Here is a 66,247-nt window from a genome sequence, read left to right on the forward strand (position 1 = left end):
GGGTTCTAAAATTGTTTGAAGGCTTCTGGGTGATTTAATATATTGTGTAAGACTTATAAAATAACTGAGAAGCATACTTACATTCAGGAATTGAGGACAGAATTAACATAAGTTTGAACAAGGGTCTATATGTGGATAATTATGCAACTGACTAGTATTGCAGACTGATTTGCAAATTTGATTTCTCTGCATATTCTTAGGTATTTAAATCATGTTGCCAGCTCTGTTATAAGCATGCTGTTATTTAATTACATGTATGCTTAGTTGGGATTAACTGACAGTTAAATCTGTTATAAATCTCATCTGTTACGACACTGTTTGGAGGAGGAAATTTCATAGTTGGATTCTATCAAGTTAAAGGACTGGGATTTGTTTTCTAAATCTATTATTGGATGCATGATTCAGTTTTATACATATTAAATTGTATTTGTACTTATTTTGGAATGTGGTTGATAACTATTTAACTGTTTTGTCAACTATGGTAAATGGAGGATAGTATGCACCGGTATGGGACGGTGGCATACTAGGTACGGATTAGTTCAGAGACTAAGCCTACCTAAAATGGATTAAGGTTCAGATTAACAATAAAGGTTAAGTCCGACTTCTGTTAGTGTCAAGTTAGTAAATAACTGAATGACCTATTTGGATTTCTGGGATGAATTGTTATGCAGATATCAAGCCACTATATCGGATGGATGATATTCTATATTAGGAGGATACGGACTTTATATATTTATGTTATGATGCCATGGTATGAGCTTGAGTCTCATGACTATGGTTAGAGTGCATATATCACCTAGGATGGATAGCTGGACAGTAGTTGCAGTTCCCTGGTAGGTCTAAGTACACATTACCACATAATGTGCGATTTACATGGTATCTCTACTCAGGCTGAGACAGACATATTGGGCTAGTGAGCGTCCTATAGTGTGTAATATATACATATATGGACTACTCTAGATATTGTTGAGTCTATCTAAGATGTATCTGCGTATCGGATTCTTGTTTGGATCGTAGTAGATCAGGACTTGCATGTGGGCCTGACCCACTCTTTTATTATTTTCAGGTGCTCGTCAGTTCCAGGGTTAAAGTTTGGTCGTGCATAGCAGATACAGACTTCTATTCCACCGACTGCGTAAGACTGCTTACTTATTAGCTTTGGATCTTATTTCAGTTATTTCATTTTACAGTTGGGATTTTTATTAGGGATCCTCTAGATAGATTCCCGAGTTGTTAATTAATTGGAGGTTTTGGAGTTTGGATAGTTATATCATTATTTTGAGAATTTTCAATTAGAGTTCTTTTCAGCCATTTTTATATCCTTCTTATTATTTTGTCTTATATTCTGTGTTCATTAAAGTATTAATTGTTAAATATTTCCCTCGGGTTTGGGCCTGGGCCTGATCAACCCGTGTCTCGAATTCGAGGGGTATCACACGTACCAAAGGGATAACTTTATTACGAAGGATTTGATCCCGATGGTCGATAATACGACACGGTGGCTCCAAATATGTTACATCCGGCTGCAACTCAATCTCCCTAACATCGATATGCTAATACCGATCTTCATCTTGTAGAAATTTCCGCAACATGGAAACATGAAACACGTTGTGTATGCGATCCAAATTATCCGAAAGTGCCAACCGATAAGCGACAGCTCCAACTCGATCCGTAATCATAAATGGACCGACAAATCGCGGTGACAACTTCCCTTTCTTTCCAAAGCGCATTACTCCTTTCATAGGAGACACTTTGAGCAGAACCTGATCCCCAACCTGAAACTCCAAAGCACAAGTGCGACGATCGGCATAACTCTTCTTCCTACTTTGGGCAATACGCATGTGATCCCTAATAACAGCAATCTTCTCCAAAGTATCCTTGATGAATTCTGGACCCAAGAATCTGCTCTCTCCAACCTCCATCCTACAAACAAGCGATAAACACGGTCGGCCATATAATGCCTCAAACGGTGCCATCCCAATAGTCTTCTGGAAACTATTATTATGTGCAAACTCCACAAGTGGCAAATAATCCTCCCGGTAGCCCATGAAGTCAAGAACACACGACTGAAGCATATCCTCCATGATCTGATTAACTCTCTCAGTCTGTCCATCAGTCTGAGGATGATAAGCAGTGCTAATATGCAACTCTGTACCCAAAGCCTGCTAAAAACTCTTCCAAAATCCTGACACAAAGCTCGAATCCCTGTCTGATATAATAGACAACGGAATGCCATGCAACTTCACAATCTCTGTAATGTTAAGTCTCGCCAACTGCTCCAATGTGAAGTCAGTGCGAATAGGCAAGAAATGAGCGGATTTAGTCAATCTATCCATGATAACCCAAACGGAATTGTGATCCTTAAATGAATTAGGCAATCCCTCCACAAAATCCATAGAAATACTCTCCTATTTCCATTCCGGTATCGGTAGTGGCTGTAGAGCTCTTGGCGGCCTCTGATAATCAATCTTGACCATCTGACAAGTACAACACTGAGAGACAAAAATAGCAATGTCCTTTTTCATACCTGCCCACCAAAACTGCCACTTCATATCCTGATACATCTTGTCGCCTCTTGGATGAACAGAAAACTTAGAGTGGTGAGTCTCAGTCATCATATCCTTCCTCAAATCATCAGCAAAAGGTACCACCAACCGTCCCTTATACCTCAAACCTCCATCAGTCCCAACATAGTAAAATGGAACCTCCCCGGAAGCTATCTCTGTAACTCTGTCAATGCACTGCTGATCCGTGAGTTGTGCTTTCAAAACCTTGTGAATAATAGCAGGTGTAACTACCATGTAAGCCATGAAAGTATCCAATAACTCATCTACTATTTTCAAAGCATTCTACTCAGTGGTGAATAAAGTAAAAAGACTACCAACAGGTCGGCGACTGAGTGCATCGGCCACCACATTCACTTTCCCTGGATGGTACTGGATAGAGAATTGATAATCCTTCACAAACTCCAACCATCTGCGCTGTCTCATATTCAGCTCCCGCTGAATGAACAAATACTGCAAACTCTTAGGTCACTAAATAATCTGAAGAACTCGCCCAACAGATAATGCCTCCAAATTCGTAAGGCAAAGACCACTGCTGCCAACTCCAAATCATGTATTGGATAATTAAGCTCATGAGGCTTAAGCTTACGAGATCCATACGAAATCAGTTGCTTATCCTGCATCAAAACACATCCAAGACCCTGCAAAGAAGCATCTGTGTAGACAAGATACTCTATCCCGCTCTGTGGGGTAAACAAAACCAGTGCAGAAGTCAACTTAGTCTTCAGCTCATCAAAAGCTTTCTAACAATGTTCATCCCACACGAACCGTACACCCTTTTTAGTCAAATGAGTCAGTGGTCCGGCTATCTTGGAGTACCCCTGGATGAACCGTCGATAATATCCTGCCAATCTGAGGAAACTTTGAATCTCAGTAGGTGAAATAGGTTGTCCCTACTCAACCACTACTGAAACCTTGGCTGGATCTACTGCTATTCCCCTTTCTGACACTACATGACCCAGAAACTTCACTTCCCGCTGCCAAAATTCACACTTCTCGAACTTGGCACACAACTGGTGTTCATGAAGCATCTGTAACACTATACGAAGATGTCTTGCATGATTATCCTCTAACTTAGAATAAATCAGAATATCATCAATGAAGATAATGACAAACTGATATAAGTAAGCCCTGAAGACCCTGTTCATCAAATCCATGAAAACCGCTGGTGCATTAGTCAACCCGAACGGCATCACCCGGAACTCATAAGATCCATATCTAGCGAGAAACGCTGTCCTTGGAACATCTTGCTCCCTAACTCGGAGTTGATGATATCCAGAACGTAGATCAATCTTAGAGAAATATGTAACTCTCTTCAACTGATCAAAAAGATCATCAATCCTGGGCAAAGGGTACTTGTTACAAATAATAACCTTGTTCAACTCCCTATAATCTATACATAGGCAAAGTGAGCCATCCTTCTTCTTCACAAACAGAACTAGCGCTCCCCAGGGTGACGTACTCCTACAAATAAAACCTGGCTGAGTAATTGCTGAATCTGATCCCTCAACTCTCTCATCTCTACTGGTGCCATCCTGTATGGTGCTCTAGCAATAAGCGTAGTGCCTGGAGCTAAGTCAATCACAAAATCGATCTCGCGACTAGGTGGCAACCTCGGAATCTCCTAAAATACATCCGAAAAGTCCTGTACAATTGGTATGCTATCCAATGATACAGTAGTCCCCTCCTCCATTTCCTCCTCCATATGGAACAAATAAATGCTAGTGCCCCCGTTAGGACATGGCATAATGAAGACGTACATATCCTGACCAGATATGGTAAAAACAACAGACCTATAATAACAATTAACTTAGGCATGGTAATGAAATAACCAATCCATCCCAAGTATCACGTCATAAGTGTACATGTCCAGAACCAATAGATTGGCTAGAAATCTGAGTCTACCAATATCTAGTGTCACAAGCCCATCACTCTCATGTAAAATGGCTGTATTGCCTAACAGTGTAGAAATACCCTGAGGTCTACTGCATACCCGTGTGGTCATCCCAGATAAAACAACAAAAGACTGAGATACAAATGAGTGTGTAGCACCCGTATCAAATAAAATACATCCCGGTAAACCATGAATAGAAAACTTACCCTCAACAGCCTGAGGTGCCTGCATATCCTGCGGTATGGGGTTGTACACCCTGCCATAATGCAACTGCTGTGGCGCCTATCCCTGAGTCTGTGGCAGTGCTGGTAAAGCTAGATACGCCTGTCCCTGAATCCGTAGAACCTGTGGAGCGGGCAAAGGTACCGGCGCCCCTTGACCCTGCTGCACATGTTGTCCCTGTCCCTGTCCTGCTTTAAGATACTGCCTGGTAGTATAACCATACTCTCCACAAGTGTAGCAACTACCCTGGAAAGTACCAAATGGCCTTCTCTGTCGGTTAGCCTGTGGCTGACCATGTCCTGCCTGTGGTACCCCATTCTGCTGCCGCTGGATAGGTGCCCTATCCTTGTGAGCATCCGAACCACCCTTGTGCTTCTTCCAATGCTGTTGTCCCTAAATTTGCCCTTGTCATTCTGTCAGTGTCTGTTGCCATTCCCTTTCTCAACTGACTGATTAGCAGAGTCTCTATCACCCCGCTTCTCACCCTTGGCTGTTTGAAGTCCACGGTCAACTGATACTGCTGTAGAGCGGCGTCTACCACCTGAGCGTAAGTAGTATAGGCTGGACGACCTGTAATAGCTCTCCTGATAGACCACATCAGTCCCTTAATGAAACTATTGTGATTCTTCTCCTCTGTATCCACCTCTTCCAGTGCAAAAAGAGACAAGCGCGTGAACTGCTGCTCATACTCTGCCACTGTCATGTTCCCCTGTTGCAGATTAAGGAACTCAGTCTTCATAGCTACCCTGACCGCATAAGGAAAATACTTCTCGTCAAAGTGAGCACTGAACTAAGCATAAGTCAATGCCATCCTCTCCTCTGCGGTGGTAACTGACTCCCACCACTGTAGTGCATCCCCGACCAGCTTAAATGTAGCAAGCATCTACTTCTGAACCTCCGTGCACTGAACCAGACAAAGATGTTGCTCAATATCCTTCTTCTACTGATGAGCTACTCTTGCATCGGCGGAGCCTGTGAACTTAGGTGGGCTCCCCTTTGTGAAAGAACTCCTAGCCTTCTCCTAAGTATTAGTCTAAACAACCAGTGCTGGTAACGGTGCCGGCTGTACCTGAGGCTGATTCCAAAGTGCAGCTATTACCCTAGCTTCTATAGCCCGAGCAATGAGGTCGTTGATGTGAGGAGGATACTCTAGATCTCCTCCCTGATCCTGAGCCTGCTGAACGTCCTCCTGCTCTCCATAGAACTGACCATCATCCTCCTGAAGCTGCCTGCTGGCCGCTTCCCTTCGTCGATGATTATTCCGTCTGGTTTTTGCGTTATCCATTCTGTCAACACAGAAAGACAGACATCAATACGATTAAACCGAGCCTTAAAGGAATACAACGAATCCTAAACTTAAGCTCTAAACAATAGAGTACGCTACGCAGAAGTCTTATACGATAGAATCCTAGAGACACTGAACCTAGAATGCTCTGATACCAACTGTGATACCCCTTAATTCTAGAGCCACGGGTGATCAAGTCCAACCACAGATCCGAGGGACATCAAACAATTAATATATAATCAAACACAGAATACAAATTGAATTAAAAAGAAATAAATAATAACACAGAAAAGAATTCTAATTTAAAATCCTCAAAATAAAATGTTAAAAACCATTAATCCAAAACCTCTAAAGTAACTCCATTAATTAACAACTCGGGAATCCCTTAAGTGGACCCCTAATAAAATCCCTAATTGGAAAGGAAATAACTATAATCAAAATCCAAAGCTAAATAAAGAAGTAGTCCTACGTGGTTGAAGGAATGAATGTCTGTATCTACTTTGCACGACCAAGCTCTAACCCTGGAACTGATGAGCACCTGAAAAATAAGAGTGTGAGTCAAGCCCACATGCAAGTCCTATTTTACTAAGATCCATACAGAAACCCGATACCCAAATGCATCCTAGATAGCTCAACAATACCTAAAGTAGTCCATATATGTATAAGTACACACAATAGGACACTCGCTAGTCCAATAGGTCTGTCTCATCCTGAGTAGAGATACCATGCAAATCGCACATAATGTGGTCATGTGTATCTAGACCTACCAGGGAACAACACTTATGTCCAGTTATCCATCCTAGGCAATATACGCACCCTAACTATGGTCCTGAGACTCAAGCTCATACCATGGCACCATATCATAAATATATAAAGTTCGTATACTCCTAATACAAACTATCATCCAACCGATATAGTGGCCTGATATATGTATAACAATCCATCCAAAAACCAAAGTAGGTCATTCAATTCTTTATTTATATGACATAAATATGTGTAGGACCTAACCTTTATGGTTAATCCATGCCTCAATCCAGTTTAGGTAGGAATTTGTGTTTGAACTAATCCATATCCAGTATGCCACCGTCCCATAGCGGTGCATACAATCCTCCATTCAACATAGTTGACAAAAAAGTAATAAATACTCATCAAGCATACTCCAAAATAAGCATAAATACAGCTTAACATGTGTATGCCCAAATTATGCATCCAATATAAGATTTAGAAATCCCATTCCAGTCCTTTAAATTAATAAAGTACGACTATGCATTTAACTCCTCCAAACAGACCATAGATTGATGTAGTTTATATAAATTACAACATCAAGTGCTCCAATTTAGGAATAAGTGTTTTCAGATGATCAACTATGCTCATTACAGTGCTGCAACATGATTAACAGTATTAAATCATGTAAATACGAATCGCTAAAAATTTCAGTAAGCAAGTTAAACTAATTTACCAACCTTCCACATGCAAGATTACTATTTAACCTTATATGGTTCCATACTTCCACATATTAATATTAACATGCTTTCCAATAGTTTTTACATGTCTGTAAAAGATATATGCATCATTCACAGCAACTAAAATCACTTACACAAACCCCTACTGACCAAAACAAACCCAGAACACGAAAAACCAAAGAAAAGAGGAGGGAGCTGCCTCCGAAAACAAGGGAGCCGCCTCTCCCCTTGGTGGAGCCAGCTCCCCCCTTTGTGGGAGCCGTCTCTACCTTGTAGAGCCTGCTCCACCCCTTAGTGGAGCCGGCTCTCTCATTCCTAGAGCCAACTCCCTCTTCTAGTGAGCCGGCTCTCTCCCTCTGAGAGTCGTAGTCCATCTCCGGTTGTCTTCTTCACCTCCGGCTAAATGCATAATCCCTCTGTATTGTTTTATCACTTTTTCCAAGGTTCAATCTCAATCCTAGATTAATTCTAAACCATTGTTATACAATCTTGACATGAATTGAACATAAGCTTTTAACTACAACGGCAGCAGAATTTCAGATAAAAACTTTAAGCAACTCAAAATAGATTAATTCAATTAAATTAAATAACATTTAAACATGCATAAGAGATGTCTTTTAGCAATCGTTTAATCCCTAGAGTCTACCTAGGCATGCACAGAACACAGGTTAAAGGGAAAGAGTAGAACAGAGACTTGCTTTGAGTTTCAGTTTTGAAACTCAAAGCCACCGTCTCTGAGTTTTCAGACCTCCTTCTAAATAGACGTTCCACTCCTCTATTTCTCTTGGTTCAACCCAGAAGCACTCCGTCCCATCCTCCTTGAACCCCTCTATTTATCTCTCAACTTCACTCTCTGTTTCTCTCAAGTCCTTCTCTCTGTTTCTCTCTGCTTTCCACTACGTGAATAGGGTTTGTTTGTAACCCTATACCGAAGTATAATGATGTATATATAGGCTTCACTATAAACCTAATCCTAATTCTAAACCAACTATAAGTCGGCTAACACACTATGCCAAAACACCAAAACCCTAATAGTAATCCATTTACCGCATTTATATAATTAAAACAATTACGTTAATGAAAGAAAACTAATAATACAATTAATTCAATTACAAAAAAAATAAAAATACAATTAATTCAATTATAGAATAATAAAAATACAATTAATTCAATTAAAGAACAAATAAAAATACAATTAAATAAAATAATTCATTTAAATCATACCTCATCAATTAAGTCAAATAAATAGGCAAATAAATAAATAAACAAATAATCAAATCAAAAATATAATTAAAATAATTAATTAAATACTAGGACTAACCTTTTAAAATTTGGGGTATTACATTAGGTCACGATTTGGTGTGGAGGTTCTTTACGAACCGATTTATGATAGGTGCAACGGGGTCAGAGGTTGGCATGGTTGTCTAGAAAGTCTTAGGGTGGTGTATAGTGGTTAGTTTTAGTTGTGTAGATCAGGATTGCACTATAAGGCAGGTTATATGAGGTCATTGAAGTGCTCGGTCATTTACGAATGAAGTGATTGATGGTAAGTACTGTGGTACCAAATGGACTATGTTTTGGAAGTTGAAAGTTGTCGGCTGGAGTTGTATTCCAAGTTGTGTCTGACGTATCAGGAGATAGTACTTAGTGTTTGAGGATCCGAAAAGGTAGACTGATGATAAGAACGATTAGGACAAGATTGATCTTATAGGTTTAATTAGCAGCCCCATTCGACCTTTGTCGGGGCTAAAGGTGTTCTGAGGAATGGTGCGGAGTAGAGATAATGATGTTGAACCTAAGGTGTGAAGTTTTATTGTTTAGGCATGTAGATTGCCTTTGAAATAGTGGTTTGAGTAGCCGGTTAAGCGTTAGTGATTGATTACATCGTTGATGGTTTTGAGGTAACAGTTAAGTGTTGAGCATTCTAGTTTTTATGCTCATTTTTGTTTTGAGGATTTGCCGGCATGACATTGCCGTATGGATGTTTTTTCCTAGTGGTAAATAATGATCGTTGCGGAGAGTATCGAGAGTGGTGCTTATTCTATTGCTTGGTAGTGGCTTGATGGTCTGGTGGGATGATAGGTTGGAACTGTTGATTTGGATTAGTGGTAGGGAAAGTGTTAAGGTGTGATGTTTAGTGATGATGAGCAGAACGATTTAAGGTATGATCTGAATATGGTTCGGGGATTATGAGTTGTTTGTTGTGTGCTGACATGTAGGTGATGGGATTGTGCGCTAATTGAGGCAATTGTAGTCAACTTAGTCTTTAGAAGTAGAGGAAGTTGTTGCCATGTAGGCATCTTTTTTCTTTTGAAGAGTCAGTGGGTTATTGTGACTGAGATCACGTGTCTTGTGTGCACGGTGATCGAGGCAGTGTCGTCTGGGTAGGTGGAAATGAAGTGAATGGTAGAGTGTCGTTTTATGGCGTAGAGGTTGTCGGTTGGGATTAACTAATTCTAAATAGGACGGGACATGGTGCCCGAAGGGCTGTGATTGTTTCTAGTGTTAGTGTGCCATAAGTGTGGGTGCTCTTACCTGATTGGTTTTGGTTAGTAGGGGTATCGTAGTGTACCGTATGCAAGGTTTCTGTGTTAATAGTGTGTGACGGTCCGTTGTGGCGAGGTCACCTGGAATCGAGAACGTAGTCTCATATGTGTTCCCAGTTGGTTCTTCTCCTAGTACATAGGGAGTTTATTTCATCTCCGGTGAGATTGGGTGTCCATGGTAGGACGATTGGTAAGTAGCGTGTGATAGGGTATCGGGTGGATTCAGGTGTGAGTCGTCAGTCTCTTATGAGAGCGGGGTCATTACCTTTCCATTTGCTTTAGTCCTAGCAAGGACTTCGTTTGTCGTATGCCTTGTTCTCTATTTTGAAGTTGTGTGCGTCCGTGGATGGACGAACCTGTGTGTGGTTTGTTTTGTTATTAGAGTTCACCGATAAAGGTTTGGTTGAATAGGTCGACTCACTCCCACGGAGGGAGGTGGAGTCTTTGGTTTTGTGGCACTTGTTCTGAGAATGTTCTTGACAAGTGATGTGTGAGGCACGAGTTACTGATTAGGGATGGTATGTTTCCGGCGTTTAGTACTAGCGGTGATGGCTAAAGGATGTGTCATAAACCGTACATTCGAGGATGATTAAGTGATGGGATGTGTGTCAAGTACTCAGATGTTTCTATAGGCTCTTGATTTGAGTAGTGTCTTAAGGACAAGTATTGGTATTATTTGAGTGCTATACAACTAGAAAATGAATGTGTGATTCTATTAAGGAATAATAGGAATGATTGACTTTAATTTTGAGGTTTTAGGTATGAGATGATTGTATTATGTGTTTTGAAGAGATAAGAATTGAATTGAGTAATATTATGAGTTGTTTATCTAGTATGGGTGTTACAAAGAAATTAGAGATCTCTCGTGCTGGTTGATGAATATGACATTTGGTTCTGTGTCATTTTTAGGCATGTTACAAGTTGTATGATTGAGGAATGATTAGGACTTTTAGAGTAGGTATATGATGGTATAGTTGTTGAGGTTGCATAGAGCGATGGATTGATAGTAAGTGGATCTCATGGTTATTTTGTGGACTGTGTGGTGTTTGAGGTTTAGACCTAAGGACAGGAACGACGTCTGTGCTGAGATCGAATCGAGGATGAGAATGGCCTGGCCAACTATTTCTCCTGAGTCAGTTCATCTTTAGCACGATGTCGGGTCAAAGGTCCATGATTGTTTTGGTTAGTCAGGAATAGTGAGAGCATAGTATAGTATGTTGTGTCAGTGTGACAATGGGGATTTCGATGGTTTGTTTAAGGTGACGGGGTGTGTTAGGACTAAGTGTCCGATAAAAGGGTGGTACAATCATTGATTATTGAGGATCTTATTTTGAGGATTTGTGTCCAGAATATAGGATAATACGTTTTATTGTTTTGATGACTTTTGGTTATGTAGTCGTTGGGAAATCTGTTTAATATGATGATTGTCGTATGGTGCGGTTGGTGGTCGTTTGTACCGATATGTGATGGTGTAGCTATATGTTAGATGGCGAGTATTAGTTAGACAGAGATGTGTGGATTTGAGTTTGAGCGTGATTGTGTGAGGGATGGGGTTCCTTATCTAGGATTTTATGTATCCTTTAAAGGGATGAGTTGAGATAGGATATTGTTAACAATTCTTTTTTCGACTCCGAAGTCTTGTGTTACGGTGTAGAGAGAACCAGTGTTGGTTTTAAGTAGAGTGTAGAATTCAGCGGGCTTTGTGTATGATGTTGTGAGTGACGAGTACCCTCGTATGGTGGTTTTCTGACGACAGTGTGTGATTGCCTATTGGCATTAGGTATCAAAGGCAACAAGGTTGTTGAGATTCTAGCTCTGCAGTTTGGTGAGATGTTTCTCGAGAAGGTATATGGCTGTGGGTCTCTTTCTTTAAGGAGGGTAGATTTCGAGGACGAAATCTCTTAAAGAGGGTAGAATGTAATGTTTCCGAATTTTACCATTTTCCAATTTCTGGAATTTTTTAATTTTTTGAGAGTATTTTTGTCTTTTCTCGTTTTGCGTGTCCAATACCGTGGGGTGTGCCGGGTGTGTCCGAGAGTTGATTGGGGCATTTCATAGAGTTCAGGACTCTTTAAAATGTAAGGGCTGCCATTTCGGCATTTTTCAGTTTTTCAGACCGGACAGTCTCGGGTGGGACCCGTTACCAGAGTTGTTGTGTACAGGAGTTGTGTCTCGGGTCATTTGCATACCATGCACTATTATTTTTGTGCCTAAGTAAATTGTTTAAGTGCTAAATTGTGTGGCTATGATATAGTTGGATCATATATATATATATATATATATATATATATATATATATATATATATATATATATAATTTATGATGGAAAATAAATCAAAAAGGAAATTAATTTTGGTGGTAGGACCCACCACCACTTTTAATGGCCAAAAGGCCACATTTGAGGCCTCAAATTCTCTCTCTCCCGTAAGTCTCTCTCTCTCCTCCTCTTTCTAGATTTTTCTTTTTTCTTTTTTCTTTTGTTTTCAAATTTTCAAACTTTGATTTCTCCTTCATCTTTTGGAGTTTTTGGGTGCCGTTTGCTGCAAATTAAAGAGCACGTCGAGATCTTCGATTTGATCGGAGCAAAAGTGGTTTTGGTGCACCCTAGGAATTTTGAATTCTAGGGCTTGGATTGGGCAAATTGGGAGTTTTTGTAATTCTTGAGGTAGGGATTTCTAATTCATATTTTCTTGGGCCTTTTGTAAATTAATCATCTTAATTTGTGGTTAAAATACTTAATTTTGTAGAAATTTCATACTATATTGTATACATTTTGTGACAAAGTTATGACTATGTGTTGCTTGGTATATATGATGATGAACCATGCTTAATTAATGATTAATTTGTGCTCTTTGTACCTTTGGTGCTAAATTTCATGACTTGAAAGAATGAATTATGTCATAGAAATTTTGTGAAGCATGTGACTATGTGTTAGCTAAAATTATATAAAAAACCATGCTTAGTTGATGATCTTAATTGCCTATGGTGTGGATAATGCTAGATGTTGTGTTACGGGAGCATGATGTTTATTTTCTTTGAAATTCTCTACAAGGCATGCTATATTGCTAATGTTTGATTTATGAAGTACATAATCCTCCATAGGCATGGCATTGAAAAGCAAGATGCATTTAAGCATTGCATTGGGCAAATAATTGGGAAAGTTGATTTGAAATAAATGAAAGAAATGAGATTTTTGGGAAAAAGATTTAATAAAAATGGTTTTGTGAAAAACCCAGTCGCCGCGGAGTCACCAAAGGGCAGTGGTGTTAATATAACCTACAGAGAACTATGGAAATCACCTTAGCTTGGTTGAGCTATCTGGGCCCCAAATGACGCCGCAAAGGTACCCTAACAGGGACAGTAGCCAATCCTTCTCTAGTGTCGCTACGGAGTCACCAAAGGATGGGTTATATTAATAGTTTGAAAAGTGATGGATGATTTTGAAAATGGGTAGCGACGTAGCACGGCATTGCATTACATAGCACTATGTTGTTCATTTGGATTTGAAATTAAATTGTTGTACCTTCTCCCGGCATAGCATGATCCCGTTTCCTATTGTTCTATTCATTGCTTGGATTCACGGGTCATAAGAGGTGTGTCTTAGGCATCACCTACTGAGCAATCTTGCTCACCCCTTACTATTAACATTTTTCAGGTTACGGGAAGAGGGTGGTGGATGGCATTCCTCCACAAGCATGAGGGGGAACTTGAAGAGTGTTTTGCAACTATTTTGTAGGTATGAGCCATTTTTATAAAGTAGTATCTTGAAATGTATTAAGATGTATGGTATGGCATTGTAACATAACCATGTGTTTAGACCCCTATTTGATGTAAATTTAGGACAAAAGTGTAAAGGTTTTGTATTAATTTTCATTTGAATGGAAAATGATGTTGAGATCTATTAAATTGTTGATATAAGGGACCATAGAATGTAGATCATTATTTTGCACTGTGTTGGGATAGGTTTTGAACTTGGATTAAGGTCACCAATGGACCATAGGAGTGCCTAAGTGCACAAGTTCATGATTTCAAGCTTTCAGGGCATTTTTTTTAGTTTCTTGACTTGGGGAACTGGTACCACATTCGGGAACCAGTTCAAGAGGTACTTGGTCCATGTTTTGGACATTCTGTCCATGTGGAACCAGTACCAAGATTTGGGAACCGGTTTCAGCCCTCCAATAGGCATTTTACCCTTCATTTTGTTTGAGCTTTGATCACTTAACTTCGGATGGTCATAACTTCTTCGTTTCAAACCCAAATAGGGTCATTCTTGAGTCCATTTTCAAGGATTTTGAGTTAGCTTTTCAATGAGACCAACCTCATCCTCAAATTCCACTCATGTAGAGAGTTATGGTCATTTTAGTGGAATAGTGTCGGATTTCCCTTGAACCGGGTAAGGGCGCTTTTGGGAAACCATATCCGGTGGCCGTAGAACCTCACCGAACATTATAAAATGTCTAGAATAATTGTTTTAAACTTTATTTGACTAGTTTAAGGTCTTATTACTCTCTCACATTGTAAAATGACCATTTTACTCCCAGTGTGTCCTCAGGTTTGGTTAAGGACCCGGTTAGCGATCCAGACCCCCGGTTTGGGTCGTTACAAAACAACAATTCTAAACAATCCAAATGATGGATTAGAGCCACCAACTTTGTAAAAATGAAGAACACCCTTTTTTCTTACAACACAACAAACCCTCCTCTTTCAACCCACTTATGACAGCCCAACAGTGAGAAAATGATTCCAACTTTTACACTAAAGGAAAGCTCATGACTTTAGGGCAAACTTTCATTCACAAGGAATTATCAAAATCTCCTCACAAAGGTCACAAAATGAGGCTTACATAAAATGACTATAAAGAAGGACGAATGTCTCTGCCATCTTTTCTCTATAAATTCCCTCAGCCGAAATGCTATACAACAATACATATATACATGTTGCCTCATCACCTATCTAGGTGTCAAGTCACATAGTCAAAAGTAAGACCTTGTGTAATAACCAAAACACCCTTCCATCTTTACCAAATACCAAGTATGCCATTAGCATACCAAAAGTTCACAAAACCCTCCATGGAATAACCAAATGCCAGTTATGCCATTTTGCATAATAAAAGTCAATAATACCCCCTCATGAATTAAACAAATGACATTTAAATAAAATTAATCACATGCACAATTACTCATAATCCCGACAATAACATAAATAACACATAAATGCAAAAGTGTCCAGAAAATGATAAAAGTGCAAACCGTCACAGTACTAATCTTTCTATCATCCTTGTTACCAGCCCAATAAGCATCAGTATAGCCAGCAATCTCAAAATTAGACTCAGAAAAATAATGCAATCCATAATTCAATATACTATTGACATAATGAATAATGCACTTGACTGCAAGTATATGTTGTTCTCTAGGATCAGCTTGCTACCTAACACACAAACCTACACTAAATGAAATATTTGGCCTACTATCTATCAAATACAACAAGCTGCCAAACATACTCCAATAAAAAGAAAGATCAACCTTTTTAGAATCAAAGTCTCTATCCAATTTGGATGAAGTACTCGTAGGAGTTTGCACATGTTTTGAATCTTGCAAACTAAATTTTTTAACTGGTTCATTTGCATATTTTGTTTGAGATATGAAAATCCCATCATCAAGTTGTTTCACTGGAAAACCTTAAAAAAAAAAAAAAAAAAAAAAAAGAGTTGTTCACCAACCATCCTCATTTCAAAAGTATTACTCATATTTTTAGCAAAATCATGAACAAGGTTATTGTTAAAGTTACTATACTTGAGTAACAAGTTTTTTCTAATTGGACTGATTGATTGTTACCATATTTGTCTTTTGACTTTCTTTGAAGTCTTACTTTATAATCATATTCTTGTAATGGAAGAATACTTGTAAAACACTCCCATCCTTTAACTACCAAAAAAATCAAAAAAAAAAAAAACAAATAGCTGGTAAAATTTCATTATTATATAAGACTCTTTGGTAGCAGATATTATTGTTGCAAAAGATAAAAACACAGCAGAAATTAAGCACCTATGTTATTGTTGAAAAAGGTCGAAATGGGTAGCTCGCCCCAAGGCAGCAGTCACATGACACTTGCTATAGACCGCAAATCTTTCCCGACTGATGTCCTCTGCTAAACGACGGCAGTTTTTTTCACTTTTAGCACAACAAATATCTTATATTTATGGCACAACCAACCCTTGCGCTTTCTTGTTTCCCCCCCTCAAATGATCTGAAATCCATCCTAGCATTGCCCGAACGCATAATCATAACACTTTGTAGGCGTTCGTTCCTAAAATTGTCGGGGAACCCTTCTACGAAGGCAAAATGGGCCATGAGCAACCAGATGAAGGTAATGAGCTCGCCACCATTGCTGAGTTGCTGAGCATGAGCGCTTGGTTTGCTATGACTTGCGCCGAAGCACAACAATTCAACCCACACTATGCCCATCATTTCCCACATCATTTTCTTATCCTCCAACTGGAGAAGTTCTTTTGCCAGCTTACGACCACCAAGCAAAACCGAATGTCTATCCCGTGTAATACCGCGCAGATTTCCATACTTAGAAAGTAGATGACCACGTAAATCTGACATATCAAGCGGAATGCTCATCTTGGCATGTCGACAGGTTTCCTGGAACCTGACTTGCGCAACGTTGGTCACCAACGTAGGCTGGATGGCCAATAGATACAACATATAGTCTGACAAGATCTTACAGTATTCACGATTCGGATCATCACCATTTTCACCATCTTTGAAATAGCACAGTTCAGTAGCAATGTGCCACACCAAGAGGCTCTCATCGTATTCAACTTGCTCGCTCACAGTCTCTGCGATTGAGGAGTAACCATCACCAAGGAAGGTTTTGTACTCCTTGAGAGTCCAATTGCCTTTGGCTGAAAATATCTCCTTGGAAGTTTCATAATGCTCCACTGCCTTTTTTTTCAGCTCTGTGAAAATGAATTCCTTCAGCTCATTCCCAACCGGCTTGGTTTTTATGTATCGCATTTCCTTGAGTCCAAAACAGCCAGTCACTTTGTTGAACCATGAGGAGTACTTTTCAGCCACACAATAACTTATTAAATTAAACTGTGAGACAGATTGGCACCATCTTTTATCCATTAATAATATTGGAATTAATATCTTGCGGATGGCAAAGATAATTGATCTAACCTGCTGAGTGATGGTATTCTTCTCCAGTAGTTCTGAAACTAGAGTCCAGTCGGAAAAGATGAGCATGAGAAGAGATACAAAGTCCAAGCCAACGGCACCAATAAGCAAAGTATAAGTAACAACAATGTCAGTTCCTCCTCCGTGGATTAATTTGTGCCTGTTAGTGTGATGAGAGGCTACAAATTGCTGGAAGGAAATCGCTACAAGGACAGAACATAGAAGGCTAAAAATGCACCCGATCTTGCTATGCACCACTTCTATCTTGGTGTAGAGAATATCATACAAGCAATTCAGCTCAACTTCCATTACTCGAAAAGCATCTTCACAAGTCCTGTTAATGAAATACTGTTGAATTTCGTAACCCATTTTGGGATCAGGCCTGCCGTCAATGATTAGTCCTTTGGAAAGTTTGAAGTATGTGTTGCCATGTTTCACCACCTCCAAGTCACTGCTGATATCCTTTTCCTTGAAAGTTCTCCAAGGTGCATGATCATTGTATTTGAAATTACTTGAGCATGCTAGATACAGGGCACGAGTCCGCTCAGCGTACTTAATTGCTCCAGCAAAAAGCATGAGGAGTGTTGGAATCCAAAATTCATTAGGGATTGGCCGTGAGATAACATAAACAACTGCAGCAAGCTGGATGACAAGCCCAAGCAAATGCCGGAGCCACAGTTCATTGTCCTCTAGAGAGAAAGCTGTGATGGTATCGGGGCCACCGAGGTGTAGTAAAAGGAAGGGAGCCCAAAAAGCGGAAAGGTCTTTGCTTACCCCCAGCTTGTCACAGTTACCTCCTTCGCCAATATTGGAGGAGATGAGTCCAATGGCAAAGACCGCAACCCAATCAGCAAGCAAATACGCCAACCATATCACCGACCTTAATATTCTGCTCTTTCTTCTTCTCCGTGATGGTGCTAAGAAAATCAACAATACCTGCAAGAAGAGACTGAAAAGAACAGCACCGCGGAGATTCCATTCATTCCATAGTCTGCCCACCTTGTCCGGAATAGTACGGAATAAAGCCATACTCACTTACTGATCTTTTGGTTTCTTTCTTGATGTATTTCCTCCTGTGCTCTGATTGATAATTAGTTTGTTTGAGAGGAGTTTGTTTGAGAGGAAACAATTAATTAATGAAGCTTCTAATTTATAAAAACTGCATGCATACCTACAATTATCTATATCCCTCATGGATTCAATTTCTATTATTTATATACAATTAAATCATTTAATTTATTTTAATAAATAAATGTGATTTTTCAAATAACTACAAAAAGGTCATCTTTTAACTGATTTGTTCAACCATATATATATATATATATATATATATATATTTGACATTCATATCACCCTATATCTCACTCTTCTCTTTCTTTCAATCTCTTGTGAAAAGAATTTCTTCACAAAAAGTTTGTTAGAGGTTTCTTATTTCACAAACAATTTCAACGACTTTGAGAGGAGACTCATCTTTTGGTTCATGCATGTACGTCAAATTACAACTCAAAACCCTTTCAAATATTTTTTTAAAGATGTTTTAATTTGAATTGAATAGCAATTTATATATTTTATCTTTCTATCCAATTATATATATATTTATATTGTTTCATAAATAATTAGTACATGAGGAGTTATTATATTTTATATCTATGTTGTCCTAATAGTTTAGTTCTAGAATTCTTTTATTACAATGTGAAAGAAATATGCATGAATATTAAATTTGTTCTGTCCAGAAAAATTACATGGATAAAATATATGAAATATTGTATTTTATATGCAATATACATGTACAAATATATATATATAACTGACACATAGAATCATTGATTGAAATGTTAGTTAGTTATCATAGAATTCTTTAACGAATGAATCACTATATATACAATACATAATTAGTACATGAGGAGGTACTATATTTTTATGTTCTCGTAATAGTTCATTACGATATGAAAGAGATATGCATGAATATTAAATTTGTTTTGTTGAGAAAAGTTATATAAATAAAATATATTAAATATTGTGTTGTATATATAATATACCTTTTCTTTGAAATTATATGTGTACAATTATAAATAGATAACTAACACGTAAGAGCATCTTTAATGCAAAATGTTATATTTTCATACTAAATCTATATTTTGAGAGGAGTTACAGTGTCAAAATGCTATATTTTTACAATTTTGCTCCAATTTTACATTTCATTCAAAATGCTATTTTTTGACACAACAACCATTCTATATTTTGAAAGCCCATTGAAGTGCCTTATTTTCATTTTAGCAACTTTTGACAATCTCAAAATATGAGAGGTCTTTTGAGAGAGCCCATTGGAGTGTCTATTTTCATCCACTTGCTATATTTTGAGTTTGAGAGACCATTTGAGAGCTGCTATATTTGAAAATATATTTGAGAATCTCAAAATATGAGAGGTCTTTTGAGAGGCCATTGGAGTGCCTTAATTTCATCTACCTGCTATATTTTGAGTTTGAGAGCCCATTTGAGAAGCCATTGGAGATGCTCCAAGTAATTTGATTGAAATGTTAGTTAGCTATTATAGAATTCTTTCCCGAATGAACTACAACGGTTAGTTGGAAAGCCTCGGAAAGTCATGTGTTTAAACAAGTCGTTACTGTCATTCAAAAAATTTATTGAGAAGTTCATAATTTACGTTGTATAAAGATTCTGAACTAAAATTCTACGTGTATAGAATTATCGATATATTATGCAACCAAAACACTACCATATGTATTTTACTTTAGTTGAACTCAAATTTTATTAGTAATACTGTAGAATCCATTTCGAAATTTATTTCTAAAAATATATATATATTACATATACATAAAAAAAGATATAGATATATCTAAAATATTGATGGAATTCATGTTGAAAGTGTGTATATGTGTGTGTGTGTATAAATATATATATACATACCATTTCACGGGTGATGAACCTCCGGTGATGGCATTAGAAGGTCCTAGACTAACCTACAACCTAGTGTATCTCAAATTCTCAATTTAGAGTTATGCTATAGTGGCTTTTATAAAGCGAGAATTGTGAGATATATATTTTGGGAAGATTGTAAAAAATATATATTCTGTAATTGGCAACTTTCGGTGTCAAAACAAGTTTTAGTCGAGTTGCAAATTCAAGTTACTATATCTGGATCGACAACGACTGTGGAAAGGAAAGGTTGTTCAAAGTTACCATAATTGAGATTTTTTGAAGAAGGTAAGAACAACACATTAGGAAGGATTCTAAAAAGGTTAGGACACATTTTACACTTGGTATTTATTTCAAAAACTTACCATAAAGTGTTTTTTTTAGCCTGATTGAACCAAAAATTCAAGTTTGGTATACTTGAACCGATTTAACCTCCTTGAACCAGTTTAAGGCTTCAAGATTGGCTTGAAATCTAATCTGCCAAACTTGAACCGGTTTAACCCCTCTGAATCGGTTCAAGAAGTCCTGTTCACAGCATAACTTCAGTTTCCTTTTTCTTGATTTCTTTCCTAGTTGATTTAAAACTGTACCAAATCCTATGCACGAAATTTTTCATATTTTCAGAGGGATTAAGTCATTCTAAACTCTATATAAACCTTGTCATACACATAAGTTTATTCACGGCTTTTGCATAGAAAATTCAAATCCAATTGAAAGCCTTTTGAGAGATATTTTTTTATTCATTCAGAAAATCAATCTGATTTTTCTGATTTTATTTTTGAGAGCACACACATAAACACAAGAGTAATTTTGTAGTGTTGTTCTCTATCTCATCGGAATTGAAGTATAATTGAAGATTCAGAAATTCCGGAAAAGCAGAATTCATTCGTTCTTCGTCAAATTCAGATCTAGAAGAAAAAGGGTGAAGCGATCATACTTTGAAGGAGTCAGAGCATTCGTGGAGTGTTGTACGATCTACCTGTAACCCTTCTACAGAGATCGAGAGTAGCCTGAGGTCGAAAGTTGTTGGACGGGGGAGTCGCAAAGCTAGGATTGTTAGCAATTGGTCTTTGGTAGAACGATAGGATGTGAGACCGAGTCAAAGTTCGGTATACTTTACTTTAAACATAGTGGATCGTTTATCTCAAGACTAGAGAGTCCAACAAGGTTTTTCCTGTTACAATTGGTCTATTCTACCAATTGGGTTGTAACAGGTCTATTCTACCAATTGGGATTTCCTCGATAAAATCCTGGTGTCATATCTCAAACTCTATTTATTTTACTTGCACTTTATTTTTGCTTTGTAGTTTGATTTTAGTTTTATTTCGGTAAAATTAAAATAATCAAAAATTGGGTAAAAGAGCAAGTTAAATATATTTACTATCCTCTAGGTTATCTATCCATATTATATTCCACAACCATTCCACTGCGCACACTCAACAAGTGGTATCAGAGCCATCCTCTATGCATTGAGTTGTTCCTTGTGGAATTGTTTTTTTTAGAATATTCAAAAAAAAAAAAAAAAAAAATTCTCTGTTTTTGTTTTCAAATTTTGATATGGATAGCGTTATTAAGAAAAGTGGATCTATTCAACGTACTCCTTTGTTTGATGGTGATAACTATGTTTTTTGGAAACCTAACATGACAACTTTTCTTATGACTCAAGGTAAATATGTTTGGACTGCAATTGAAAAAGGTTATAAAAAACCTACAGTCACAACAGATGGTGTTATCATTGAGAAGGAAGAATCTGAGTGGACTCAGGCTGAGAATAATGCTCAAGAAGGAAACACCAAAGCTTTGTTTTCTTTATTCAAATATGTTGTCCAATCTAAGTTAGCTCATATTGCTCATTGTAAAATTGCAAAGGAGGCATGGGATATACTTCAACTTACCCATGAGAGTACAAATGAATTCAAATCTTCAAAGATTGAGATGCTTGTGTTTCAATTTGAAAATCTTAAGATGGAAGAAGATGAAACCTTTTCTGAGTTTTACATGAAACTCAACCATATTGTGTCTGGCCTTCGAAACTTAGGAAAGAAAGTGACAGATAAGAAGATTAACAAGAAAATTCTTAGGTCTTTGCCTTAAAGATTTAGAATCAAAGTTGAAACACTGCAAGCAACTCAAAACATCATTACCATGCAAGTTGATAAGGTTGTAGGTCATATTAAGAACTATGAGATGAAGTACAATGGAAATTCCCTAAAACCTAAAGACTTAGCCCTAAAAGCTTCAAAGTCTGATTCTTCCAAGTCTGAGGTTAGGTATAATAGTGAGTCTGATGAAGAAATTGCTCTCATCACTAGGAAGTTCAGAAATTTAATCAAGTCTGAAAAGATAAATGCATTTAAGAAAGGGGGAGAGTCAAGGTTTAGGAATAGAGAGTTTTCATCTAGGGGAAGTGAGAGACGAGATAAAAGGATAGAAGAGGAGTCTAAAGGAACTGAGATTAAATGTTGGACATGTGGTGGTATAGGTCATACATTAACAGTGTGTCCAAGTCCTAAAAATAGCTTTGTTGTAGGAAAGAGTCCAAAGATAAAAAATAAAAAAATAAAAATAAAAATAAAATAAAATAAAAAAGGATAAAGCAATGAATGTTTCAGTTTCTAAAGATAAAAATGCTTCTTTTTCTGATGATTCTTCTAATGATGATGATAATCCTCTTGTTTTTGTTGCTTCTGTGAATAATGATGCTTTTAAAGAATTGTCTTTGTCTAACACAGATGACTCGGATTTTGAGGACATAGCAAAATCTAATGATGAAGATTGTTACAAGGAAGCAACAAAGGAAAATTATGATAAAGCCTTCAATGAATTATATGCTACATATGTTCAAACGAAGAAAGGCTTCAATAAGCAATCTAGAGAATTGAAAGAAGTTGAGAAGCAAAGAGATGCTCTGAAGAAGGAAAGTGAACAGAAAAAGAAAGAGATTGAAGATCTTCGTGGAAAGGTAAGATTCCTAGAAGGTGAGGTAAGTCAAGTTATTTCTGCAAATGAATCTCTTGTTTCTAAATTGGAATTTCTTGAAATTAAACTAAGAAAGTCACAAAAGAAATTGATTAGATTTACTTCTGGGGAGATTAAACTTGATGAAATGATTAATGTTGGTAAGAATGTGAATGACAAAACTGGCTTAGGTTTTAATGAGGCTTCATGTAATAAAGAGGGTAAAACTGTTTTTGTTAAACCCATGAACTTGAATGTGCCAATTGTTAAGTCTAAACTTTTTGTTGAGTCTATGCATGCTAAGAATGTGTCCAAGGTGTTTTATTATTCTTATTGTGGTAGGACTGGACATAGTCAACATTATTGTTACAGGAAGAGAAGAGAATATTTTTCTGAATTTCATGCTTTTGGTTCTTATGCTAAGAATAGGGTCTATGCTAGAAAGCAAAATTTTGTGAATCAACCAAAAAATTCTACTGCTAAGAATTACTGAAACAAGAAAAATGGAGAAATTGAAAAGTCTTTTCAAAAGTTGAATGTAAAGACTGTGTGGATCAAAAAGGAAAACTTGGTTAATTATGTGTCTATTGATGCTATGGGACTTGTTCCTATTGGGTCTATGGGTGCAAAACCCCCTAACTAATTCCTAAAGAGTTTTTATGGTCATGGACTATGCTTTGATGAATATCTTGTTTCCATTGGACCATATCTTGTACTTTAGGATTTAGGTTGTTTGTTTTCATGAGAAAGTGATGATCATATTTTTCTTGTCAATGCATGAGTGATAATTATTTCTCTTGAATTAATTATTTTTGAATGCAAATTGGGGATACATGATTATTTGAAGAAAAAATTCTTGATGTGTATTCTATATGTTGAAAGACAATTTGCTTTGTTTATTTCTTTTTAGAGATGAGTCTCTTGAGTTCATAATTTTCTTGTGCACTAGTTCAACTTTGAAAATTTTAATTGAAAATCATTGTGAAGTTGATTAGGTCATATTGCTCATAAAAGCTATAAAAGTTATTGTTTTTTTATAAAAAAATAAAAAATAAAAAAAAAGAGTATGTGTTTAAAAAAAAAAAAATGAAAAATTTCAGCATGAAAAGAAAAAAAAAATCAAAAGAATGTTAAAAATCTTTACTAAGGAAAAGGCTACCTATTAAGACTAGTTCGAAAGCTCCTACTAGACTTTGAAGATAATCTATTTGAGTAAAAAGAAAGAAGGAGATAAGTCGAAATAGGGAATTGCTGTCTACTCTTTAGAGTGAAAGCCGCATTGCTTAGAAAAGTTTGCTCAAAATAATCTTATCTTGATGTTTTTCGATCAATATGATTTAGACAGTTGGTCAATGTGATTTGATTGAAATTTGATGAGATTGGATTGCACACACACCCATGTGAACTTGCTAGACAAATTTCTAAATTTTTCTAAAAATTGCAAGTTAAATTTCATGTTGTGATTGTATGCTTGAGAATTGATCTGATTGAATAATTTGTGGGATCTAAAAATTGTGTTTTAAAATTCTCTTGAATTCTTCAGAAATTTTTGGATCTCATGTATGCTTGAAATTCATGGAAATTGCTATCTCATATTTTTTGTTAAAATATCAGAAAAATGAAAATAAAAAAATTTGAAAAATGAAAAACATCCAAAAAGATTTTCCTTTTAGTTTTTAGGGTAAAGTACAGAGACATCCCCTGAGGTTTGGGGTAAGGACAAAGAGAGGAAAGTTTGCCTATTTTGGTACAAAGACATCCTCTAAGATTTGATAGAGCTACCAAAGACACCCCAATGATAATGAATTGACATTTTTAACCCTCTAACTTTTACATTGACCAAATTGACTATTGAAATGACCTTTCTACCCTCAAATCCGTACTCATTTCTTTCTTTCTCTCCTCTCTGTTCTCTTCCTCCTCTTACTTGAAGGTATTTTGGACAACAAATACCTTCAAGTACGTGCGTGGGTAACCAATATGCATTGAACCCATTTGCATAGTAAAGACTACCATTCAACATAAAATGTACTCATCTGCTTCCAATGAACCCATCCTCTGCTTCTACTTGGAGAAATATCCCCAAGAAAAGAACCAAGAAAACCAAACTCCAAAGCTTCATCTCTCTCTCTCTCCTCCTTTCTCTCTCTAAAGGCATATTTCTCTCTCTAAATAAACTCAATATGAGAATACATCTCTCCTAGTATAAGAAGCAAGCTCTCTATCTTGCAATAAAGGAGTTCATAGAGTTTGTGATTGTAAATTTAGTTGTCGAAACAAATGTATTAAATAATGAAATCCCCACCTTCCTTTTTTATAGGTTAAGAAATAGTTGCATGTTTTATTCATTAATTAATGTATTCATGTTATTTGCATTCTAATATTTTATTAGATTTTTTTTTATTTTTTTACCCTTTTTTAGAAAGAGTACTGACCAATTAAGACCTATTTGGTTAAGGGTTTTTTTTTTTTTAATTGAGTTTTTAAAATATTATCAACCAAACAAAGTCTGTATTATTTTTTATTCTTTTAAAATAGAAATTATTTTTAGAAAATTAAACCAAATAAATGGTATACATTTCAAAGAAAACTGTACCGCTTTTACGCTAATTTATGCTTATTTCAAATATTAAGAATTAAACAAGACCTTATTTTATTTTATTTTATTTTTTAAAGGTAAAACAAGACCTTATTGTAGAATGGAAAGGCAGCAATATTTGTTTGACAAGTGCCTTCAAGTAGTCACCGACGTACATACTTGAAGGTATTTGTTGTCCAAAAATACCTTCAAGTAAGAGGAGGAAGAGAACAGAGAGGCGAGAAAGAAAGAAATGGATATGGGTTTGAGGGTAGAAAGGTCATTTCAACAGTCAATTTGGTTATTATAAAAGTCAGAGGATTAAAAATATTAATTCATTATCATTGGGATGTCTTTGGTAGCTCTATCAAATTTCAAGGGGTGTCTTTGTCTCAAAATAGGAAAACTTTCCTCTCCTTGTCCTTACCCTAAACCTCAGGGGGTGTCTTTGTACTTTACTCTAGTTTTTATTAGGAATTTTTGTTGTTAATTGGATGGAGATATTTTTGTTTTTGTGTTTCTTGCAATATCTTATGCATGGATGATAGTTTTGATCTCTTTTCTTGTTAATTCTTCCACATTATTTCTTTTCCTTCTTTGTTGAGCTTTATTTGTCAATTTGTAACAAAAAGGGGGAGAATGTGCATAATTGAGGGAGAGAGTTTCTAGAATTGAGAAGGAGATACATGTACATTGATATTCACATATTGATATATGTTGATTGTTTATCTTTCTTGATTAAGCTTCACGGGTAGTTTTGTTGAGCTAATATGTATATTACAGGTTACTACATGCATTGAAGCTTCATGATGTTCAAGAAGAGTGCCGTTGTATTTCTTTGACAATTCATCGTAATTTGCTTTTTCTGCTTGGGTAGATTACATGTTGTTTTTAGGGTTTTGTCACGAAATTGTCAAAGGGGGAGATTGTGAGATATATATTTTGGGAAGATTGTAAAAAATATATATTCTGCAATTGGTAACTTTCGGTGTCAAAACAAGTCCTAGTCGAGTTGTAAATTCAAGTTACTATATCTGGATCGACAGCGACTGCGGAAAGGAAAAGTTGTTCAAAGTTACCATAACTAAGATTTTTCGAAGAAGGTAAGAACAACACATTAGGAAGGATTCTAAAAAGGTTAAGACACATTCTACACGTGGTATTTATTTCAAAAACTTACCATAAAGTGTTTTTTTAGCCTGATTAAACCAAAAATTCAAGTTTGGTATACTTGAACCGGTTCAGCCTCCTTGAACCGGTTCAAGGCTTCAAGATTGGCTCGAAATACAATCTGCCAAACTTGAACCGGTTCAGCCCCTCTGAACCGGTTTAAGAAGTCTTATTCACGGTATAACTTCAGTTTCCTTTTTCCCAATTTCTTTCCTAGTTGGTTTAGAACTATACCAAATCCTATGCACGAAATTTTTCATATTTTCAGAGGGATTAGGTCATTCTAAACTCTATATAAACCTTGTCATACACACCGGTTTATTCACGACTTTTGTATAGAAAATTCAAAATCTAATTGAGAGCCTTTTTAAGAGATATTTTTTTTATTCATTCAAAAAATCAATCTAATTTTTTTGATTTTATTTTTTAGAGCACACACATAAACACAAGAGTGATTTAGTAGTGGTGTTCTCTATCTCATTGGAATTGAAGCATAATTGAAGATTCCGAAATTCCGGAAAAGCAGAATTCATTCGTTCTTTGTCAAATTCAAACCTAGAAGAAAAGGGGTGAAGCGATCACACTTTGAAGGGGTCAGAGCATTCATGGAGTGTTGTCTGATCTACCTGCAACCCATCTACAAAGATCGAGAGTAAGCCTGAGGTTGAGAACTATTGGACTGGGGTGTCGCAAAGTCAAGGATTGTCAGCAATTGGTTTTTGGTAGAACGATAGGATGTGAGACTGAGTCAAAGTTCGGTATACTTTGCTTCAAACATAGTGGATCGTTTATCTCAGGACTGGAGAGTCCAACGAGGTTTTTCCTATTACAATTGGTCTATTCTACCAATTGGAGTTTCCTCGATAAAATCCTGATCTCATCTCTCAAACTCTATTTATTTTACTTGCACTTTATTTTTGCTTTGTGGTTTGATTTTAGTTTTATTTCAATAAAATTAAAATAAGTAAAAATTGGATAAAAGAGCAAGTTAAATATATTTATTATCCTCTAGATTACCTATCCATATTATATTCCACAACCATTCTGTTGCGCACACTCAACAAGTATTAAGAAGGAGTATGATTTTGTATCATATTTTGGTAAAGGCGTCTTTGTGTAATGAGATGGTTCAAAACGATGTATATAATGTAGAACTGAAAAAAAGTACTATAATACACAATGGAGTTTTTGTTTCTTACTTGGATTAAAAACACATTTATCGATATCTATATCTATATTTATGTCTATCTATACTTATATAAATGATACATTATTTATTTATTTATTCATTATTTATAGGGTAAAGTGTAAAAAAAAAAAAAAAATTAAAAGAATTAAAAATCCTAAACTATGTTTGAATTTGAAAATAATCCCCCTTAGTTATATTTTGTGCATATTACACCCTAAACTATCACATTATGTTACAAAATACCCCAATGCCCATACTATACTTCATTAAATGACCATAATGCCCTTCTTATTGAATTATACTTAATCTATTTTTCTTATTTAAATAAATTATGAAAAAAAAAAATCATACTAATTTGATGACATATTCTCCATTAAATTTGCATAAATTTACCTTTAATTTTTGAAATTAATTATTTAAATAAAATCCTTTTGTAAAATTTTTTTAAAAAATTTAATTAATATTTTAATTTGTAGTGAATATATTACATGAAAAGAAGGTATTTTTTTATTAATTTTTCATCAATATATTGTATAAAAAAAAAAGATATTTTTTTACGATAAAAAAGTTTAAACTGGTTATAATATTATTAAAAATTATACAATTTTAATAATAAGTTAATCATTTCATAAATTAAATGGAAGTTACAAATCTATTTATCTTTTTTTTTTCATTTTTATGATGATATGATGAATTGATATTAATAATAGAACTAAGGTAAATATTATAATTAATATTTAGATAAGAGAAAAGATAATAAAAAAATTTAATAAGAAATGAAATTTTTTATTAGAAACAGTAAAATAGTTTTTTTTTGTGATGAGTTTGTCCTTAATTGCAACAAATCAATAGTTCAAGGGATTATTTGTAAAACGGCAATATAAAAATATCTGAAATATATACACTCTAGAAAACAAGATTTGATATTTTTCCACAGTTGGTTCAAAATTCAAATGCATGTAAAAATCAAACGACTGATCTAATTTCTTATATATAAAAAATAAAATTTCACATTCTACACACACAAGTATGCTGTTATTGGGGGACCGACTTGAACAACAATATAAAAAGTTTCAAGAATGAAGAATTGAATATATAGCATGTTAGATTTACCGAACTCTCAAGCTAGCTTTCTCTCCTCCTCTCTTTCTGTCACACGGTATCAATTTCAGTCCCCTCTTCCCTTCTCAAAATGCTTTTCTTTTTTCCATTCTCTTAGCTCTTTCTTTATTCCTCCTTTCTCTCCCTTTCTCTTCTTTTTCTTTTCTTAACCTTATTTATCTTTCTTTTTCTTCCTCTAATTTGTTGTAACCAAATCTTGTGTGGCCTTTTCTCCTCCAATATAAATATTTTCACATTTCTGTACTAAAATTACTATAATCTTAACTATCTACCAAGTAACGTGTAAAGAGAAAAATTACTTAAAAGGGTTCAATAAATATATACACACACTCTGTTAGCTACTGCATAAAAGAGTATTAGTAATATAAACGTGTGAAGTAGTCTAGCCAACAAAAGCTACACCATATTATATACTGAGCAAGATACCAAGGGAAATGCAAGATAAAAATGAACAACATAGTGAAACCTTAATTTGTTGAAGAAGAAGAAGAGAGTAAGGGAGGATTACCTGATCGATGGATCTCCACGTCCGACTACTTCACTTTAAATCAATAGTGAGTTTTGCTCTCACGCTCCGTGCACCTTCAATATTCTGAATAAATATGATATTGGCAAGACCTTGGTGTTATAAATATTTGATAATCTGGAGGATGGAAACTTGCATCGAGCAAGAGAATGAGCCCATTTCCATCACAGATCATTGTTCATACTAGTTGCTGATGTATATATATATATATATATCGAAGGCATAGATGCACGTACCATTTTTAAATTGGAATAGATTTGCTTGCATCGACACTTCTCATGTTCACACCGTCCCAGGTTCCAACCTGGTAGACTGCCCATGTAGTTTTTTTTGGGGGTGGGGGCTAGGGGGTTTGTTTAACTAGTTGTCTCGGGTGACGAAGTGCTTGTTCACACCACAGTAATCAAACTTTGAAATGAAAATTGCCAATGTTTAATTATTACACTATTAGAATTTTATATAAACAAATGTTCCCATTTAGTAGAGAGGAGGTAATGAGAGAAGAGAAATGATTTACAAATTTTTTTTTCTGATGAACCAAAGACAAAAAAGAAGAAAGACAAAGCTATATAAATGTTTTTAAATTACAAAATTTTTCTTATAATTAACACAGATAAGGTATTGCCTTATTTTATTTTCTTCTATTCAACCAAACAAAAAGCGAGAATGACACAATATATTCTCCCTTTTTTTTTCTCTCTTCCATCTTACTTGCCAGACGAAACAAAAGACTCGAGCCATGATAGAAATGAGAAATTATTAAAAAGTCCAAAATTATGTGATTCTGACCAATCACAAACTATCACGTAATTAAATATATCAACCTTATTCAGTTATTTGTGATTGGTTGGAACCATTCCTCTATGAGTAGAAGAGCATATTGTTTTAAGGTAAATACTGTGATTACACAATCACACATATACAATCCTCCCCCTCCTCGGCCTTGGAGTCAAGTCTGAATCTACTTGACCATATTTTATTGGCCTCCTTAGGATTAGATAAGATTAGTATAAACCAAGTTACGCTAGTGTATGTAGGATGAAATATTTACGAGAAATTTTTTTTTTTTTTTTTTTTTTTATTAACACTAATATTATTCTATAAGTTGGAGAACAAATAATTTACAAGAAAGTTCCACAACAATACTATTCTATAAGTTGATGAACATAAAATTTGAAGGAAAATTCAAGATTTTATTTGGTTCAAATTTGTTTTTTAATACAAAAATATTGATATATTTGACTGTATAGAATTAGATAGAATTAGAGTCTTAAAATTGATGAAATTTAATTTTCTACAATTCTAAACTAAATTTTTTTTCAATTTCAATTTTAATGCTCCAATTTTACGTAACCAAACATAACCAACTTTATTTAGTTACTTTTAGAAGGAAAAAAAAATCGTAATTCTCTAAAAATAATTTTCTATTAAATAGTAAATTATTTAGTTCAGGTCCTAAATAGGATTGCTAATTTGCTAGGAACAAAATTGAACATATAAAATTGAATCCTTCGTGAGGGTCCCACAATGGGTCTCACCCATTGATTCAATAAATGAAATTGATCCCATGTGACAATCCACTGCTTATAATAATAGCATAGTTATTCTAATTTACTATTCACCTAATTTATACATTTCGATAACACACTACATACCGATATAAATGAACCTAAAAAATAAATAAATAATAAAAAATTTAGAAGTAATGACATTTGCATTGCCCAAAAGCATTGTCACACCACACTCGGTTTTTTTCTAGAAAAGAAAACAATACAATTATACGGAGTACTTAAAAAGAAATATCATACTCCATTTTGTTGCTTCATAAGCTATAGAGTGTGGTCACTGTGGTATGGATAACACTGTCCCTTATAATTTTGAAACAAAAGTGCAATTCTAAAATCATTTTAACCTATTAATGCTTGAATTGTTTTATATTAAAATTATGTTATAAATCAGAATTTCATTCAATTTACTCGGGGATAAAATGCACACAAAAAAAGAAAGAAAAAAATAATAATAATAATAATAATGATAATAATAATAATAAAAACCCTATTATATGCTCTATCACTGGCAACTAGTAGTTCAGTCCACCTCATATTGAACATATCCACTCGTTGATCCACTATGAAAAAAATATAGGGAAATGATGCTGACCTTCATTGGAGTTTACTGCAAATTGAAATTTTCTAAAAATCATTACACAAACCTCTACTCTACTTTGAGGAATTAATCAAATAGTTAACCATCTAAATTTCCAGTATAGCAAACCCTAAAAAAACTTTTAAGGGAATCTAAATAATAATAGCTCCAAACCGCAAAATCAACCATTACAGATACGATTAACTGTTGCAGCAGCTAACACTGCTCCCCACAAATAATGTTACCCGAGGAGATGTGCAAAACTGATTCTTTGATCCGCATGAAATGCAAAATTCAACCCAAAAGCCAAGTTACATGCCGCAATGAGCATAAGCACAACTGTGAGTGTTTAATCCTATTCTCCTACTGCCAACCCAAATCCGAACTTGTAATCTTTCTTACAATGATCTATCTGCAACATATAATGTTGGAAGTTAGTAAGAATAAGGTCACAGCGAGGAAACTAGTAAAAGAACGTCAAGCACACGTTAGTTCTCACCTCTGCAGAAAGAATGAAATTAAGACCCATATTTAATCGCTCTTCCAGGAAAGCAGACGTGCAGCCATTGGAATCGACCTTCCCTCTAAGGCGACACTGAATATACATAACAGTAAATCAACCACAATAATAATTACTTGAAATTCTACTTTTTTGCAGCAAAAACATCAAACTGGGTATGAAAATCTAGCATAATATCATCTGCAAAGTAGACTTGGGAATTTCGTAGCAACAAAACCTTCAAAAGACTCGACAAGAAGGAATAACATTGGCCCCTTTTCTGCTAGTATTTCTAAGAGGTAAAGAGCCATATTAACTGTTAACATTCATAATGACAAAAACTACAATAATGTGATTGACGTCAAGAACAAGATTCATAAACAAACCAGATGAGAAATTAATTTACTGCTAATTGTCTCAATCTTCCTAGATAAAAACACTTCATAGCCTAAATACTCAGATTTTGTTTTAAAACGAAACAACAAAGCATAGTTTACTATCATACTTCAAATTTTTCTTTAGGTATCGGTAGGGGTGGCGAAAATCCCCAACTCGGCGGGGCCCGCCCCGTTTGGGGCGGTTTTGGAGAACCGATTATGTAAATGGGGACAGGGATGGGGGCTGCTTAGAAAAACCCGGCGGGTTTTGGGACGGTTATGGGAGTGAAAAAATAAACAAGGATGCGGATGGGGAATGAGATCCCCGCCTTTAGCTATCAGAAGCATAGAATAGTTCATCAGGTTTGCCAATAAAAGCCTTAATGATAAAGCCACGGCACATACAAAGATGCACCTGCAATAGTTAGCATAGTTTTTACTCCAAGAGCTATTAACTTTTCTAAAACTAACAGTATATTTCTTATAGAACACTTCAAAGACTGAAGAACCATCTTTTAAATGATTCGCTGTTCTCAATACAACATCGACCAAAAATTAGGTCCTAAAAATACATAAATTGCCTCAAAATAGAAGTCATTTGTAGGTAGATCCGGAATTCCCTGCTCACAATAGCTATGCGGTTACAGTTGCTAAATGGACAAATACTAGAAGTCTAGAACCTGGGGCAAAGTTGGTTATTGGCCAAGGTAAAAAGGCACTTGTTGGACCTGAATGAATATCACCTAGCATTTGAATGCCTGCCCCAAGCAGGACTAATCTGGACATATTCAAAACACTTTGGTAGTGCTCCTGGATCAGAATCAAAATAATGAATCCCTACTCATCATCGTCAAGGTTGAAGATCTTGTTTGGGCAAGCCAATCTCAAGCTCAGCTAGCTATAGTTCAACAAAAATAGGGCTCGACTTGAGTTCTTTTTTTCCTTTTCTTTTTCCAAATCTAAGAATGCTGTATATACATATATTTTATTTATGATATCTATATAATTATGCTAACATATAGATACATTAATCTCTCCCGGTGGAGAGGGAATAGAATTCCTAGCAAAGGTTGCGGTGTTGGGTGACACAAGGGCGGGTGGGTACCCAAGAAAAATGGACCGTTTGGCTCAAGCATCAAACTTGATGAACTAGCCTTTATATAAGTCCAACTCGGTCTTTTACTAAACAAGCCTTAAAAATCCGTCATACCAACTCCGCCCCTATTCTGAGACAGGTTTGTAGGGTTTAGCCAAACCTACCCCAACTCCGGCCTGTTGCCATCCCTACATCAAGGTTGGAGATCTTGTTTGGGCGAGTTTCATCTAGCCAATCTCAAGCTCAGCTAGCTATAGTTCAACAAAAATAGGGCTCGACTTGAGTTCTTGTTTTCCTTATCTTTTTGCAAATCTAAGAATGTTGTATACAGATATATTTTATTTATGATATCTATATAATTATGCTAACATATAGATACGTTAATCTCTCCCGGTGGAGAGGGAATTGAATTCCAAGCAAAGGTTGCAGTGTTGAGTGACAGAAGGGCGGGTGGGTACCCAAGAAAAATGGACCTTTTGGCTCAAGCATCAAACTTGATGAAATAGCCTTTAAATAAGTCCAACTCGGTCTTTTACTAAACAAGCCTTAAAAATGAGCTTGAGCCCAATTCGTTTACTCAATGAACTAACAAGAACTGAGCATCACTTTGTTCACAAACAATTCAATTCATTTGCAGACCTACAAGGCTATAAAGTATTACAAAATAGCATGTCTTAGTCTCTTAGATAATTTTGCTTTAACAGAAGAATAAACATATATGATATTTATTTTTGGGGAAATATGAATGTAAATGCTAGTAGAATAACAGCATAAATTTGAATGAACATAGTTGCCATCAAAACCACCTATTTTTTTTCAATTAGACAACAAAATTGCAATGTGGCACATATTCAGTAACATTGCCAAATTCAGCAATCAATAATTTTTACAAGGCCAAACAAAAGAAAACAAATACAATCAAAGGCTAAGTCTGCAAATAGAGTGAGCTGTTTGTGAATAACTCAGGGCTCCTCTTAGAAAGCTAAGTTTGTGTTCATTTATTAAGTAAATGAGCCAAATTGAGCGAACTTTTTAGGCTCATCTAGCGAACAAACCAAGCCCAAATATTGTCAGGCTTGGCTCACACAAGCTTATGAAAATAGACATAAAAGCTAGGCTCATTAAACCCAAATTTGTTTCTTCAATCTCTCCAATTTTTTTCTCCCATCTAATCTCTATCCCCTCAGAAGTTCATTATCTCTCTGTCTTCTAGTTACGATACACCTATGATCATTGAAGATCAGTCTCTGTCTCATTTATCTTGTCCAAACTTAAAACTCTCTCTAATCTCTTTTGTTTAACCAAAGTGTCTCTTTCAATAGAAGAAGCAAAGGGGAAGCTCTCTCACCTCTTAGAGGACATAGCATATAAAACGAGGCAAGATCTAGGTGTGTATATCTATTACTGTATCTCTCGTGTGTGTGTGTGTGTGTGTGTGTGTGTGTGTGTGTGTGTGTTATTTCTTACTCTGTCTGTAAATGTATCTTTTTTCAAAAATAGTTAACTCTAGAATATAAATGTGTAACATCATTATGTATCTATAAATTTGAAAAGGAAAATAAGAGAAAAAGCTCAAGTTGCCACACGGCCCAAGCACAAGCTTTGGTGAACAATGACAACCAAACAATTCAAACCTGAGATTTGATAGGTCAAGCTCATTCGAACACAATCCGAGCTCGATAACCTCTCCAACCTTAATGAGCAGAGCACAAACATTTCACCCGAGAGTTTGGCTAAGGTTAGCGGAACAGATTTTGGCTCAGCTTCAACCTAGGATGTAAGCCAACCGAACTACCTTGCGTTCCCCTTCCCCAGCAGAAAAAGAAAACTCTTGAAGAAAGCTATTTGATAAAACTGTAGAGATCGGCTCAGCTCAGTTCATTTGTTGTCCTACCAAAGGCATTTTGGCTAGCATCCACTTTTCTTCTAACATTACGCTAGACACGAGAATCAAAAGATAATGATCAATGTCGTTCTTGTGTTTTTCTTCCCTTGTTTATTACCATCTGCTGCAGCTAGTGGAGCTTCGGTGCACTTATTGTTCTTCCATTTAAATTATTCTTTGTTCTCTCATCAGTAAATGTTTCTTACAAGGAAAATTTAAATAACTAAATAAGAGTTTCTATTGGAACAAGAAGGTGAAACATTGAAAACCATCGATATCAAGAAATGTGTAAATCGGAAGCAGGCACTCATTGTTCACCATGTAGCTACTCAAAAGAATAGAGAAAGATTTGGTTCGCCAAAGAACACAATGGCATGTTGCACAAGAAATAGGATTAAGCCTTCAAAGGTGAAGTATTGAAAACCATCGATATCAAGAAATGTGTAAATCGGAAGCAGACCCTCATTGTTAACCATGTAGCTACTCAAAAGAATAGAGAAAGATTTGGTTGGCAAAAGAACACAATGGCATGTTGCAAAAGAAATAGGATTAAGCCTTCAAAGGTGAAGCATTGAAAACCATCGATATCAAGAAACGTGAAAATCAGAAGCAGACCCTCATTGTTCACCATGTAGGTACTCAAAAGTATAGAGAAAGATTTGGTTGGAAAAAGAACATAATGGCATGTTGCACAATAAATAGGATTTAGCCTTCAAATATGCGTACAAGTGGAAAGAAAGAGAGACTCAATTATAATTCTTCAAGATGAGATTTCAACAAATTTGGTACAAAACTAACTACTCGCAATTTATTGGTACTCAAAGAGATTTTTAGCCCACTTAGATGGTGACATCCTCTAACAGCACTGAGGTGAAAGTCACTGGATAACCATTTTCACAGTAAAGGAAGAAATGTTATTAACACGTGATACACCTCATAGGCTATAAAAAACAAATAGTTGGAATAGGCAGGCCTGTTGGCTCAGTTTTTGTATCTTGTACACATACTTGAGTGAAATAAATTGTATGTCATGGATTAACAATCAAGAATGTTAACTAATAATCAAACATACTACAATCATGAACGAGAGAATGTGCAAATATTTACATGTCACGGATATCAAAAAAGTTCAATTGCAGGAGTTACCTGTCGAAGGATGTAATCATAACCAAAGCTTGCTGTGACATCTCTTGTCATGTAGTTGTACATGAAGTCTGCTGCCAGAGAAACCTACATGGAAGAATAGTGTAAGAAATCTGTTTAAAAAACAAACCAATAAACAACTTGCACTGTTTTACCTTCTCACATATTTTCTGTACGTAGCTCAGAGCAACCATTCCAGTGCTAGCAACTTGCCCCGTGGCAACCTGTAGGGAAAAATAAGAATTCTATTTTGTTATATAAGAAACCACATAAGTACACAGAAAAATAAAATTGCTTCAATCAATCATCAATTATTCATGCTTGCCACAATCAGAATCACTAAAACTACACCTCAACCCCACCCAAAAAAAAAATATAAGAATATAAAATTAAATAAAGAGGAAAATAAAAATACATCATAAAAACATTTATTGCCTCCAAAAAAGAGAAGGATCAGAGCTGTATACAAACAAATAGACAAAACAAAATTCGTGAATTACTAAGTGCCCATCTGGAAGCCGTTTTGTTTTCAGTATTTGGAAATACAACAAAAGAGAGTCCTCTCAGTATTACAGAATCTGGCTCCAAACAGGGGCTCAAAACATAGGAAGACCAATATGGTGTCTTGCTTTGGAAAATAGTGAAAAATGAAAACATAAACGGAAGGAAGAAAAAGAAGAACAGAAGCCCCCGCCCTACAGACTTTGTTAGCCACAAAAGAAGAGGCTTCAATCTTTTAACTTAAAAACCCCAAAACCCTAGTCCTCCTCCCCTTTTTACCCAAAAAATAAATAAATAAATTAGAGGCCCATTCAATGGGATCATACAACTTAAATTTCAATAGAGAGAAGGGATCGCGAATTAGTTAATTTCTCCGCTGAGAAAAAATTTGCACATTGACTTTTACAAGCATTATTTCGGACAAACTGTAAACACATTTTTAGACTATAAAGCAGACCAAAAGTGCTCCAATTATTTTTTTAATAGGAAAAAAATCCTATACGTTCCAGTTAAAAGCTATCCTATCTCATAGAGCCTTCATCCATAAAATCCTTTTCATGCATGCATAAATTTCTTCATCCAGCATGCGTAAGGAACATTGACCCATTGAGAAATACTGATTTAAACCCTTTTCCGTATTAACACGTGAATATATTGGACAAAAAAAAAAAACTTTGATTAGAAACGCAGATCAATCTGAGGTAAAAGAAAGAACTCAAGCCAGAGTGCATAGCGGATCATAATCCCTTTCACAGGTCTAATTATGATCTGCAACAAATGCATGCCCAAACAATATACAACTTCAGATTGTACACCAATGTTGGCCTACAACTTCAGCTTAAATAATTGATATTATCTCAATTCAATTCAGTATTAACCAATAACAACTAATATACAGATAAATAAGAGGAAACAAAGAGCACTTTGAAATGGCATGAAATTCAAGTCATGGTACGCACCATCTTATCTGTGTTGTATCGAGCAGCATAACCAATACCAGATTTGCGATGCTGACCAGTCCAGAATACTTCGCCACCCAAAGAAAAATGTGGTGTCACACTCTGCAGGCAAATAAGCAGTTTCGTAAAACATCAATAAAAATTTGCATAAATTATTATGCGATTTTCTGCTTCTCACCAAGAGAGAGGGAGAGAGTGAAAAGGATGAAGGGAGAGGCAGAGGAAGGAGAGTGCCTTAATTTAAATCAATATTATCAATAAAAAATAACAGGTATTTCAATAGGTGTTGCATGAAAAAAATATATATATCCATAAATACTTGAGGTTTTCCCAATAAATAATGTGTTACCAACTTTCACAATAATTTGGCAAGATAATGTAGACGACTTGCACAATCAACATTTCCATAGAGTGTGAATATATGTGAGTGGTGCTTTGGGTGCAAGGGGAAGACTGGAAGAGGTTGTCATCACCAACGTATCTAGAAATGTCTTCCTCCCGGAACTTCGCAAAAAGTCCAACTACCCCATACTTTATCATTTGGTAACAACAAAATATTAAACTTCCTATGTAAAGATGAAAAATATGTGGTCGTTGCTGCTTTGAGACTCAGCCTGTCCTAAGGTGTCCTCTTTTTTTCCGTTTCAGTTAACAAGTTTCAAAGAAGCACTTCATTAGTTTAAAGAGAAAGTATTGAGCCTCGGGCCATTGGCCTAGGTGGTCAGAGCTCTCCTCCCCGAAGGAGAGGTCAACAGCTCGAGTCCCACATAGGGCAGTGTGGTGTGCCTGAGTGTGTGCACGTGTTGTTTAAAAAAAATAAAAAATAATGAAGAGATCAGGTGTTGCTATAGTCTGACTAACCTGAACCGGAATTTGAAAAGAGTCTATGTGTGTGTATATATATATTCTAAGTAGAGAATTCGAAAAAAAAAAAAAAAGATTTTGTTTGCCTGAATTGGACAACCAGAAGCCAACTCCATTTTTAAGTTGGATGGATTTCCATTTAAGGATGGACTTTCAGGTCTACAATATATGTATCAATTTTAATCCTGAAAAGTATATGTCATGCAATAATCACAAATCCATCAGCACAGATTATATGTTCTCAAATTTTTTGTGAAAGTTTATCAGAAAGGAGGGGGAGATTTTTTTACCTGCATGTAATTGGCTCCAAATAAGGCACCGTTCCCTAGTTGAAATTGGGTCCTAAAATCTTTACCCTGTATTTATTAAAAATAATAAAATAAGACAAACTGAGGGAATAAAGATCTGGATTGAATTACCAGCAAAAAAGAGCCTTACTGATGTGATTCGACATTTCTTAAGTAAAGAAACAAAAGTATCGGATACATCAACTACATTGTCCAAGAAAGTAAAACAACACACATGTAGAGAGAGGGAGATTAATAAGTGCGAGTATTGACCTTGTAATCAAAATTGAACATGCCATGCGACATGTGCGGCTCATTTGTAAGCTGGAAAAGATATTAAAAAAAAATAGAAATAATCAACTAGCTTACTTATGTACATATACTGTCAGTTCAAAACAAAAAGGAAAACCGAGAAGTCCAACAAAATATGACAATTAACATATGTGTACTTGAGCATTGGCCTTCAGAGTAAGATTCTCGGACAGATCACACTTGACTCGAGCATTTAACCTCCCATCTGTCATCAGTCTCCCAAAAAGCATCAACTGCAGGCACCATTAATTCTCACATAATTAGATTGACATGAAGGGAATAAATCCAATGGGATCCATTAATTCTCACATAATTAGATTGACATTCATACATAAGAAGGGAATAAATCCAATGGGATGCTACCAACCTTTGGGTCTATAAAGTTAGCACCAAATTCATAATGAGCAGTGGGAATCTTAATGGCCTCGGTAGACTGAGAAGGAATTTCTACGGGTCCCATGAGCACACTGATAAATGGTGATAAGGCAGTAATTAAAATCAATAAGAATTAAACATGGAAATGAAAAAGATAAAACACAAGTCCGGAAATTTCAAACGGAAAAAGCAAAACCACCTGTGACTGAGTGAAAATTTCGGAGTAAGTCCTTTGGTAAAATCAAATCGCATTCCCTCGAAAAATTCTGGCTTCAAGGACACTGCCAAAATATATTTAAGCAATTCAACATCCTGAATCAGTAAAACAAAAAACCATCCCCCCTTACAACAGCCATTCGTCTAGTCATACAAATTTCAACATGGCATTCCTTCACTCATAAGAATCACACAGAAAATGCAATGAAAACAGCTAAAGTTTCTTTCTATCTTTTTTTCAGTGGCAAGAGGTACAACATGATCTAATAATTAAAACGGAAAACAAGCTTGCTCAAATGTTGAGCAACAATTGGAACTGCATTTGAAGTTTACAAGAGGCAATGTTTTCAAGGCAGCCTGCCCAAAATTATACAAATTTTGGTAAATCCTAAAGCCATATCAAGTAATCCATAAATCATTGAATTGCCCTAAAACCTCATGTACTTCATGGTTTGCTTTTTGAAAATGCTTATATTGATTTCCATAAGGTCTTTAGCTCAAAGACTTGTGAATTTTTTCCCTGAATCAAGCCTTATAGATTTCACTTATACAAGTTTTGTAGTACTTGCACAAAGAAAAAGAAAGAAAACAAAACTCAAGGCAACTTTAGCTTCCAGAAAAAAATATAAACACTTCTACAATTATACCCAAACAATCCCCACCAGTGTACTTTTTGGGGCCGATCATACTTCCCTTGGATTCCACAATGTCACTGGCACATCAAACTTTTCAGTACAAAACCCAAATTCCCAAATCACTCATACTTCACTAGGAGTATGAAATTTATAAATCTGTTTCATCCTCAATCTACTTACAAAAACTTCAATATGAAAAGAACAAACAGTGGCAATTGGACAACAATGGAGTTTATTTAGAGTTCCAAAATCATGATTAAACACGTAAACGGACAAAACCACACTTTCTGATTCGAATATAAATAAATATACTTACAATCAACAATTCTTAAAAATAATAATAATAAATAATAAAATATAAATTAAAATTAAAAAATTGGGAGCACACACAAACATACATACATATATGTGTGTGTGTGTGTGTGTGTGTGTGTGTGTGGTGATTAATTGAATGATACTAACTGAGAGCTTCGCGGTGGATTTCTTCGTAGGGAATAGGGCAAGGAAGACTCATGTAGTCGACTTTCTCTGGTTGGACCGAGGTCGGCTTGGAAGCCGTCGGCATAGTAGCAGTAGGAGGGACGAAAGTGGCCATTGCTAGGTTTTGTTTGATAATAGAGAGAGAAAGTTCAAATTCGAAGAAGAAGAATAAATAGAACTCAGCTTGCTTCTTCTTCTTCTTCCGCAGTTGATGGTTTTTGGAGGAATAGAGAGAAAGAGGAGAAGAAAAACCCTCCCCAAAAATACCGAAACCCCTAGGCCCAGTTTGGTTAAGAGTCTTAAGACCATTGCCTTTTTTTTTTTCCTTTTTTTTTAATATCTATTTGGTTAGTTTTTTTATTTCTATTTTTTACTTTTTTACCAAATAATACTATTCCCTTCCATCCCCTTGGATTCACCAAAAAAAAAAAAGGAGAAAGAAAAAGAGGTTAAATTGTACTTACACGAGGTATTGGTCATAAGCTGTGAGGTTTTAGAAATGTGCATTAATATCCCTCCATGCGTCTCAAAACATGTGAAATTATAGTTTAAGCTTTTAATCTGTCAACGACTCTATTTAAATCATAAAATTATAAATTTATTCTCTTAATTAAATTTAATGGACCAGACTATTTTTTTCATCTCTTCTATACATATAAATATAATTTATATATAATAATACTTATACCACCATAACCACTACCAATCTACCACAACATAAAACTAAAAAAAGAAAAAGAAAAAAGAAAATTAAAATTTTTTTTTTTTAAATAGCGAAGTACAACACCATAATCACCGTCACCACATCCAAACACCACAGTAGAAAAAATAAATAAATAAATAGTCATGGCCAAACCATACTTATACGTTCCAAACGTCACCAGAACCACCACCACTGCCGCACCAAGACCACCAACACACCACTACCAAAACCACTGCCACCACCACCACCACAACAGAAAAAATAATTAATTTTTCTTTTAAACACCTTGATAATCTAGATATCACCACAACCACATCTAAACAATACCACAACGACCACCACTAGAGTTGAAGAAAAAATAAAAACAGTCATGGCCAGCCAGACCCACCACAATAGAAAAAAAAATAAATAAATAAATAAATTAAAATTGAAAACAGCAATGGCTCTTTTTATCTCACTGTTCCCACCAAATCTCTTATCTTCTTTTTACACCTATTTTCCTTCCCTTACTCATCTCAATTACAAATCCAACACCGCCACAACCACAACACTGCAACATTTTCTCCCCAGTTTATATGAATTAACTTGCCCTAGCCACCATCTCCTCCATCGCCAAGTTATGTTTCCCTCCATCAGACACCGGTACATAGCTCCTCCACTGGTGAAAAGAATGATGAGGGGTCCAATTTACCCACAAAAATAAATAAATTAACATGGTAAGAAAGAGGGGAATGAGAGAGATTGGGGAAAGAGAGGAGTGTCCACAGCTAGTTACTAAAATGAACCAAAAAATAAATAAAAAATAAAATTAGTTAGAGATTAAGGTAGAGAAAGAGTCTTAATGATGAGAGTAGTTTTATCAATTAACATGTATCATATTTTATAAATTAATTGAATTAAATAATAAAGGATAAATATGACATTTGAAATCATATGGGTGTCATTGTTAAAAAAGTCGTTGACTCACATATGAGTGTCATTAACCGAAACCTCAGTATCAATGCAATTTACCCAAATAAAATCCATATGTGCTCATTGGTGTGAATTACGCAATGCTAAAAAAAACTTAAACACAAATATATATATATATATATATATGTTATTTATTATAGCTTTTTTTTTTTAAACAACAAGTGAGTTGACTAGTTAGGCACGCAAAGCCATTCATAAATTAAGTCACACAATCCTTCTCAACAGGTGTCGCTTTCACGCTCTGAACATATTCTCGGCCAAATTATCACTGTTTATAACTTAATTCGACTTAATTCTGTCGTTCTTATGCTCCCGCTTTATGTGACTTAGTTCATAAATAGATTTTTATTATTATTTTTATTTTTTATTAGTGCTTGGTTTATAATCATTTTATCTATGTCAATCTTGATATGAAGTTCAAATTTGGAGCTCAAACTCAATATTGTTCTTGACTTTAATGAGTAATGTTCAAGGAGGGTGTGCATAGCTGTGATATTGTTATTATACTTGAGCAACAAGTTATTACCATATTGTATTTGATCCCCCTTTAAAGTTTTTCCTTTATTGTATATACTTGTAAAGTAAGAATACCTGTTTTTTGTTCTTTAGTTACAAGTCCTTTTCTATTTCAGGTATAAATAAAGATGATAATTGTAAATAAAATCAAGAAAAATTATAATGAAATATATGTAACTCTTTGAATTTTGCGCGGTTATTTTGATAAAATAGAGTGTAACTCATTCTCTTATTTGAGATTAATGGGAGGGATTGAGGTCAAATTAAAGATATATCTATAATTTTTTAATTTTTTTTGGTTAATCGAAACAAACACAGTTTTAGACACTTGAATCAAAACTCAAAAAGAGTTTTAGACACTTGAATCTAAATCTCTCTGTTCTGATTTATAAAACTGTCTAAAAAAAAATTTTAAAAAATTAACCGTCTAAAAAATGAGGCTTGAATTTCTTACCTCTCCGAAGTAGGAATTTAGTATCACTGGATCACTGATATATGTAGCTTAAAATATGATAATAGTGACAACATAAAATAGTAAAAGCATCCATACACTCGATGTAATGAAATACCCATTTAGTTTATTTATAATGAATACTTCTTAAATACTTGTTATATTTATTTTATTTACTGTTCAAAGTTAGACCATTGACTAAATTCTAAGAATCATTGGAAAAAAAGTAGTTATGAGCAATAGTTTTTCAGAGTAGAAAGCAATATATATTCATTCGTTAATGGAGAGGTGTTAAATATGCTATGAAAAACAGAAGGATTTTTTTATTAAAAAAAATAAATAAATAAAATACTTTACACAATTTGTAAAATGTGTGTGAATATTTACCTTAGTAAAAAAAAAAAATTAATCAGGATAACTCATTAAAAATTTGGGCGAATCATAAACTCGGGAAAAAAAATACTTTACACAATGTGTGAAATGTTTGCACATATTTATCTTAATAAAAAAATTTTGAAACACAAATCAGCACACCTCATTAGATATTTGGACGAATCGTAAACTCAAATGTCCTGAATTTGACTCTTTAAATAATGCCAATTTTACCTTGTAAGGTCCAAGGACTAGTGGTTGGAAGTTTTCCATTTCAATATTTAAAAAAAAAAAAGAAAAAAAAGAAAACTCATTCGGAATTTGGGCTACACAGTGGGTCGGCTTGGATTCCGAAGCCCAGAGAACATATGGTTTCATAAACGGATCTTAGCAAGCCCATCAAAATTCCAATTATTATGATTTACGACGAAACCTCTTTTCCTCTTTCTTCTTTTCCATTGAAGGAGCAGAAGAAAACAATAACAACCTAAATTCTGTTCTAGCTTCTACAACTGGTACGCTTCGATTCATATTCCTACATATACATATATGTCTATATATATACATACATATAAATATATATATATGTATTTATGGTTGTACTATTCTACTTTGTCACTGGGTTCAAACTGATCTATACTGCTATTACTACCACTGATGCTACTTTGTTGTTTACTCATCTATTAGTCTTCTTTCACGTCTTCAATAATCAATTCGAATTCTAAGGACTTTTTTTTATATATATATTTTTTATTGTTTTATGGTGATGCAAAATTGTGAAAGAAAGAATTGAAGTAGAACGGTGTGTACTTATATGCTTGTATTATAAATATGCGTGTATATAAAATATTGTTATGCATAAATTCGACAATTTTGTAACTATAAACTGGGTTGGTTTTCCGAAAAGGGGTGTCTTTCTTTGTATGGGTGCTATTTAAATTTTGCTGGTAATTGTTGTTCCACAACTATACCTGTGAATTTTATTCGTTGGGATCATTCAGAAGCTTAGCCTTGAAACATAGTTTCGGTAGGAAGCTTTGAACCCTAGTCGATTATTTTATGTTTGTGTATTCGATATAATTATGTACTACGTATATAGCTTGCAAATGCATACTTCTGTGATTGTCATTTTTTTCCTCTCTTAAGACAGTGGTTTAACTGTCCAAATTCTGAGTACTGAATTGTGGAAATAAAAAGCAAGGAGAAGGAGAAATTTAATCTTGGATGAAGCTGCACTTGAAGACATAATTTGGCGGCAGACGAATATACCATGAAAAGGCTGCCCCGGTTATGGAGTTTGGGAAAAGCCTAAAACAATGTCAACAGATCTCAATGAATGCAATAGGATTTATGGCACCCATAATCAAGTAATGAAGAGACAGTGAATAATGAATGAATTATGAATGGCTTCCTCAACCTGCTCATAGTTGATTTGCCAATTTGAAGGGTTCATTTTTTGGGCATTTATTCAAAGTTCAAACTAAGAAATAGCCCGGAGCATGCCTAGTCGATCTAATATTATTTGGACTTTATCCACGAAAGACCTGCCATACCCCTGCAGTAGAGGCTCAAATATATTGACGTCCTGATTATCTATATGCTTCCCAAAATACAATAAATTCTTCTGATCTTTCCACAACATTAGTAAGAGTTGCCCTTTCTCCTGTACCAGCTCATACAAGGATGGAGAAAGGCTACATTAGAAGATAATGTGGTCCCAGTTTTGTAATCTGCCACTTCCCTTACTTTAGAATTTTGCTGCATTATTAACTTGTATAAGTCACAATGTAGAGTTGAATTATTTCCACAATAATTTGTATGGCATGCTTTTCAAATTCTCAAGCTTATCTACCTAATCATGGCATTAATTTTATTATATAATTTACTATCTTAAAGAATGTGTTTTGTTTTTTTTTTTTTTGGTTGCTTGTATAGTTCCTTTTATCCTTAAACACAATAATTAGCCGACATTCTTCTATCAATCCAGGAGCTGAATTATCAAAATAACAAACTCTGCTAAGTGGTGATGGATCAACTCTCGAATGCCTTTTCTGTACTAGAATTGGATGCTGAAGATGATAAAGTACAGAAGACCACTGTTGCTGCCGCTGATCTTAAAAAAAGTACTAATGGAAGAGGTTCACTCATGTTTTATTTAAGAGAACCCGAGTTCTTTATAATAATCTCCTCCCCCACCCACCCCCCCCCCCCAACCCCCCCCCCCCCCCCCCCCTTTTTTTTCTTTAAAAGCATATAGTTCTCCTTTTGCACCAAAATTGGATTTTAAAATTACATGTCAAACGCGGCTTTCAGTTTTCTGATATGAAAAAGATGGCAACAAATGGTCCTGAGCTATTTTGGATGAATATTTCTGCTGCCGGAATCAGGATGGTAGTTAAAGTATTTTAATGTTGCAGGTAAGGCCAAGAGAAAAGGTGACAGCTCAAAAGACAAAACTTTGTCAAAGAATGAGAATGGGGATCTACAAAGCCCAGAAGTAGTTTCAGAAGAGTACAAGTTGCCCCTTGTGTGGATCGACTTGGAAATGACTGGTAGGCTTTTGGTTTTTCTCATTAAAAGTAATACATAGGATTCATTCCTTTTCCTTGGTCTGTTTCATATATTATGCCTGAACAGAGGGCAGGACACTTTGGCCAAAAGTTGCCCACGTACATCCCCGGTCGTAAGTTCCAGGCATATTCTATCAAAGTCTTTGTTTTATGCTTCAGACTTTGGATGATAGGACACTTTGAATCCAATTTTACTTAGTTAGTATTGGTTCTTAGGACATGAACCTCTCAATTTTAGCATTTATACAAGATGCCTTACCTTGTTCATGCTGTATTAGCAAGTAGAATTTCTTTATTAATCTTATTATTGGCGAATATTTTATGTTTGAACCTTGAAACCAAGAACTTAGAACTCCTTTTTGTCCTAGGTTCCAGAGAAAGCAGTCTGAGTCCGTTACCTGTTTCTCATTGTTGATGAACAACTCCACTTTTGTCAATCAGAGATTCATCTTTGGTTCCTTTCTCCAGGTTTGTCATTCTGTGACCGGACTGCTCCACTTTTGCTGTTTTCTGTTTTTTCATTTTCCTAGATCACTCACTTTGACACCAACCGCACTTTTCCCATTGATTTCCATCAGAACCAGTTACCTTTCAACTTGAACCTCTCTTATCACTCTGCTTGAATCCTATGATTCAGTTTTGGTTATATGGGTTCACTCTCTTTAACCCTTTTTTTTCATTCTAGTTTTTGTTTGTCATTTTCTCTCTTCCTTTAATATATCTGACTTACTCCTTTTGTTACCACCTGCTTTTATTTTTGTGAGAAGAAGTCAAAATTTAGCAGGGAAACAGGAATACTTGTGAACTGTAGATGCCAAAAAGTTGTGGCAACTTTAAGAGCATCATTGAATCTATGATTAACTAACCTTTCAAAATAATCAATTAGAACATATTTCTTCCGAACCTATTCATTTTCTTTAAGCTGTAAATCTTCAAACTTGGTATTCTGGTTTTATTGCTGGTTGTGCTTTTACAAAATATACCAGCAAGGTGGTTTCATCATTCAACCCATCCCCTGTGATAGAGGACGGTTGTGACGGGTTGGCAGACGCATTAGACCTTTCTGTCACATCAATATGAGTTTGTATATATTCAAGTTGGGCTTAATGAAATGCATTTTTTCACTGCCACAAGTTCAAAAAACATGATTTTAGTTAAAATAAGTGATAAAGCAAGGAAAACAAGTTGCAGTCAGGTTGGAGAACGCTACTTGGTACCATATAACCCCAATATTCATTTGGTTGGCACGAGGGATTTTGAAGGATGGAGTAGGCATCCCTAAGGAAAAAATGGGGTATGTCCCTCATTTTGTTTGGTTAAACAAGATTGAAATGGGGAATTAAGGAATATTTTGTGATCTTACTATCATACCCTTTAATCTGTAATGAATTGTGTTGCTTGAAATTGGGGCCTCTTTTTCTCCTTTCTCCTACTTTTAGAAGGAATATGGTGAGACAGGAGGGAGTGACCTTCCTTTCTCTTTCCTTTTCCTTTTCCTTTTCCTCCCCTCTTCGTACTTTTTTATGCATGCATATTTGATGTTGAATGGCTTATATTATTTGCATAAATTGTTCTTTTACTGTTGCTTCCTATGTAGGTCTGGATATTGAAGTTGATAGAATACTGGAGATTGCTTGTGTAATTACAGATGGCGATCTGGCCAAAGTGATTGAGGTAATTTTATTCCATCTCTTTATAAACCGATTCTCAAGTATTGGTGGTTGGAACTGTTCTCTGTTAATTGTATCTTCTTTACTGATTTATTATTGCATCTTCTTTACCAATTTATTACTCTGTTGTATTGCTTATTTAAATGATGTTACCAATGCCATTTCCTATAGTTAAATAATAAGGATCATTTACTACCAATGGGCATTAGCCCAGATTGTATGATCTCTCCTTCCCAAAGGGGAGGTTGAGTGTTCAGCCTTGCTAGGGGCAATATTGTGGGTGGGTGTGCGTTTGCTTGAACTTTCGAAAAGAAAAAGGAAAAAATTTAAGGCTCATTAACTTCATTCGAGTGGTACATATTCTCAGGGGAAGTGAAAATTATTATACTCGGAACTCTAATACCTACAATTTCAATGCGTCTTATTTTCTTGATATTCACGTATACATACCTATTACTTATCAAAAGCTAATAGCTAATTCCAATGTCTTGGCCTAGGAAGCACAGATACGGACACGGATACAACAAAGTACAGATACGGTGGTATGGCAAATCTAAAAAAGAGGGACACAAATGCAGTTTGGATTCGTAAAAATAATAATAAAATGTATTATTATATATATAATTTTTTTTTTTAACTAGGAAAAAAATAGTAATAATTTTTTCTCATTTATCTATATAATCATGAATGAAATTACTAATTTGGGGTTTAGAGTTAGCTGATTGTTATTTTCGTTTTCTTAAATTTTATATTATTTTTTTACTTATAAAAAAAAAAAATTATATTATTTTTTTAGTTAACCCATAATATATTTTAATTTGCATTGAATCCCATTCTAGTAAAAAAAATAAATCAAAACCACCCCGCCGTGTCCTAAAAGTGTCCAAATGTGTCCATGTCGTGTCTAAACCGTGTCCAACCAAAAAATAAAGTATTCAAAATTTAGGACACTTCCAGCCGTGTCATATGTGTATGGGCCGTGTCCGCGTATCCAACACATGTCCGAGTGTCTGATACCGTCACGACACCTTAGGAGAAGTGTCCATGCTTCATAGGTCTTACCTACTGTGTGTTCATAATGTTTTGCAAGAGTAAAGAAGGAGCGGAATATGGCAAATTGTTACCTTTGTTTGAAAGAGACATTGTTTTGTACATTTGAAAAGATTAAAAAAAGTTCTTTTTATGCATTTAAAAATTTAAAATTTGCACTACATCTCGTAATTTCATTTGAAAAGCTTAAAAGAAAAATGCTATGCAAAAATACAGCCTAAACTATATTTTCAGAACATTTTTTTCTTAATGCTTGCATGCAATTACTTTCTTTTTTGTCATATATTTTTAATGTCAGACTCTTATTTCTTGGACTTTGATTGCCTCTTATTACTTATTCTTAGAGTTACTAAAATTCTGTGTTTGTGGAACTTAATACAGTAGCTTTTAATAGTTTGATACTCCTCTTATTCGGAACTGAAATAAGGTCTACCATATTTAGGGTCCTGATTTGGTTATCCATCAAAGTAAAGATTGTATGGATAAAATGGGCGAATGGTGTCAGAGTCATCATGGAGAAAGTGGTAAGCAGCTTGTCAAGTGTTCCTGCTTTTGCGGTTGTTCCACTGTCTCTATAAGATATGCATTCTCAATAAGATATACATTCTGGTGTTCCATGCATTTTACTTTAAAAGATGCATGTGACATCATTCTTTTTATGCGGACATAATTTTTCAATTAAATCCAGGGTTGACAGAAAATGTTCTCCAAAGTACAATAAGTGAACGAGAAGCTGAAAAGCAGGTATGCTAAGCATATTTTATGCCGAACTTCTTATTTGTATTATGGTTTTCTCAAATGAATTAAATTTCATGATCTGTGCAAATGGATACATTTCTCGTAATAGTTGTTTAGTTGTTGAAGAAAAATGACGATTCTTAGTTTAACTAGTGTGTGTAATTGTTTCTGAAAGTTCTATGAACAATAGTCGGGATCATGCCTTTGTCTGGTTCCTTTACAGGATTTAGACCTCGCACTTGACCTGTGCTAGTTATATTGTGGTAACTAGAAAAACCTACTTCTTCCTCTGGTAACTTTATTAAGCTCTTTGTTTCAATTACTGCATGATCGAATTCCAAATTTGTTTGGTACCATGTCTTAACTCTAACTATTCAACCTTTGGGAAGGATGAAGTTGTCTGGATCTGTTTAGGTATATAACTTTGTCTTGCATGAGATATACATAATTTAATGTCTGCTTTCTTCTTCTTTGATAATGAATAAGATATATTTCATTTGAAGGCACTGAAAGGGCATCAAGACCTTATACACACAAAGCACACCGAAAGTCTGTCTCAAACACCCCCCCCCCCCCCCCCCCCCCAAAAAAAAATAATAATAAAAAAAAAAAAATAAAGAAGAAGAAGAATCAAATCCCCTACAAGATCAAAGAAAGCCCCAAGGACAGGTGTCACCTACCTCTAACCCAACTGAAGAGAACTCCAAGCACATGTTCAATTTGAAGCTGGAATCACTACAGCTCCAGTCTTCAAGAGATTGATGGTATCTCACCCCAAATACACCTCATCAAAGAATCACACAAGCTTTTTATTTTTTTATTTTTTATTATACCTATTATAAACACACTGGATGTCGAATAAGTTAATTAGTCGTTGAACTGGCGAACACCCAGGAGATTACAAACAAAGCCAAAAAAAAGAGACCACATCTTCCTCATCACATTGCAATGAATGAACAAGTGATCTGCAGACTCCCCTGCTTTATGCACGTGCAATACCAGTTGATAGATTTTGCATTTCTTCAATCTCTTTTTTTCTGCATTGACTAAACCTGTCTGACATAATTTAGTTGAGGAATGGAAAAACTTCTGATGCTCCAAAATTTGACAGAATACTTAGCTTCTTCAGACTATATGCTTAATGGTCCAGCAAAAAGTAGGATTCTGTTGTGCAAGATTTTGCATTTCAGTGGTTTTCACCAGTTGAAATCTTTTTTACAGGATTACATACATATGCTATATAGGTGTTAATGGATATCACTTGTTCAGCTTTTGTTGAATGACGATAATTTCGGTAAAATATTTGTTCGAGTGGGTGTGACACCACCAAGATCGTAAATTGTTATTCAAATTCCTCTTAAGGCGGAATATAAGCAATCTACTAAGAAGCATCTTTGGTATTTGGTTCAACTCCTTAACATCCTAAATTTTTTTGTATATCTATCTTTCCAATACCATTGACGAGTGCCAAGAATAAAAACAATCCAAAGCAACTTCACTTTGGGTAGGGTGCAACTCAGGTGGGTTGAGTGAGTTGAAGAGTGAACCTAAGCTCAACACCCAACGTATAAAATATGAAGCTCGGGCCCAAGCCCAACCCGACTTGTAGCCCAAAGGGGTTAAACCGAGCTCAACCCAATCAAATTGCCTGGGTTGGGCGGGTTGAAATCAGATTTTGATAGAGAGGGAAACATATGGCCCTTCATTTTGGCTATGTTTGGTATAATAGGAGGGAAAAGAAAAGAAAGGATAACATAAGTTATGAGAAAAAAGAAAGGAAAGGATAGTGTTACCCTTTCATCGTGTTTGGTTGATTAACGAGGGAAAAGAAAGGAAATGATAGTTTAGCACTTAATCGTGTTTGGGGAAAGAAAGAAAAGGAAACTATTTTAATATTTTTACCACTATACCCTTTCACATTTAAAGAACAAATATATAGATAAGAAATGGTGAGACAAATATAGAGATTGTGCTAAACATCATTCAAGCAAAAAGACAATTTGAAAGAAAAGAAAGGGTTAAAGAGAATTAAAACGTGTCCTAGGACTCGGATGGTATTTTGATTTTATCTTCTATAAAAATAAGGACAAATTTGGTGTTAGAAAAGTTCCATAACTTTGTAGCCCTTTCCTTTCATTTCTGCCCACTTTTTGGAGGATAACAAAACCTATATATCATTCCTAATTTGTATCCCTCCATTTCCTAACTTTTCCTTTAAGAATTTATACTAAAAACAATATACCATTTCCCTCCATTACTTTACTTTTCCTTTTAAGAATTTATACTAAAAACAATATACCATTTCCCTCCATTACCTTTCTTTTCTTTTCCTTTCATTTCTCTCCAACCAAACTGGGTCTAAATGAGAAATAAGTGAAGATTCCCTTCTTCATGACATGGAAGGCTCCAATTAGGGGTGCAAGTTGGGTAGGCCCAACCCTGGCTCGATCCCAACCCGAATTCAGGTTGTGTCAGACCAACCTAAGCCCGACCAAAATCTCAGGCTCAGCCCGTCGGCCTGAACCCGATTATTTTCGGGTCGGTCGGGTTGGTCAGGCTGGTCTCTTTTTTTTTTTTTTTACCCCTTCAACAACCCCTAGGGGCCTTTTACACTCTCTCTCCAAAAAGGAAAATTTAAAAACAGACCCAAAACATCAACGGAGAAACCCATCAAAATCCAATCTTGATGTTTATGCAACAATTAGAGAACTCCATGAAATTACATATGCATACACATACCAAAAATGTCTACCATACCTCTAAAAGAATTTCACGTCAAGTACACAGGGGAGAGAGTTCCATTAAATTGGAGTACACACTAAAAAACCCATGAACTGTAAAAACCTCGTTAATGTGGTTTTTATGGTTTATTTTAAACTACAAGAATGGTGACAACGAAAGAGAGGTGGAGTTGACGACCACAGCGACAAGATGGCGACTGTGGCGATGAGGGAGAGATGAAGACAGCAGTGGCGACAAAGAGATGACGACGGCGACGATAAAGAGATGGAAGATGACGGCGGCTAGGGTTTCTCTCTCTCCTGGAGTGGCAGTGGGTTTTTCTGGAGAGATGTGTTGTATATAGGGGTGACTCCAGCCGTTGGATTAAAATAGATGGGTGAGATTTAATTGAATATTTTAATGTAATAAAATAATACATATATTTATAATATATAAATTGGGCTCGGTTTAAAAAGGTTCTAGCCTGAACCCAACCCGAATATGGGCTCAGCCTGAGGAAAGGAAAGCTGAGCCCAACCCGAAAAGCTGAAACAATCAACCCGAGCCTGAAAATATCGGGCTAGGTTCGGATGGGTCAGGTTAAGCCCGCCCAACTTGCACCCCTAGCTCCAATGGCGACTAGATTTTGAAGCAATTTTGGAGGGTCCACCTATAGAGACTGATATCATGTAGACCTTATTAGCAGTGATGGCATCAGACCTAACACATAGATCCATAATATTGCAATTGATACTCCCTCATACTTTTTACATGGCAATACATGATTACATTCCCCCATGTGACAGCCTCTTTGGCAATGTCACAGGCAATAGGGGATGAACTTTCTCTCTCTCACTTGGGCGGCGACTAGGGTTTGTAACTGAGCTTTGAGTAAATTTATAGCAACCATTAGATTAAAAATAGATGGTTAATATTAATTATTATTATTTTGTAACTAATATTATTATAATAACTAGGGTTCGGGTTACTCACCTCTCAACCCAAGCCCAACCCGAATTGGATATGTTTGAGAAATCTAAATCCAAGCCCAACCCAAACAGTGAAGAAATTACCTCAAGCCCACCTAAATCTCGGTTTGAACCTGCCCAGGTTGCACCGCTAACTTTAGGCAGAAGACCATCATATACCAAATTGGATTGCAGAGGAACCATGTTGAACAGCTAGGTGCAGCTTGAGTAAAACTCTGTTCAAAGTGGGTAAGTTGAGTTTGAACTCGTCTGGTGAACTTGTTTAGTAAACGAGCCAAGCCCGAGCACCATGACTTGGCTCGTTAGGCCATAAACATGTTCATGAACAGACTCATTAAAACTTATTAACATGACTCCTTTATTAGGGATGGATCTATAATTTAATTTTTCACCTCGTCAATTATTAACTTGAGATTGAAGTTGGCTGAACAAGGCAAGCATGAGCTCGACAAGCAACGTCAGAGCTGAACTTGAATACTCCTATCTGGGCTTCACTCAAGCTCAAACTCGAATGGCCAAACCAGCTTGGCTCATTTGCAGCCCTAATAAAAAATGGCCCAACTGTAGAGTACATTGTTAAAGGAATTTATCCCACAAACTTTTACTGCTGTTATTTAATGAAGTTTAAATTAGAGAAGAGGACAAAAACTGCAATGGTGAATTAAAAATTAATTAGGAGTTGATCCACCAAAAAAGAGGCTCGCAAGGCACCAAATAGAGATGGCCCATGTTGTGGCGACCTTGTGGACGGGTGTGCTGTGGGCGGGTGCAAGAGGCACCGGCAGGCTACCACACTGGGCGAGTTACAGGTGCACAATCCCACATCGTCTGGGTGTGAAAAGGGGAAGTGCTATATATGTAGGATTTATACACTCCAATTGGTGCGAGGCCTTTTGGGGTTAAACCCAGGAGTAAAACCGTGCAGGCTCGGGCCCAAAGCGGACAATATCATACCATGTGATGGAGTGGGTCGTTACACGTGGTGGAGCATGTTGTTTGAATGCAATTGTTTCTTCTATTAGTCACAAAAGGAGAAGATTTTTTTTTTTTTTTTTTTTTTTTTTTTTCTTTTTTGGAAGTATATAAGATATATATCATGAGTGGTTTGACAATCTTACTGACCCTTCAATGAAATATCTGGCTGCAGTCTTCAGAGCGTTCACTCTGTCTAACCATATGGCTGTTACGTTCTATGACAACCATTCAGTTCATACTTTTTCAACTCACCTGCAGTTGGGTTGAAATTTCTTTTCCTATACTGGACATTTTTTGACATGTTTTTCCCTCATTGTAGGTTATTGAATTTGTAAAGAGATATGTGGGCACATATACGCCTCTTCTAGCTGGAAATTCGATTTATGTGGATTTTCTATTTTTGAAGGTATGTGGAAAAAGATATATATATTGGTCCAGCCGACCAGCACTGCTAATAACATATATACATCAACACATTATGTCCATATATTCATATGGATGGTAATGGATTTATTTGGTACTTATGTTACCTGTTGTGTAGGCTGTGGGTGTTCTGTAGTACACTTACCCAGAATTATTTTACATGATTGAGGTGGCTTACGGATATTGTTATTGTTATGTGAAGTTCTCTGATAAACACTAGTACTCGTCTCTGCCATCTGATTTTGAGAGCTTTCTGACTTCTGTGCTCTTCAATGGCTCTCTTTTTTTTTTTTTCTTTTTTCTTTTTTTTTTTTTATGACAAGGAGCAAATGATATGTTGACATGAAAAGGAAGAAAGAGGAGGAAAGAATCGAGAATAAAGAAGAGTTTTTAGCAAGAAACATAAAATTTTTGGGTCCGGGGATGAACAATATTTAAGTCAGTGACACAGCCCCATTCAAAACCAGAACCCTAAAACCTTGCCATGTATTTTATTTTAGAGTTAGCAACCAAGGAATTTCCATTGTATGACTAGGAGAAAATGAATACTTCCAAATGAGACACCCTTGCATAAGTACTCAAAATTGTACCAAAGCTGGCCACCATTTTTCTTTCTTCTTCCTTTGGGCTATGAATTTATCCATTTGTCTTGGCAATTCGTATCAGTGGCTGATTGTCGTACTTAACCAAATATGCTCGGCAGCAACTTGAGGAGCATCTTGAAGAATCAAGAAATGATGCTGCTTTTAGATACATTATTCTGATTTAATCATTCTAAATAGCATATAATTCCCTCCAAACACATTTTAATAGTTAAAATACTTTATCATGAATCCATGATAAGTTGACTGCTTTGAAAACTTCTTGTTTATTTACTTATTGTCTTTTATTCCGACACTAAAGTTTTATTTGCTAGATTCAAACAAGTTTTCCCTTTCGCAGAAATACATGCCGGCTTTGGCTGCTCTTTTTTCTCATGTGGTAGTTGATGTTAGCAGTGTTAAGGCTTTATGCCTCCGTTGGTATCCAAGAGGTATCAAATTTACTTCTCTTATTCAATTCAAGTTATTCAGCATTTTATTGTTATCTTGCCCATTGCTCTCTCTCTCTCTCCCTCTGTGCTTCTAAAACCACTTTTCATATAATTTTGTTTCAATTTAAATACGTTCTTTATGTTCACCATCATTCTAATCCACAGATAACAAAAAGGCTCCGTCAAAGGAAAACAAGCACCGAGCCATGGACGACATCAAAGAAAGCATAGCAGAGCTAAAATACTACAAGCAGAATATATTCAAACCTAGGAGTAAGAAGTGACTGCTAAAGAAGAGATTGCTGATCTCGGGTTCAGCAGACCTTTCACTTTGAGCAAGTTCATTCTACCGGCATGCCAACGATCTGCTCTCACTTATCAGTGTAAAATGGTGTATTGAATCAGATAAATCATTATTATGGAATTTGATGCATTTTGCTGAAACCATAGAATCACAGTTATCATTATTCCATGAACTTGTATAACAAAACAAAAGCTTTGTTATTTGACTAATGCACTAAATTTTAGCTCTAGAACTTAATACTGATGGCTACTCTCTCTCTCTCTCTAATATTGTTGTGTGGGAATTGTATCCAAGTGAGAAACCTGAGCAAATACTCCAATGTTTGTTTGTGATGATATTCTGATGCTAATGTTGCTTCTTGGAGTGAAAATTCTAAGTTTCTGATGCTTTGCTAAGCTCTGACATAAAATATTTTTCTCGGAATTTTTTTTTCCTTTTTTAGGTAAAATATATATTTTTTTATTTTTACTTTTTCGGTGTTTGGCAAAAGTCTAGGTTGAGATTAAGGTCAAGTCCATTGGACGGGGGGTGTAAAATAACTCGTCGAAAATTAATAACAAAGTTATTTTTGTTAGCCCTAAATACAATTATTTTCATAAACTTACCTATTGGTAATTTGGTTGGGTGCTAGGTCTAATTGAGACAGAAGCATTTCAATTTCATCACAAATTTCTTTAAGCAAATGTAATTTTGCTTCGCCAAAAGAAATTCAAAAATAAAACAGAAAAAAAAAAAAAAAGAAAAAAAAGAAAAAAAAAGGAGAAAGAAAAAAAGTACATCATAAAGAACGTCGGCTTGATTATGTCGGAGGAAAATAATTCCAACTATTTTTCTACCTTTTAATCATGGGATCAACAATGCACGTTTTTTTTTTTTTTTTTGTAAATAACTCTCACAATTCACGTGAGAGTCTCGAATATTCAACCTTTCACGAAGAACACAATTTTATTAAAACATCGTAACTTCTTAGTAAAAAAAAAAAATCAGAGTTGCTCACTACTCCAGCATTTAGGTTAATTATTTTGATTTTTCATTAGTTTAAGGGCAAATTTCACGAAACCCCTAATACTTTTTTTTTTTATTTATCAAATACCCCCAACCTACTTTAGAAAACCCCCAACACTATGAAAATTGATCACATTGCACCATGTCTGTGATAAAAGGACGAAACTACCCTTCTGATATACCAAATTAATTAAAAAAGCCAAAATAGGTATTTTACCAATTACTAAAATACCCTTGGTGACATTTAAGTCATCAAAGCACAAAACGACCGCGTTTTGTGTGTTTATATTATATGTCCACTAAACGCGGTCGTTTTGATCAAACCCATTTGATGAATTGGGTAAATGGTTCGTATATATTATATGTATATGTCTATGTCTATGTATAATAAATGAAAATCTGAAGCGATCAAAGGGATGGGAAAGGGTTGTTGACAAACACTTACGATCAGAGGAATTGGAAGGGACTAGGTTTTGAGGGTGCTTTTGAGTGAGATTGTGTGTTTTTCTTTTCCTTATTCAACCTCTTCTGTGCTCTTTTCGTTCAAACACTGATCAGTGGGGTTGCTTTCATCTGTGGGTCAATGAAGATTTGTAAGGAGTGGTCTATTCGAGGTTCTTGTCTTCGACTTTTCTAGACAACATCATGTCGAAAGTGTTTGGCTCTTTTTTTTAGGGGCGTGCCAGAGTCTTTCGACTTAAGGGGTTGGATAGCCAAACTATCCTTGGTGCTGACCGAATCTGAAATCAGCCCTTTTGTGAATCAGGCAACTGCTGGAAGGCAAGGATGACCCCTTCCTTCAGGTTCTTAAACGCTTCAATAAAGAGAACTTTCAACACTATATGTAGAATGGATGAAGAGAGTAAAACAAATTACACAAGCATGCATTTATTCCGAGAGACTTAAAAAATAAAAGTAGAGGGGACTGAAGCCAAGCGTTAACTTTTATTTTATAAGTAGAATTCTCATACAGAGTACAAGAAGTGTAAATCTAACACTAAGTTACTCCTATGAATAGTAGTAAAGTACAAGTAAAAGGCTGTATGAAATTACAGAAAATGAAAAACATCGAAAAAATGAAATTGCAGAAGTAGGAAATTGTTGTGGTTGAGGACCCTTTGCACAAAGCTCCATGGTGCTATTTTTAGATGTCTGGAGCAGCAATTAGTAAAAGAAGTTTCCTTTTCAAATTCAAATTAAAAAACTTCATTTGTCTCAATCTTATCCATCTTTTGTCTTTTGTCTTAAACTTATCCAAATGAATCGTGCTTGTGAAATAAAATTGACGTAGGCAATTTATTAACTTTAGGCTCCAATTTTATATAAGAGTCTTTTATGATAACAATATTAAATTATTATCACTAAAAGGACACCTCTCTTCTTCCAATCAACTATTGACATGTGTCTAAATTGAAAATTAAATTTAGAGTGCAAATAATGCCCCCCCCCCCCCCCCCCCCCCCAGCTCTTTGAAATAAGGGTAGACCGAAATTTTAAAGAGTTAAACTGATGGATTACAATTTAAATCAGTTATTCTTATTCGGCCCTTCGCTTAACTAACTAGTCCCTACATCTTTCTGACAATTCTTCGATTGATTTTCCGATCAGCACCTTATTACCGTCAGCCCTTTTTTTATTTCGCTTATCAGCAATTTTTCAACCACATCCTAACTACGACACATTCACTATACAATCGTTTTGAGCACTTAATCAATTGAGGTGTTGATCAAACCTTACCTCCAAAGTGATAAGTAAGTGGTCTAGGTGCAGGATTGAATTATGTAGAGGCTAATTGTGTTTATCCCCCGGGTAATTTCCAATCTTAGCACTAAATTGTTGACATTTGCAACCAAAATGTGCATATTTGGCTGTCAATCAACAACTCATAATTTAAATCGGTCACAATAATCGATACTTCTTTGGTATCCCAAGTGGTTGAGCAACCTAATGGGTCTTCCAAGATCGAACGAAAACTCTTTCGGCCTCTTGGGGCTTCTTAGGGTCGAACGAGTTGCCCTCCAAGGCCAAGTAAGCCTTGGTTCAAAATTATATTATTTTTCAGCCTCTTTTGGTGTCCTTATGGTTATCAAAATCAACACCTAAACACCATTAACCCTTTTCAGAGGCTTTTTCAACGCTTAACATATGTAAAGCTTGATATCTATTAGTTCTGCAGCTTTAACTTCAATGCCAATTTCAGCCATTGTCCAATGAATCTCATAAGTGGGATCTTTGACATAATTATTATTCGACGCCTCTATCACATGAATTTCATAGTTTGGGTCCTTGTAATAGGTACCCCTAGAGGCATTCCTTCTATCTTGTTCTTCTTTCAAGACCTTTTCATATCTTGTAGCACTAGAGGCTAGTTGGAACAAGTCCCGAAATTGTATTCCCTCAAATTTCCTTCGTAATTCAAAGTCTAAACCATTCAAGACTAGACTCACATATTTAGTTTCTAGAAACGCTACTTGGCATTTGTGTTTCACCCTTTTAAACCTACCAATGAAGGCTTCAGCCATTTGTGTTTCGCCCTTTTAAACCTACCAATAAAGGCTTCAGTGGTTTCTACAGGCATTTGGGACAGCCTAGATAAGTCAGCCATCGACACCTTTGGTTCGATCTTATAAAATTGGGTATGAAACGTTTCTTCCAATTGTTGCCAAGTATAGATCGAATTTATCGGTAAACTTATATACCAATAAAATGCGGTCCCTTTAAGGGAATTAACAAATAACCTTAATTTTAAGAATTCATTCGCTCCAGCCTCACCACATTGAATGGTAAACTGACCAATATGTTCTATAGTAGAAATGGAGTCTTCTTCTGAAAAAGTAACAAAATCGGGAACTTTATAGCCTCTTGGAAATGCATATCGGTCTATATAACCCCGGATATGGCTTTCTATATGTAAGGCGATCAACTGTTCTTGGGGATGGTCCATAAGTTTTTTGAATTAAATTAGCCAATTGATCTCTATCAACCATAATGGGTTGATAGTTTGGCTGTTGTGCTTGAGGCTGATGCATATAAGGTGCCTGAGGATGAAGCACATACGACACCTGAGGCTGAGGCACATTCAGCACTTGAGGCTAAGGCACATACGACCCCTGAGGCTGAGGCACTGGAAAATTAAAACCAGCATTAAAATTATCTCGCCCCTCTTGGGGTTGACATACGTGCGGCTGGTGTTGATAAATCGGATTAAGTGGTGGCCAATCACATTTTGATTGGCCCATCCGATTAGTTAGTACTCCGTTGGTGTCTGATGTTGTGGCTGATTAGCCTGGGGTGGTTACTGTCCATACAATGGCTGCAAAAGGGGTTGAAACCCTTGCCGTTGTTGTTGGTAGTAATTTTGTTGAATCCCAACAGGTGTGGGAATTTCTTGTTGTGCATGCAACAAAGTATCTGTAGTATTTGACCGTGCCATAAGGTGTTAATCAAACCTTGTTGATAGAACGGTCAAAGAGTTATTCAAATTAGCCAATATGTTATGGATTGGCTCTAGTGCTCTATGAAAGGTACGGCTAGAAATTTCTATCCGTTACACTAAGTTGTTAACATTCTCAGCCAACATCTGATTACTTGGTTGTTGATTCATTTCCACTTTAGCCTTTTGCTCCTGATGTTGAAGCTGCTGATTCACTTCGCATTCAGCTCCTTGTTCCTGATGTTGAGGCTGTCTCTCAGGCAAATTTTGCAACTGAGACTGAGTAAATACCATAGATAAAAAATGAATTTAAACATTTCTGGTGTCTTACCAGGCGTGCCAAATTATTTGGCTCTTTTTTGTAGGGGCGTGCCAAAGTCTTTCGAGCCAAGGGATTGGATAGCTAAACTATCCTAAGTGCTAACCGAATTTGAAATCAGCCCTTTTGTGAATCAGACGACTGCTGGAAGGCAAAGATGACCCCTTCCTTCAGGTTCTTCAATGCCTCAATAAAGAGGACTTTCAGCACTATATGTAGAATTGATGAAGGGAGTAAAACAAATTACATGAGCATCCATCTATTCCAAGAGACTTAAAAAAATAAAAGTAGAGGGGATTGAAGCCAAGCGTCGACTTTTATTTTATAAGTAAAATTCTCATACAGAGTACAAGAAGTGTAAATCTAACACGAGGTTACTCCTATGAACAGAAACAAAGTACAAATAAAGAAGTGTATGAAATTGCAGAAAATGAAAAACATCGATAAAATGAAATTGCCGAAGTAGGAAATTGTTATGGTCGGGGACCCTTTGCACAAAGCTCCATGGTGCTATTTATAAATGTCTGGAGCAGCAATTAGTAAAAGAAGTTTCCTTTTCAAATTCAAATATTATATTTGAATTAAAAAACTTCATTTGTCTCAATCTTATCCACCTTTTGTCTTTTATCTTAAACTTATCCAAATGAATCATGTTTGTGGAATAAAATTAACGTAGGCAATTTATTGACTTTAGACTCCAATTTTATATAGGGGTCTTTTATGATAACAATATTAAATTATTATCACTAAAAGGACACCCCTCTTCTTCCAATCAACTACTGACATGTGGCTGAATTAATATTTTTTCCTCCAATCAACCAACACCATGTGTCTAAATTGAAAATTAAATTTAAAGTGCAAACAGAAAGGTATGGCTTTTAGTATTGTTTGGACATCATTTTCATCTGGGGTCTTTGTCGGGTATGATTCCAACAGCTTGGGACAATTGAATAATTTATGGTTACTGTAATTTTGTATTAAGGTTATTCGAATTTTGTATTAGGGTTGTGGTCCCTATTGATTAAATTAGGGTTTTATTAATTAGGGTTAATCAATTAAGATTTTGTGTGTTGTATTATATATTAGGGTTAGGGTTAGTTTATATATTTTTTTTAATTAAATTCAGTTTATATTTAGTGTTTTTAAATTGTAATGTGTTGGTTAATTAATTTGTATTTGTTTATTGATAGGATTTTGTGTGTTGTATTATATATTACAGTTAGTTTATATGTTTTGTTAATTAAAGTCAATTTCTATTTAGTGTTTTTAAATTGTAATGTGTTGGTTAACTAATTAGTTGGTTAATTAAGTAGGACTTTATTGATATTTAATTAATTTGTGTTTGTTTATTGATATGTTATAGTCCTATTTTCACGAAATTATACTGTCTTCAAGTTCATCATGGTGGCCAGTTTGATAACACAGAGCAAATGAATTATATTGGTGGGTCTATGACTAACATTGATGTAGTAGATATTAACCGCATGTCAATGGTAGATTTCAATTGCATTTCACAGTTGGTTGGTTATTCTCGAAGAAATGATTTGTATTATAGATGTTTGAGAGATGGGAGTATATCAAAATTGGCAACTGACCAGGATTATATTGATATGACTGTGAAGTATAAAATGTTCTCGTTCATTAAAGTTTATGTGGTTTCACAAACTGGAGATTATGGTAATGAAAGTGAAGAAGGTGACAAGACACAAACTGAAGATGGGACAGTTGATGTGATTCTAGTGGATGTGACTGCAGTAGAACCTACTAAGGGGAATGTTAATGGAGTACAACCTAGTGCTACAACAGAAGTGTTCATGAACTGGACTGATGATAGTTATGGGTTAACAAATCAATATCAGGATGAACTAAATTATAAAATTCATGATAAAGATGTAGCATATGAAGGTGATGATGATGAAGACTTCACATTTGATGATGAAAATGTAAGTGACAGTGATGATGAAGACTTCACAGTTGATGATCAAAATGCAGGTAATGATGATGAAGACTTCACAGTTGAGAATGAAGATACTCATGCAGGCTGTAATGAAGATGAAAATGCAGGTCTTCATGATGATTATGATGAAGCTTATAGAGATTCTGAGTATGGGCCAAGTGAGGAGTTGATAAGTTTAGCCAGTGAAAGTGATGAGGATAATGAAGGCAGTGGTGCAACTTCGCAATACTTTAATGCTAGGAGGGACTTGGGAATGAAGAAACTAGAAGTTGGGCAGAAGTTTGGTTCTGCGGCTAATTTTAGAGAAGCGGTAAGGTATACAGCAATAAAAAGGGAAGTTTGACCTCACATTCACGAGAAATGATAGAGATAGAGTGACTATCATATGCAAGGCAGAATGTGGATGGAAGATTCGTGGATCTACCAACACTAGTGATTACTCATTTGAAATCAGAGAATTCAATGATAACCATAATTGTACTGGTGTAAGGGTGAATGGATAGGTGACATATGGTTGTATAGCTAAGCATTATATAGGGACAGTTAGAGCTGATCCTAGTTGCACAGTGCATGAAATGGCACATGCAGTTGAGAATGAACTTGATGTTGTTATAAATAAGCAGAAAGTTAGAAAGGAAAAAAGTTTGGCTCTAAAATGATTGAGGGTAATCAATCATGAAGAACAGTTTCGAAGAGCAATAAACTATTGTCAGTTGATACTTGAAACGAATCTTGGAAGTGTTGTTCATGTACGAACAATGCCATATAGTGATGATGGGGTTTCATTGTATAGAATTATTTTTTCTTTAGAAGTAATGTGGAGAGGATTCAGAGAAGGATGTAGACCATTTATTGGTTTAGATGCAACGTTCCTGAAGGGGCCCTATGGGGGCCACATGATGTGTGTTGTTGGTAGGGATGCCAACAATGGCTTATTCCTTATTGCAATTGCTTGTGTGGAGTTAGAATGTAGGGACTCTTGGGAATGGTTTTTGATTGAATTGTTCGTGTTGGTTGGCAACTATGAAGATTTCGCTTTTATATCTGATAGACAGAAGGTAAGAAACTTATTTTTAACCTTTATATTTATCACTATGATGATTTATATTCTTTAACTTTCTATTTACTTTAATTTGCACATGGTTAATTTGTAGGGACTAGTTGAGACATTTGACAACGGATATCCTGGAGTAGATATAAGATTCTGCCTGAAGCACTTGTATGACAATTTCAAGCTGAGATATAAAGGTACTAAATTAAGGAACTTATTCTGGGATACAGCCACTGCATATACTACTTCTGAGTTTGACCTTTTAATGCAAGAAATGAGGTGAATAGATAAAAATGCATGTGAATGGTTAATGAATATTCCTAAGAAAGTGTGGGCAAGGTCATCATATAGTGGCAAGAGTAAGAGTAGCCTATGTGTTAACAACATGTGTGAGTTTTTCAACAATTTTATTGGGAAGGCAATGGAAAAACCTTTAGTGTTTATGTCTGAGATGATTAGAAAATAGCTTATGATAAGGTTTGAGAAGAATAGGGTTAACATGGTAAGGGTAAATGGATTGCTATGCTCAAATTTTTTAGAAAAAGGTAGAAAAGATTTCAGTTCATGTGAGAAGGCTGCATGTGGAGTCTACTGGGAATGACAAATATAAAGTGAATAACATGTCATACCAAGATGCAGGAGGTGGTGATTATGTGAATGTGGTAAAGAAATCTTGTTCATGCAAGTATTGGAACATAAGTGGCATTCCATGCAAGCATGGAGTTGTTGTGGCAGTGTTCAAAAGAGAGGATCCACACACATATGTGAACCCGTACTATTCTAAGGACAGTTTTTTTAAGTGTTACGGCCATGTGATAACTCCAGTGTCATTGAGAAATATGAGAAGAGAACTGGGCACTGCTCGTATTTTGCCACCACCTCATAGGCCTCAACCAGGAAGACCTAAAAAAAATAGGAAGAAAGGTGCAGATGAGCCTTTCAAGTAGTGGTGTGGCCAAGAAAAAGCAAAAATTGACATGCAAAAAATGTCTACAAAAATGCCACAATGTTAGAACTTGCAAGGCAGCTGAACCTATTCCAAGACCACCTAGAGGTAGAGGTGGAAGACCACCACTTCAAAGGAGTACGGGTGGAGTATGTGGTGGCAAGGATGAGAGCCTTAGTGGTAGGGGTGGTGGAAGAGGTGGTGGTAGAGATGGTGGAAGATATGCAGATGGTGGTGGAAAACATGCATATATAAATGGTGGTGGTGTTGTTGTTCGTAGGGGTGGAAGAGGTGGTACATTTGATGGTGGTAAATCTCCAATAAATTTTGCTGCTGCTAAGGCTGCAGGTGGTGATACAGGTGGTGTAAGGGCTGCAGTTAAAGGTTATGGTGTTGGTGTAGGAGGTGCTTTGGGTCATTCACAGGTAAAAATGTCTTAACCTTTAAATTCCATTTTATTGATATAAATGCTTGTATTTACAGTGTTATTAAAATTTTATATATTTTATTAGGCATCATCATCTAACCAACAAGTGGTGGATATGAATTATCCATACACACAAGGAGGAACACAAGATTGAACATTCCTCTTACTAATGTTCGTGAATCAAGTAAGTAACATTGCATAAGACTAAA

The 66,247-nt window shown here is 35.6% G+C and overlaps 3 protein-coding genes across 5 annotated transcripts; 1 reads left to right on the forward strand and 2 right to left on the reverse strand.

Annotated features, from left to right (window-relative positions):
- Window positions 1-4,740: 4,740 nt before the first annotated feature.
- Window positions 4,741-18,188, reverse strand: LOC132309315 (uncharacterized). Its single transcript, XM_059807630.1, has 4 exons — window positions 16,244-18,188; window positions 5,890-5,966; window positions 4,974-5,073; window positions 4,741-4,868 (listed from the first exon to the last, which is right to left on the reverse strand). Exons 1-4 carry the CDS (start codon window positions 18,186-18,188, stop codon window positions 4,741-4,743), a joined length of 2,250 nt encoding a protein of 749 aa, XP_059663613.1.
- Window positions 18,189-31,781: 13,593 nt separating this feature from the next.
- On the reverse strand, window positions 31,782-41,750 carry LOC132306538 (mitochondrial import receptor subunit TOM40-1-like; the record flags this gene model as incomplete). Its single annotated transcript, XM_059803951.1, has 11 exons — window positions 31,782-32,196; window positions 32,284-32,379; window positions 36,788-36,871; window positions 36,940-37,008; window positions 38,245-38,346; window positions 39,399-39,464; window positions 39,669-39,719; window positions 39,845-39,940; window positions 40,075-40,174; window positions 40,282-40,363; window positions 41,396-41,750. Coding segments are annotated over 11 exons (1,158 nt in total), but the record flags the coding sequence as incomplete, so codon positions are not given.
- A 3,083-nt stretch (window positions 41,751-44,833) lies between these two features.
- LOC132306539 (oligoribonuclease) lies at window positions 44,834-57,143 on the forward strand. Of its 3 annotated transcripts, none has more exons than XM_059803953.1 (9): window positions 44,834-44,942; window positions 46,415-46,565; window positions 46,845-46,979; window positions 48,595-48,671; window positions 50,160-50,241; window positions 50,406-50,461; window positions 55,460-55,546; window positions 56,506-56,596; window positions 56,762-57,143. In XM_059803953.1, the coding sequence occupies exons 2-9, from the start codon at window positions 46,454-46,456 to the stop codon at window positions 56,878-56,880; spliced, it is 759 nt and encodes a 252-aa protein (XP_059659936.1). In that variant the 5' UTR covers window positions 44,834-44,942; window positions 46,415-46,453; the 3' UTR covers window positions 56,881-57,143. The 3 variants fall into 3 exon arrangements, with proteins under 3 accessions (XP_059659936.1, XP_059659937.1, XP_059659938.1); XM_059803954.1 differs by having other exon boundaries at window positions 46,415-46,550; XM_059803955.1 differs by lacking the exon at window positions 55,460-55,546.
- The last annotated feature ends 9,104 nt before the right edge of the window (window positions 57,144-66,247 follow it).

The sequence above is a fragment of the Cornus florida genome, unplaced genomic scaffold, assembly GCF_030987335.1.
Source record: "Cornus florida cultivar Cherokee Brave unplaced genomic scaffold, ASM3098733v1 CherokeeBrave_3.0.0_Hap2_Chr05, whole genome shotgun sequence".
Lineage (NCBI taxonomy): Eukaryota > Viridiplantae > Streptophyta > Magnoliopsida > Cornales > Cornaceae > Cornus > Cornus florida.

Excerpts from the sequence above, each read along its gene's own strand:
- LOC132309315 (XM_059807630.1), bottom strand. The coding sequence starts at position 18,188 with ATGGCTTTATTCCGTACTATTCCGGACAAGGTGGGCAGACTATGGAAT. Across the intron at positions 5,074-5,889 it reads GCAGCTTCAGGAGGATGATG|GGACAACAGCATTGGAAGAA; the intron begins GTCAGTTCTATG and ends GGGCAAATTTAG. Across the intron at positions 4,869-4,973 it reads GGTACCACAGGCAGGACATG|GACAGGGACAGGGACAACAT; the intron begins GTCAGCCACAGG and ends ATCTTAAAGCAG.
- LOC132306539 (XM_059803953.1), top strand. The coding sequence starts at position 46,454 with ATGGATCAACTCTCGAATGCCTTTTCTGTACTAGAATTGGATGCTGAA. Across the intron at positions 50,242-50,405 it reads GAGTCATCATGGAGAAAGTG|GGTTGACAGAAAATGTTCTC; the intron begins GTAAGCAGCTTG and ends AATTAAATCCAG. Across the intron at positions 56,597-56,761 it reads CCTCCGTTGGTATCCAAGAG|ATAACAAAAAGGCTCCGTCA; the intron begins GTATCAAATTTA and ends TCTAATCCACAG.